This window comes from Coregonus clupeaformis, unplaced genomic scaffold (genome assembly GCF_020615455.1).
Source record: "Coregonus clupeaformis isolate EN_2021a unplaced genomic scaffold, ASM2061545v1 scaf2911, whole genome shotgun sequence".
Taxonomy (NCBI): Eukaryota; Metazoa; Chordata; class Actinopteri; order Salmoniformes; family Salmonidae; genus Coregonus; species Coregonus clupeaformis.
Genome location: NW_025536365.1, coordinates 1 through 57500, shown reverse-complemented (window position 1 = coordinate 57500; position 57500 = coordinate 1). Strand labels below are relative to the sequence as shown.

At 42.1% G+C, this 57500-nt stretch overlaps 6 protein-coding genes across 8 annotated transcripts; 2 read left to right on the top strand and 4 right to left on the bottom strand.

The window, feature by feature from the left end:
- Positions 1-8271: 8271 nt before the first annotated feature.
- On the bottom strand, positions 8272-9405 carry LOC123489264 (trichohyalin-like). 2 transcript variants are annotated; one of them, XM_045219940.1, is made up of 2 exons: positions 9336-9405; positions 8272-9211 (listed from the first exon to the last, which is right to left on the bottom strand). In XM_045219940.1, exons 1-2 carry the CDS (start codon positions 9400-9402, stop codon positions 8340-8342), a joined length of 939 nt encoding a protein of 312 aa, XP_045075875.1. In that variant the 5' UTR covers positions 9403-9405; the 3' UTR covers positions 8272-8339. The 2 variants fall into 2 exon arrangements, with proteins under 2 accessions (XP_045075875.1, XP_045075876.1); XM_045219941.1 differs by having other exon boundaries at positions 8273-9211; positions 9314-9397.
- A 9671-nt stretch (positions 9406-19076) lies between these two features.
- Positions 19077-21593, bottom strand: LOC121560546 (ADP-ribosylation factor-like protein 4A). Of its 2 annotated transcripts, none has more exons than XM_041873486.1 (2): positions 21495-21593; positions 19077-20482 (listed from the first exon to the last, which is right to left on the bottom strand). In XM_041873486.1, exon 2 carries the CDS (start codon positions 20377-20379, stop codon positions 19777-19779), a length of 603 nt encoding a protein of 200 aa, XP_041729420.1. In that variant the 5' UTR covers positions 20380-20482; positions 21495-21593; the 3' UTR covers positions 19077-19776. The 2 variants fall into 2 exon arrangements, with proteins under 2 accessions (XP_041729420.1, XP_041729419.1); XM_041873485.2 differs by lacking the exon at positions 21495-21593 and adding an exon at positions 20948-21101.
- An 11887-nt stretch (positions 21594-33480) lies between these two features.
- On the top strand, positions 33481-48666 carry LOC123489263 (von Willebrand factor D and EGF domain-containing protein-like). The gene is made up of 12 exons (XM_045219939.1): positions 33481-34194; positions 39002-39192; positions 40123-40354; positions 40958-41023; positions 41715-41947; positions 42403-42492; positions 42681-42843; positions 43069-43286; positions 43692-43765; positions 43910-44183; positions 44528-44730; positions 48105-48666. Exons 1-12 carry the CDS (start codon positions 34119-34121, stop codon positions 48664-48666), a joined length of 2382 nt encoding a protein of 793 aa, XP_045075874.1. The 5' UTR covers positions 33481-34118.
- On the bottom strand, positions 34437-35984 carry LOC121560544. The gene is made up of 2 exons (XM_041873483.1): positions 35900-35984; positions 34437-35666 (listed from the first exon to the last, which is right to left on the bottom strand). Exons 1-2 carry the CDS (start codon positions 35952-35954, stop codon positions 34507-34509), a joined length of 1215 nt encoding a protein of 404 aa, XP_041729417.1. The 5' UTR covers positions 35955-35984; the 3' UTR covers positions 34437-34506.
- Positions 36420-38293, bottom strand: LOC121560543 (uncharacterized protein C2orf78 homolog). Its single transcript, XM_041873482.1, has 2 exons — positions 38218-38293; positions 36420-37992 (listed from the first exon to the last, which is right to left on the bottom strand). Exons 1-2 carry the CDS (start codon positions 38264-38266, stop codon positions 36431-36433), a joined length of 1611 nt encoding a protein of 536 aa, XP_041729416.1. The 5' UTR covers positions 38267-38293; the 3' UTR covers positions 36420-36430.
- A 229-nt stretch (positions 48667-48895) lies between the features above and the next one.
- LOC123489262 (von Willebrand factor D and EGF domain-containing protein-like) lies at positions 48896-49685 on the top strand (the record flags this gene model as incomplete). The annotated part of the gene is made up of 3 exons (XM_045219938.1): positions 48896-48965; positions 49181-49317; positions 49521-49685. Coding segments are annotated over exons 1-3 (372 nt in total), but the record flags the coding sequence as incomplete, so codon positions are not given.
- Positions 49686-57500: the final 7815 nt, after the last annotated feature.

The following is a 57500-nucleotide window of genomic DNA, read 5'->3' as shown; positions in this document are numbered from 1 at the left end:
TAAGAGAAAGTTCAGTATTGATAGATGAGGTGTGGTGTGGTTATTGTATCCTCCAGGTTCACAGTCAGCTCATTAGCCTGTGTGCTCCAGCGCTAATTTGGGGGGTTATGAACTGGATGTTAATTAATCACACCGCTCGCAGATACTGAAGGCCCGGCATGCGACTGTGAGCATGCATACAAAGCAGCTGCGAACGCTGCTGCTGCCCATGTACTCTCTCAAGTGTTGTTGTTTGTGGAAGAAGAACACAGAGCAAACTGCAAAGTGTTACTGCGGTCTGTGGTGTGCCACAGTGCCAGATTGAGAAAAAACAACAACAGAAAAGCAGTTTCAAAGGGCTTAGGAAAGTGACATTTGGTAGAATGACTGAAATGAATGGTTGAATATCTAAAATGACAGTTTTTTTGTTTGAGTAGAGTGCTTATATTCAGTGGCCCTTGCTTATGTTGGTTCAAAACAAAAGTTTTATCATTGGGCTCTTCAAAGTTAACTCTACACAATATTCAGAGAATAATATAGCAGTGTCCAAAGATACATGCCTAAAGCACATAGTATACAGGCAAACAGACAGACAAATACACAGACATACTGTATTTCAACATGTAAAACTCCATTGAGGGCTCCCTTCAGTGATCATAGGAGTTACAATAGCGCCCTCTGCTGAATGTTTGATGGATAAAACCAAGCGATTTCACCATCAGACAGGTGCCACTGTGTTGTATGGTGGAGGACTACAATAATGACCACAGTGATGATGATGATGATGATGATGATGATGATGATGATGATATGAAAATAAAGGGCTGAGATGCTCTGAAAAGACATCCGTAGTAAAACAATGGGAAAACAACGTACAGACTATACTGTACAACAATGACAACTCATGCTGCCAATTAAGCAGAGTGTTGATTAGTACAGTAGGAATCACTTGCTAGTACATTAAGGGGGATGGGTGTGGGGGCTGGGTGTTCGGGAGCATCCCTGTAACACACTAACAGAAACAATGAAAGTCATTCAACACTGTACAAGGAGAGAGCTAGTTTACAGTAACACAATATCAGGAACCCTGCCGTTCACATGACAATAGTATGAAAGGCTTTGACACTGATAGCTGATCTGATCATATGAAATCAGAATATCTAACTATTTTGATGTATGGGGATTAGTCCCCACTTTACAATATGTTATTGTAATACCTATGTATTTACATGGTGAGTACTATATAAAAAAGTGTATTACAATGTGTACCTACACTGAAATGACACTTTATCTGCCTATGTAAGAAGTATCATGTAAATATAGGTATGCATATTAGGGACACTTAGGCTGAGATTCAATCAAAGGCATGTTGTCGACAAGCGCAGTGCACTGTCAACTATGTGCCTTTTGAAGGCAATTTCTCTGATGTTCACGAAGATCCTATTCATGGTAAACACTGGGATGTTGGCTCAAGTGTAACTTACCTTTAAAAATCGTGTGCAGTGTGTATATCGACAACTCGCCTTTGATTGAATTCTGGTCTTATTGTAAAGTGGGACCCGACAGAATGTCTGCAGCCACACCTTTCTACACTAGAGGGCAATATAGCATCAAATAACAGCATTTAATGTTACAGTTTTTTCCGACTGCTTACACACAAAATCTTTTCATGTCACACGATTTTTGAAACCTCTCACTCAAAGTGCAAAACTACACACCAAATCTCCAAAACCATAAGCTATTTCTCAGCCTTTGACTCAGTTGTCAATTGCATAAAACACTTTTTTCAAAACACTACACACAATTCTCTACCTAAAACACAAAAATCTAACAGGAAGTGACTTGCTTTCCTTTTCCAAACACAACCATTCAAAATGCTACACTTATTCACCAGGTCACACACACACTCTTCACATGTGAAAACACTAATTGCTTAACTGATCACTAACCAATCACTGCTTTACTGTAGTATAGGCCTATAAATAGGTCAAAGGTCAGATTACCTGTTTTGAACAATGGATGCCAACAATGGACAGAGAGCAAGAGGAGTAGGAGGGAGAGGCAGGGGACAACAACGAGGACAAATTCAAAGACGAAGTGTTGGAAGAGGAGGAGGAGGAGGAAGAGGAAAATGAAGAGGAAGAGGAAGAGGAAGAAGAGGACGAGGGCAAAGAAGAGAAGGAAGGAGATTTATTTATGTGGATGAGGTTGGCTTCAACCTCACCAAAACCAGGCGCCGCTGAAGAAATGTAAAAGGACAGAGGGCAATTACCAATGTCCCTGGACAGCGTGGGGGGTAATATAACTATGTGTGCTGCCATCACTCAAAACGGGGTCCTCCATCACAATGCCACACTGGGTCCGTACAAGACCGGCCATAGGCTCACTTTTCTGGATGCAATTTACACAATGCTTGTTCCTGATCCAGATCAGGAGCCTGCTGGATTTGTGGTTATATGGGACAATGTTAGTTTTCACCGGGCTGTTCTGGTCCAAAACTGGTTTGCCACCCATCCACAATTTGTAGTTTTGTACCTACCCTCATATTCACCTTTTCTAAATCCCATAGAGGAATTCTTCTCAGCCTGGCGCTGGAAAGTGTATGATTGCCAACCCTATGCCCGCATGCCGCTTCTCCAGGCAATGGAGGACGCATGTGGGGACATAGAGGTTGCCTCTGTCCAAGGTTGGATACGCCATGCTAGGGAGATACTTCCCTCGATGTTTGGCAAGAGAAAACGTATCTTGTGATGTGGACAAAGTATTGTGGCCAGACCCAGCCCGGAGAAGAGATGAAGCGTAGCTTAGCACTGGTGACTGCCCACCCCCTACCAATTCCTGGACTGCCCCCCGGGACCCCACACACACAATTGTGTTCTTTACTGTATTCTAAAGAATATACTTTTGGTTTACATATGTTTATGGTTTCGTTGTGTGCTACTGTATACAACAGTAATGTTTGGCCTAATAAATATTTTCTGTTTCTACATTGCATTGGTGTTTACAGTGTACTTGTTACCCCTCTCAGCAGATTACTTTCACTGTAGAACATTGTATTGAAATGTAGATATAGCCTATGAAAGACCAAAGAGCTTTAGATTTAGAACAACAGTGTTTACATGGTATATCCAAAAATGTACTATTATGAAAGAAGTGTTTGCCATTTGATGCAAATGCTTCATTCTGACATGTGTTTACGGCATTTTGAATGCAGTGTTACATTTTGAAGGAGATGTGAGGCATTTTGCATTTTGTGTGTGCAGTTTTGGGAATTGTGTGTAGAGTTTTGAAAAAAGGAGACATAGTTTTGAAAACGTGTGTAAGCAGTTGGAAAAAACTGTAAAACCCCAATGGGCTGAAAACCAACAACCCTCTTACAGTTTTTTCCAACTGCTTACACACAAAATCTTTTCATGTCACACGATTTTTGAAACCTCTCACTCAAAGTGCAAAACTACACACCAAATCTCCAAAACCATAAGCTATTTCTCAGCCTTTGACTCAGTTGTCAATTGCATAAAACACTTTTTTCAAAACACTACACACAATTCTCTACCTAAAACACAAAAATCTAACAGGAAGTGACTTGCTTTCCTTTTCCAAACACAACCAATCAAAATGCTACACTTATTCACCAGGACACACACACACACTCCTCACATGTGCAAACACTAATTGCTTAACTGATCACTAACCAATCACTGCTTTACTGTAGTATAGGACTGTTTTGATCAATGGATGCCAACAATGGACAGAGAGCAAGAGGAGTAGGAGGGAGAGGCAGGGGACAACAACGAGGACAAATTCAAAGACGAATAGTTGGAAGAGGAGGAGGAGTAGGAGGAAGAGGAAGAGGAAGAGGAAGAGGAAGAGGAAGAGGAAGAAGAGGACGAGGACGAGGGCAAAGAAGAGAAGGAAGGAGAGCCATCTCTGATGAGATTAGGGCAACACTTGTTGATCATGTGATCAACCACGGTTTGACCATGAGAGAGGCTGGACTGAGAGTCCAGCCCAACTTGAGTCGATTTACAGTGGCGTCCATAATTCGAACCTTCAGAAATGAGAACAGGTATGCAACTATCTAATGACTATTTTAGCATTACAGTAATGTACTGTAAAATACGTATGACTGCATAGTATTGCATAAACATTTGTAACTCTAAGCCATCCATTTACTGCACTGCATTGAATGAATGAGGTTGGTTATCATGCTGTACTACATTTTTGTGTACATTGTTTACAGTTCCTATGCTGAACACATACTGTGTTTGAATTCTGTACAGAGTGGAAAGGCAAAGACATCATGGAGGACGAGGACGCTTGTTTACAGATGTACAAGAGACTGCAATTATAAATATGGTTTTGGCCAATAATGCAATTAGGATTTGAGAGATAAGAGAACATATCTTGAATAATGACACCATATTTAACAACATCAATGCTGTAAGCCTGTCGACCATACAACGCATCCTCCAATGGCACCAAGTGACGATGAAACAACTTTACAAGGTGCCATTTGAGAGAAACTCTGACAGAGTCAAGAATCTGCGACATGACTTTGTAGAGGTATGTATGCAACACTACTTCCAGTACTTCAGACATACCATATTTACTCATCTGTATATCATTTTGTCTGTTACAGAGAGTATTGGAGATGGATGCCCATGTAAATGTATTTATGTGGATGAGGTTGGCTTCAACCTCACCAAAACCAGGCGCCGCGGAAGAAATGTAATAGGACAGAGGGCAATTACCAATGTCCCTGGACAGCGTGGGGGTAATATAACTATGTGTGCTGCCATCACTCAAAACGGGGTCCTCCATCACAATGCCACACTGGGTCCGTACAACACCGGCCATATGCTCACTTTTCTGGATGCAATTTACACAATGCTTGTCCCTGATCCAGATCAGGAGCCTGCTAGATTTGTGGTTATATGGGACAATGTTAGTTTTCACCGGGCTGTTCTGGTCCAAAACTGGTTTGCCACCCATCCACAATTTGTAGTTTTGTACCTACCCCCCATATTCACCTTTTCTAAATCCCATAGAGGAATTCTTCTCAGCCTGGCGCTGGAAAGTGTATGATCGCCAACCCTATGCCCGCATGCCGCTTCTCCAGGCAATGGAGGACGCATGTGGGGACATAGAGGAAAGCCTCTGTCCAAGGTTGGATACGCCATGCTAGGAGATACAGTACTTCCCTCGATGTTTGGCAAGAGAAAACTTATCTTGTGATGTGGACGAAGTATTGTGGCCAGACCCAGCCCGGAGAAGAGATGAAGCGTAGCTTAGCACTGGTGACTGCCCCCCACTACCATTTCCTGGACTGCCCCCCCGGGACCCCCCACACACAATTGTGTTCTTTACTGTATTCTAAAGAATATACTTTTGGTTTACATATGTTTATGGTTTTGTTGTATGCTGCTGTATACAACAGTAATGTTTGGCCTAATAAATATTTTCTGTTTCTACATTGCATTGGTGTTTACAGTGTACTTGTTACCCCTCTCAGCAGATTACTTTCACTGTAGAACATTGTATTGAAATGTAGATATAAGCCTATGAAAGACCAAAGAGCTTTAGATTTAGAACAACAGTGTTTATATGGTATATCCAAAAATGTACTATTATGAAAGTAGTGTTTGCAATTTGATGCGAATGCTTCATTCTGACATGTGTTTTTGGCATTTTGATTGCAGTGTTACATTTTGAAGGAGATGTGAGGCATTTTACATTTTGTGTGTGCAGTTTTGGGAATTGTGTGTAGAGTTTTGAAAAAAGGCGACATAGTTTTGAAAACGTGTGTAAGCAGTTGGAAAAAACTGTAATATGAAGAAAATAAATACAAAGAAAAGAAGAAGATGACCCTCTTAAAGGAGTAGTTCGCTATTTTACAACTTGATGTTAGATGGTTTCTCACCCTTAAAGTAGCCTATGGGTCAGGAGAAACTGTAATCCATAGTTCAAAATGTTGCAAACTTTAGCCACCACAAGCTAACAATCAATGGAAGTGATGGGGGCATGTGACCATGTAATATAAAAAATGGCCAAATCACTTTTAAGCAACATCAAACCAAATATGGAGTTGATTTGATTTTTTTTTTGCATGCTCACATGCCCTCATCCCTTCCATTGATTGTTAGCTTGTGGTGGCTAAGGTTAGCTGAAGTTTGTATTGGCTGTTTAAAGAAAACTGAACCATGGATTATAGTTTATCTTGGCCCATAGACTACTTTCAGGGTGAGGAACCATCTAAAATTAAGATGTAAAATACTGAACTACTCCTTTAAAAATAAACCTTTTACTACTTTTTCAGAATAACATAATATCCACAAACTAATAAAACTGTAAATCTCCACTGTTTGCATGTATCTTTTAATTATAGCCAAGCCATGCTACATACGGCAATATATACCAGAAATACAGCAAGGTGCTTTGAAGGACTTGCTGTGAATTACTTAAACTCATCAGTCTAATTTCATGCCTAAAGTTCACAGGTCAGTTTTGCCCCACTGTGCCAACCCTGAAGGCAATGAAATGAGGTTGTTAAAGATGAAAATAACATCAAAGGGATAAAGCCATTGACGTTATTCTAGTTACATTTGAAGCACCGTGAACCGCCATAAAAAGAAAGCTTCCCCCTTTCAAAACACAAATATTGGTAGTAGATGATCCCCCGTAGTCTATAGACAGTCTCACAGGCACCAAATATTATGCTGCTATCCACTTACTAAGCTGCCTTAAGAGAATAGCATTAAGAGAGGCTGGGCTGCATGAGCACTCACCAAAACACTTTTCTCAAATACATCTCCTTATAGCACTCAGTGATGTTTACCCCCAACAAATCCTAGAAGTCTCTCTCTCTCTCTCTCCTCCTACTGACAGTAGAAACATTCCCTCCAGACACTTGGCATAAACCAAAGGAGTGGGAATGTATGCATCGGTTGTAATTGCTGTATTATGAATTCCTCTGCACTGCACTGCTGTTGATTTTGCCCTCTCCCAATTCCCCCATTGCATCCATATCAAAGAGGTTTATTTGTATGCTTTATTGTTGAAAACCACAGTTAATGTTAGTCCTCTGGCCCCTCTGCTCCAAAAGCACACACTGTAATTGGGTGTCTTCTAAAGTCATGAATAATTTATGAAGTGAACAGTCTGGAGTTTTGGCCATAGTTAATGTGGGCAGAGGATATGTAGTCTTTGGGGGATTGATGCAAATATGGGAAAGCATTACTCAATAAATTACCCCATGAGATCATCTTAAAGATGGCCAAAATATGACTTTGAAGGGGAAATATGACTTTGAATCCATTAAATGGTTTAACCCTGTTTTAAAATCCCCAGGAGTTTTTCATATTAATGGGTCGTATGTAGCACATACCACTGGAATCTTGCAGTATTACAGCAGATATTACAGTATTAGAGCGGAGCCTCATAAACCACAAATGATCCAAATAGCATGCTTCATATCTCAAATGTTTTCAGTTAGAAGTAAGTGTTGCATCCATTCAACTGGATACACTAAATAACAAATGTTCAGTGTATAGTCTACATTCTCCTGAAAATATACATTTGAAGCATTCCTAAACTTGACCATCAACCTCCTATTGGAGTGATTGGCCTGCAGACATGTTGACGCCCATTTTGGGAGGACATAACTGAATACCCACACTGTGAAGAATTATTGGGCTATAAGCAACATTTCTATTTTAAGGTGTAGGAGGAAGTATCCACATAAAAGTGCCACTCCTAATACTTAAGTGCTGCTAAACACTGCTCTCTATAGTCATTTGCTGATCTAAGGTCAGTCTTGTGCACTGTAATATGTGCTAGCAAACACTGGATTAAGGGAGCATAAACTGATTCTAGATCTGTGCTTAATTAAGGGCAACTCAGAGCAGTGATTTAATACAATGCACTCCCTACCCTCACCTCACCTGACCCACACTGTACCAGCCACAGAGGCCTCACACCTCTCTCTTCAGTAACTCTGTGGAATGTAGCTTATGGTACAGCCTGTCACCACTATGCTTTTACACAACTCAACCAATAACAAAGGCCGCCATTGGAAGTCCTCAAGTTCCAGGCAACTATATCTCTGAAGAATTGTAGTTCCAGGCAAGCATATCTCAGAAAACAGGCAGAGCAACTAGCATGCTATAGTTCAGTCCACAATAATAAAGTATTATTTCTTGATGATAAGAATATACTGTTAACTTAACATTAAACTAGAGCTGACATTTAAGGATATTAACAACAATAGTGGAAGGTTAAGGAGTTTCATGCTGCGTTTGTTTAATGCTGTAAGAAATAAAGTCATTTTTAATGTTGCGGTTCAGTAGAATGAGTGATGACTAACTCGTATTGCTCTCCTCCACGCCCTCCCCTCCTCTTGCCCCTCTTCCTCCTTCCTCTTCGCTCCTCTCCTTAATTGACTCCTTCTCTTTAAGCATCCTGTCTCTCTTCCTCCTTAATGCCTCCCTTTCTTTTTCTAGCTTCTTCCACTCTTTTTCTATGGCCTTTAACTCTTCACTCATAAACATCTGTGCCAAGTCAATGACCTTCCTTTCTTTCTTCATCTTTTTCTCCTCTTTCTTTCTCTTTTCTTTAAACTTCTCTCTCTCCTTGAGCATCTCCTCCTTTTCAAGTAACATCTCCATTAGCTCCTTCTCAATGTGCTCACCAGCGTCCTTCATCTCCAACCTCTCCTCCCTAAGCTCATCTTCCTCTTTCTCCAACATCTGTCTGTACGACACCGCCTGCACTCTTTGTCTCCTCAAATCATTTATTTCTCTCGCAATCTGCCTTTTCTCATTTTTTATGATCTCCATCTCCTTCTGAATCCCCTCTTTCTCTTCATTTAACTGTGCCCTGTCTTCTCTGACCACTTCCAATCCCTCCAAGACTATCCCCTCGTGTTCGTGTAACTTCTCCCACTTTTCCTTCATCCTCGTAATCTCCTCCTTCATCTCCTGTTCCTTTCTGTCCATCGCCACCTTACTCCTGTCAAGTTTCTCCTCTCTTGCTGATAATCTTGCCACAATGGCGGCTTTTGCTTTCTTCATCCGTTCTCCCTCTGTTCTGTAGTAATCTTCCCCTTTCTCTTCGCTCTCGCTGTCTCTTGTCACCTTCTCCTCCATCTCTCCCTCCATTCTTTCCTTTGATCTGGCCATCCTGGACTTTCTTTTCACTTGTCCTCTTTCATGTGATCCACAGACGTCATGAGCTGCTTGTTGAAAGAAAGACAATCAGTGAGAAAGTGGACACACAAGCAACTGTACACACAGAACCAAGCCAATGATAAACAACAAACAGAAGATACACAAACCCTCAACAGATGGTCTCCTTACAGTCTTGTCTAGTGGCCTTTTCTTGCTCAGTCAGTGGCCTACAGATGTGATGAACATAATGCATCATGTATTGTCAAAAGATGACTTAGAAATGGTTGTCATGGTGATGATGATTTCTAGAATGATGCAGGAGTGCCAACATTCTGAATGTATAAACTTTAGAATAAATGGGAAGAGCGGGACATGCAACCCAGAACACACACACGAACACGCACACACACACGCACACGCACACACATACACAAACACACACCTGATGCTCTAATCCTGGGTCATTACACTCAAAAGTATCATACTGACAACTGTAATTTCGGCAAAGCTGAAAATGACAGAGGCCTACTATATAATAGTATCTTTGAATGAGACCACAGGCTGGTAGGTACCTGTAGCAGTCAATGTTTAGCACCACTACATGTAATGACTGTTGTGTTAGACTGCATGGCACAAAACATTGGGTTTGGAGTTAGATTTTGACCATTGTGGATGAGCTAACACCCACTGGTAAGGACAACGTCAACAAAACATCAGGGAGAGTTTTGTTATTATTAGGTTCTCTGCTTTGTTTGTTTAATGACATCATGGCGGGTTATCTCATAATGAATGGTGTCTTGTTTGCTTACGAGGTGCAGCTGGTCATTACTGTTAGAGGGAGGGCTGTTTTCACATTGGTGCTTCTGAATGACTAAACCAAGTCATTGTGAGCGATGTGAGCATTGACTATCCTTTAAACTTACAGGGCAGACTTGTTATGTAATAAACACACAATAAGCCAGTTTGAGATTGTTTATTATTTACTGTCTTTACTGTCTTTCCCATTAAGCTGACAGATCTCAATTGGTCAATGTCCACAATGTGAACCACAGGGCCTAATTTCCATGGATCTAAATCTAAATGTCCATTAATCTGTCCAGTGATTGGGTTAACAGGAAATTATACTCTGACCTGTCAAAATGTCGCCCTGCATAATTCAAATGTTCATTTAGGGAGACCTCCTGCAATCCATCAGAAAGGACATCCCCATTTCTGGGGAAAGCTCGTTCTTATAAGTGCCAGGAGGAAGTTGTTGATTTTCTGAGTGTTATGAAAAAGGTTAGTTAGATAACTGAGAACCATAGCACGTCTTGTGTCAATGGCGAATAAACAGCCTTCAACAAATGTTCGGCTAGTTGGTAGATTGGGTATGATCAGTAACACAATCCTCAGTGTGACCTCTCTGTTGAATCTTACTCCACTCAGGTCCCCGAGGCTCAGAATGTCTTTCTTTCTATTGGAGTTCAAGTAGGACACATCTCTTGCTCTGTCTGCATCACAGGAGGCTGCTGAGGAGAGAACGGCTCATAATAATGGCCGGAACGGAGCAAATTGAATGGCATCAAACACATAGAAACCATGTGTTTGGTATATTTGATACCATTCCACTAATTCTGCTCCAGCCATTACCAGGAGTCCGTTCACCCCAATTATGGTACCACCAACCTCCTGTGCTCTGCATGGACACGTGTTTTATTGGCTGGGTTGTGACCTACTTCCCTAGCCTATAGCACCGCTTGTCTCTCTGCGTAGACTGGGTGTGTGACAGAGAATGGGGAGAGAGGGAGAAAAGGGGGAATGGGGGTATCCCCCCTGCTGTGAGACAGGACAGCTGATGGGGGAATAAAACAGAACCAGCCCACATTATCCCTCTCTCCATTAGCAACTGTGCAGAAATAGGACACCATCCACTAATGTATACGACAATTGATGGCACACTAGCAATTCAAATAGCTCGAAGCGTCATAGGCGGTGTGGAATCTGAGTGGTATGTGGACAGGGATTTCCCTATGTGGTTCAAAATCAAACCGCTTCCTTATAGACTGGTCTTGCATCTTTTGTTTAGGAATGATGAAATGTTGACTTGACTATTGTCATGACAGACCATGAATATTTCTTCCAAACTTACAGCAAGTCAAAAAAATGTCATATTCTATGCCAAAATAAAACCACTGTATTTCTATCATTGATGATCTCCAGATCTTCTGGCGGTATACCCTCACATGACAAAAACGTTGAGATGTTGACAATAGCTGATGAGGTATCATGTGCAATGGGTTTTCCTGCCCAGAGAGTTCCCTTTCTCCACATGCCTGTTGTTTGTCCATCAGTGAACAGTGTGCTCTGCCGCTGGTGAGGACTTCCTGGTTGTACAAGGAAGCACCTGCTCTAGCGAAACAGGTCCTGAGTAGAGCTAGTCCAAATCACAACACCACCCACCCATGCCTTCTCGCACCGGAGGGGCCCATTGTGAGGACAAGGAGAAGGTTGAACTCAAATAACACTCAGGAGTGAGCAAAGTGTTAACAAATACAAACATATATGTTCTTTGTGAGTAATATGGGGTTTTAGAGGGTTTGGCTTTTACTTTTCTTCAACTTTCTATCAAAGTTTTGGGAATATTAGGATTTGCTGACCACAACTCAATACAGTGGGGGTTCTCCCATAAATTCACATGCAAACCATCTCAAATAGGTTTTCAACTTATATTGAGGATTATCATTCTTTACTGGGTGTCAGTGAGAACAGACATATGCAGAATCACTTCGGCTCTGAATGACAGCCTTTGCAGACTTACTGTCCGGCTAACCAAGAGGCCAATTGTAATTGTCTCAAGGTCCACAGCTCAGAATACAACATAAACATCACACCACATCAAGCAGTATGGAATGGGATGTATCCCCGGTGACAGATAGTTAGCCTAAGTGCAGCGGACATCTCTGTGTCGTTTGGCTAACATCCCTGAGTGTTTTTCCCATCTGCTAGCTAATTGCCTTCCTGTTTCTGAGTAATTCATTTTTCCTCTCATTCAAACTTTTCCAGTTACCTGCCAGGCTATTGTGTTGCCCAGAGCGAGTGGGCCACGCTTCAAGATCAATGTCAACAAGCATGCCAGCCTTCCAGTGAAGAAGGGAAGTGTCAGTAGCAGGGTATCAAAACTTCCCAAAGTGAAGAACCAGATTCCACTATTGGGGTATTGCACCTGTAGTCATCTCATCTGTGACCACATATGTAGGATGAAATGCAACTGCATTAGTGGAAAATCTGTATGACAATTACGATCTCTTTTGAGCTCATGTTTAAGGGGAGATAGGCACTGGACTGTCCTTGCCCTTGATGAGGGGGGATGATGGACAACCCCTAAGTGTCCTCTGTGGTTTCAGGGAGAGGTAAAGGTGGAGCCATCCTGAGTCAGATTGTCTTTCTCAGCACAGTGCCTCACTGTATCAAAGACCCAGACTGCATAGATACAAAGCTACATTGTGTTCAGTCAGTGCAGAAAGAGAGATATACTGCTAATGAGCTTCCAGTCTACAGACTCAGATCTGGCACTGAGAGACTCGGCTAGAGTTTCAACTACCATCACAAAGTCATTATCGCTGTGCTTTCATTTCTGTAACAAAGTACTGCTCAAAGGAATCTGTTTGTTTGATCCCATGGAAGAAGAAGCTACGCCTGGGCGGAGTAGTTTCTTATGGAACTGTGGAGAGTCAAGTCCCTTTCAAAGAGACAGAGCAATTAAACTTTTATCAAGTTATCTTGACGTTCTCTCATTCAATGGGATGTTCTTTGGTTATGAGGAACACATTAAATTGAATAGAGTTATTGTATTTCTATGGTTCACATGTTACAATTATGGTGTAAGAAAACCCAATATATTTCTTTATTAATGTATCAATTCAAGAAATGCAAACACTTTTGTGTAAAGGTGTTAGAAAAGGTCTACATTATTGACCTTATTTGGAAGTTGTGAGAGGTAAAAGCAGGAAAGAGACTGTGACCATAGCAGTAGCAGGAAACAGATTGAACGGGAACCACCTGTGCTCATACAGTAGAAAATGATAATGGTTTTCCACAGAAAAGAACAGGGAAAACAGCCATAATGATCACAAGGAGTTCTGTGTGTCTCAGGTTGGCAGAGCAGCATCCTTTGGATGCTTGTCCATTTTAGCATGCCAAGTCTAATGCATTAGGCAAGAGAATCACCATCCACTCAGTCCTCTCACTGCATGTTGTTGCACTTGTAGTTCTACCTATTCTTACAGTAGGCCTTAAAAATGTATATATTGGTTGGACTGTAAATGCTTGGATTAGCATGTTCATTGCAATCAAGGACAAACCAAGATGTGTTAAAGGTCTTGGGTCTAATTCAAAGAACAATACCAAACAGCTTACAACATACTGAAAATGTTGAATTCATATGAAACTGAAAGTGTTGGTCAGTGGTGTCAGAGAGCTGCATATGGGTCACATGGCCACACTAAGGACATAGCAAATGACCAGTAACACCGAGAGGATTACCCTCTTTAAAGGGAGATAAGACCACAGCTTTACTAGGGAGTCCACTACAGGTTATCTGGCCCTTCACTTCCCTCAATGCCATAGAGCAGCTTCTAGGCCAATAGTATGCCAAATAATTCTAACAACACTGAACACACTGTATATCTTCACATTGGATAGGTCACAGTTGTTCTGCTCAATTTAATTGGCTCAATTAATTAGCAACTTGCTACTTGTCCATTATTCTTTGGTAACATCCTGATTGTGACTTATCAAATAGCAGTCATTGATAAACAGCATATTAGCATACATACTGTGGTGGTTTCGCAAATAACCCTAATTTGGTCTTCACTCCAAGCAGGGGAGAATGCTTGAAGAATTTGGGGTGAGTTGAGAGTGAAGGGTTCATGAAAACAGTGGGAGAGAAAGTGATGAGAGGCTTAACTCTGCATGCAACATACAGTAATTGCTTCCATATGATCCATCAGAGAGAGAGAGAGAGAGAGAGAGAGAGAGAGAGAGAATCTGAAGAAACCTGAGTTGAAGAAAATAAGAATCCCCTTGCTTCCTCCTGATAACAGGGTTTCTCTGCCTGGCAGCCTGTTGCGCCTCACTAGACAGGAGGGTTCCAGTGTGTTGGACCCGATGAGTGAGCACTCCAGAGAGAAGCAGTGATGAATGCAGAGGGAGAGCAGGGGCAGCGGCAGGGCAAGGCTCTGCTACCAGGGGGTGGGGCACCAGATGGACTGGGGATCCTGACTTTAATTTAGTTTGATTTATGACTAAGGGGTTCAGAGGGCAATAACCGCCCCATGAGTTTTCACTTGTAGAGAGAAAGAGAGAGAGAGAGAGAGAGAGAGAGAGAGAGAGAGAGAGAGAGAGAGAGAGAGAGAGAGAGAGAGAGAGAGAGAGAGAGAGAGAAAGAGAGAGTAAGGGGTCCCGTCCCGTGTCTACTTCATTTGAAACCTACACTATCATTCTAGTTCATGTATGTCTCTTGTAATATTGTATATTTGGGTTCACTAGCTGACATATTTCACAGCTGTGTATCACTGGGCACACATTGGTTAAATCAACGTCTTTTTACACTATAATTTCAATGAAATGACTTGGAACCAACGTGGAATAGACGTTGAATTGACGTCTGTGCCCAGTGGGACCTTTCTTGCAAGTTACTTTAGCACACACGTTTTGGTTCAACAACATTCTTCAAAGCTGAACACAACCCTAATGTTCAAATTGCTAGCTGTAGCCTACAAATCAAGCCCTGACACTGTAAGATAAGGGTTTGAAGATAATTGAATTATTTTTCACAGATTCTGTCAGCCTGCTAACAGTTCCTAACTCTCCATGCCGACAGCTGAGGACAGAGTGAGAGAGATAGATTAACCAGACATCTCCTCTTACTTCCATTAAAAAAAGAGAGGTGCTGAGACAGATAAGGGGTATGCTTGAGTGCAGACCCATTAAACGCAGACTCCACTGAACCCAATCAATTGCTCTCTTATCTTGACTTTGATGTGGCTGTGGGGCAGATGGTGCAGTCGTACAGCACCCCTCTAAAACACCAGAGTAAAAAAGCAGAGAGCCTCGGCCTGAAAGCAATGAGCTCCTAGAGTGAGCGCCATCCCTGAGTGCCATGGAAATCGAAAAACAGATTGAGGACCCCTAGCCAGTCAGTGGTGAGTGTAAATGATAGGGCAACATCAATACTCCTAGACTCTGTTAAAAGTGTCTGGTTCCATTTTTCAATCCCAATGTTCTTTGTAGTTAATGAACTCTTCCTAAAAATAGTCTTTATGGCACGGCTGTTGAATTACCTTGCAGATATTAGGGTGCCCCCACAGTGTCTCATAGAAAAGGCTTGCCAAATGTCTACCTTCTGTGGACAGAAATAGAGACGTTTCTGATATGTCTACCCCCTGATATGTCAACTGGAATGGAATGGAATAGAATTACATTTTCGTCATTTAGCAGACGCTCTTATCCAGGGAGACTTACATGAGCATTTAGGGTTAAGTTGTCAAAAACGTTATTCTGCACACTAATGTTTAAGAGTTAGATTATGATCCAATGTGATTACTAGCACATCCATTAGATATGACATTAGAGACATACTGTATAGAACAAGAATTTAATGCAATGGGACAAAGAAGATAACCAAGTCATGAGGGGCAACGGCATTAACTTCTGTATCGTATAGCACATTAAACAAACCTCTCAGAAGAACCCTGGATTGCAACTTCATTTTATGTCCGACATCCTTAATATGCATTTAAAAGGTTAACAATGACAGGCTGATTTGAATATCAATGCGAAACAGAGAGGGACCTTCCAGACAAAACAATGTATGTGTCATGTTTCTGAAACAGAGTTCAAAGTAAACAAGTTGGGGAGAGACACAATAATTGGAAAAATACTTCATAACTTGCCTATCTAGATTTGAGCTGCCGCCATCAAAATATATTTTTTCCAGCATCCCCTCACCAAAACAATCAGTCATTTGAGTTGAACCCTTGCTTTACAGGTCACAACTTTCTCTGACGTTTGCCACCAGACAATGGAGCCACTACAAAGCTATGGGGACCTCAGTCTTTCCCCTGTCCTAATCCTTCATACACAAACGAAACGAAAGCCAGATTTCACAGGCTTGTGCCTCACAATGACTAGACTGGTGGGAGTTTTTTATACACACTATATGTGTATGTGTGTGTGTGTGTGTGTGTGTGCGTGTGTGTGTGTGTATGGCCAAATGGCAGAGAGAATGACAAAGTAATCTACACATCATCTCTCTGTCTCTGTCCCCCTCTCTCACATAGACAGTCTCCCATTCAGGTCACAGCTGCCGACGTTCAAGCCCTCTCAGTCACAGAGCTGACAAAGAAATCATCACCTTGACAATGAGCCTTTCAGAGCCTTCCACACAGGGTAAGGCAGGGGATGCCATCACATGACCATGCAGGCAGGCAGCACTGACTTCTATGCATAGCAAAACAGCCCAGATACTCTGTAGGAATAATAGAATCATATTTACATTGCCAGCACGATATCCAAACCAACTGAGCAATATTTTTTCAACATAATCACCACAAGCAACAACAGCAAGGACAACACAATGGTTATTGGTCTTTAATTCCCATGACTTCCAAGACCCAGAATATTAAATTGATAACTTCCAGGAACACCATCATAATAGGAACAATGATACAGAAAGTTATAATCCCTAATTAATAGGCTAATTCATGGATCTATGAGACCAACGATAGATTATACGCCAGAGATCATCAACTAGATTAAGCCGCAGGCTGACTTTTTCTTGAGCGGATGGTCAGGGGGCCAGAACATAATGACAAAGAATATTATTTTCAAATTAAAATCACTTGGATCTGATTTGCTGGTGTTTGCAGTCTATTCTTTTTTTTGCTCAGAAAACTTGGGGGCCAAATAAAATCACCCACAGGGCACCAGTTGGGGAACCCTGTTATACGCCCATCTGGTCCTGTTAACTTTTTCTCAGTCTCTCTTTTCATGCCTCTGAGGATTAATGGAAAGAGAGCTTCCTTACACCAATGAAGAGCAAGAGCAAGATTCTCTAGAGTTCTCTCTGTCTGTCTTTCCTTCCCCCTTTCTTTCCCCTTGCAGGTGGCCCCGTTCACCCTACTTTCAGAGAGGCTGCTAGAACGCTAGAAGAATTCACATGTAAATAGGCCACTCGCTCGCTAAGACAGGAAAAAGAAAGATGAATCCTGTTATGATAACCCTGCATAATAAGCAGCAGAGAGGATTATGCATTATTGCTACTTCCCTTGAGTAGTGTACACAGCTTGAAAATGTATACACAGTTAGAGAAAATATATTTTTATTACACAGGTAGAGAAAACATATTTTCTTCTGACTTGCTCCAGAGACAGACTTGATGTACATTTCCTTGCATTTTGAGAAAGTGAGTTGAAGCACGACATGCCTAATCTCAAGGTTAGCTAGTAGATTAGTGGAATGAGGAGTGGTTTTCTCCTTTCCTACCATTGTCTTCCTAACGCGACTCACAGTTGCCAGTGCAGACGTGAGACAATGCCTTCCCTACAGTAATCCTGTTACTGAGGAGAGGGACTTACTATCGTCACCGAGCTGACCTCAGCTAGGGCTAAGCGGTCAAATAAAACCACCACCTAGATGTCCAGGAAACTAGTTGGGCACAGGGATATCATGTGACGACGGCCATTACAGCCATGAATATTACTTTTCCATGTTAGTTTATAATTGAGTCAGCAAAAGCAGTGTGGGAAAGGAAACCAGCTTGAGGATTTCCAAAGCTATGTCCAATCCTAATCCCTAGTTAATTACATCAGCGGATCAAAGGGAAGAGACCCTGCCACCAGGCCCGTATCAGGATCTGACCCCAAAACAGGGATAAGGAGTGACCAGTCCCATGATCAGACTCACACTCACTCCCAAGACCTCCCTTTCCCTTTCCTAGAACGGAGAGCAGGAAGTGGGAATAGCGGGAATATGTTGCTGCCATCCAACAGGGTTTCCTTCCTTGGAAAACAAACTGGGAAGAGTTGCTCAACACAGATAAGGAGTGACACCTCAACATTAATCGTGGACCTGAGGGCAGTACTGTCTTTCTTTGAAACCTGATGCATATCAATCAAAGATAGACATTGTAAAATGTGGTGTAGGTTTAACATTACTAATATCATTTGAATTAGGAAAGAAAGGACATTGAAATGGCATCTATAACATACAGGACCATTACAACCAGGTCTAATAATTTTGTCAAATATGTCTGGTGAACCAAGAGCAAATTCTGCACTTGAAGTGGAGCATTGTAAAGAACAGAACAACAGGGGAAACATATGTAAATATAGGACTATATTTAGTAGGTCAACTGTTGCTCCCCCTGTTGCTCTACAGTACAGGGTTACAATTGTTCTAAAGGGATGGGTGAGCAACAGGCATCACTTCACTGAGCTATGTGACAACAGCCTCTCCCCATCACAAACATGCTCTGCCTCCCCAGCCCCCTCCTGCCCCAGCCTGTTGTACAGGGTATGTTGTCTGGCCTGGCGTACACAAAGTAGACTGCCCTGACTGCATTACTGAGCCTCTTGGCTCCAGAAAACATAAAAGGACTGCAGGCCCTATAATCACACTGCAAGTAAACACTCAACCACCATCACCTCAATCATATCCGTCTTGTTTACTTTCAGAAAGAGAAATAAGGGAGATTCATTATCCATCAGTACAAAGTGTGAGCATGAGCAACCAAGACTCATTTTGATTTACTTCAGTGTCTTTCAAATATGAGAATCAGAGGACATACATTTTAAACATCTCATCAGGCTTATCAGATCTGCAGAACTTCTCAAAAAATATTATGACAAATAATCAAAATAGCAATATATCCTTCATACAAAACAAAAGCAGTGCTGTAAAGAGGCTTTATTAAAGATGAAAACATGAAAAACATATCCCATCTATTGTCCATGTGGCCAATAGGGACCCAGTACAGTAGCATATTACAGTTGGCTTCTTTTGAAGCAACTAAACTCTTTATGTGTAATAAGCTCTATTGGGAAACATCAAGGCTGTAAACTCCATCATCAAAAAAGGTCATCTAAAGTGCATTAACAAACAGACAGCAGAGGTACACTACACAGACAAAAAGCGCAAGACTGTACCTTCCTTTTGAGAAGGGAAGAAAACATTTAAAAGTAGCTTACAAGGTTCAAAAGTTCCCTTTGAGGAAGACCGTGTTTGTTGTCCTTCCACTAACCTTTTTAGAGAAAAGTGACATATTATTTCTGTTCTTCATCAAACTCATGTCATTTTTGGTATTCGATTTTGAAGTATCCATTACTAATGGTCTAATACCAAGGATCAAAACCATTATTTAATCATAAACCCCAAATCCTTTACCTTCCTAGTGCTTTCTCAACCACTAAAAAGAAAGAAATACTTAAGATGAAGTAAGAGATTTTGCTGTCTGAGACACGATATACCTACAGTTTAACATTGACTGATAAAACTCAGTGTGCCAAGCCTGTGGGAGAACTCCTATATCCACCCAGGTGCGAGAACATCTTGTGTCCTTCATTTAAAACAAGAGATTCAGTTCACTGCTTGATCATCTCTTTTTCTTCTGTTGGCGGAGCATCTTTCTCCGTTTAAGGATCATGTCATGGAGTCTCTCCATGCCATCTTTCAGTCCGTCTCCTATGATGGCACAGGTGGGCTGCAGGTGCCAGGGCGTGCCAGGGCTCAGTTCCTTCAGAGCTAGCGCCTTTTCAATCTCAGCCAGGCTCAGAGAGTGCCTCAAGTCCTGCTTGTTAGCCACCACCAGCAGTGGCACTCCCTGGTTGTCTCCGGTCTTGGCGATCTTATGGAGCTCCGTTTTAGCCTCCTCCATGCGTTCGGCATCTACAGAGTCCACCACGAATACGATGCCGTCGGTACAGCGTGTGTATGACTTCCACAATGGACGCAACTTCTCTTGACCACCTACGTCCCAGAAGTGGAAGGTCACCGTCCTGTGGCCGCCCAAAGACACATTGACCTTTTCTGCGTTGAAGCCTTTGGTAGGCACTGTGTTGACAAACTCATTGAACTGTAACCTGTACAGGACAGTCGTTTTACCTGCAGAGTCCAGTCCCAAAATGGCGATATGGAATGACTGAAAGAAAGGGATTCTCGAGAGGAAAGTCTGTGGTTCAGATAATCCATTCCCCATCTTTTCTCATGTGGGGAAGAACAGGTGGAATAAATGGGTTGGTCCACTTCTCCAACAAAGATGATTGGCACTGATTATATTCCAAATGGATTGCAGCAGTGACCTAAAAACCAAACAAATATTACTTTAGTCAAGCAAAGATAGGACACAAATATAAGTCTACCACATAAACTTAATCGACACAGAATACCTATAGCATATATATAGGTGATCAAATCAGTTATCCAGGTGTTATTCACTTATTGAGGGCAGCATATAAACTGAGTACTGCCAAACGCATGACATTCATTGGACACCCTCAATTATATAGGCTGAAATGAAAATACCATGCAGAAATACCGGACTTTGTCAAGGTACGCTACACACTTGAATTTTAGGCGGCAGCAATGCACAAGCCTATTGCCAAGGATAGGCGCGCAAATTAAAATTAAGTCGATAGGCATACAGATGCTGACAGCCAGCAACGTCACTTGACGTGATACCAGGCTCTCAAATTGCGGCATGAATCTTTATCATAGGCTACAACCGTTCCGTCCAGCCAGATATTTTCTTGCGGGGCATCACTTACATCTATCCACTCTGAATATGCGGATCTGTGTTCACGAGGTCCAGTAACATGTTATCCAATATTCACAATCCAGGGCTTCTGATGACTGTCGCGCGGTCAGAGCGTTCTATTATTTTACTAGACGGTTTCATTCCCATACAATAATACTGCAGTGCAGTTTGTGTAAAACTATGCTCACGTTCGAGCAACCGATTGGTTTAACTGGAAGCCCATCAATAATGTATCCATTCAAAACACGCCCATCACCTGTTGCTGTAACGTCATTATTCCAGCCAATAGATGTATTATACTATCATTACACCATACTATGCAACATGAACCATGCCTATAATAAAAACGTATCTGATATTAGGTCAAAGTCTAACCATAATCATTACGAATGGTTATTAACATAGCATAGCAAGCCAAGCCAAGCATTCTGTAGGCTCTATTCGTAAAAAGTCGTAGTAAAAGAAAACAAAAAGTTAAATAAATGTCACAAAATAGTTTGTAATACAAATGTATTAAAATGAACAACTTATTGAACTATAAAAAATGCCTAACTTACCGTTATTAATTTTTTTGCAGTGTTCGTGTGTCGCATGTGGCTTGGTTTGGGTTTGCCCACACGCTAAACAGCGCCGCCCCATGATGCATCCTTATCTTGTTTTCTTTCAAACTGATTGGTCAACGGTACAAAATGTATCCCACGCATACTGATTTTATAATGAGAATAATCACAAGATTAATTGTATAAATTCTAATCCTGCGGTATCTATTGAAATAATGTTCATTATATATGATATATTTTATAGTAATTTTAATTCATAATAAATACGCTAGCCTATGTTTTTATAAATAGCCATTGAAGTTTACATTTAAAATGGTTAAGGTATGGGTTAGGTTAGGGACGTCCCAGGGATACCGGATTGCACTGGCCGTCAGGTGCAAAATGCCCAAAATGGTGGTATTTATTTACAGGTGCAGAAGGTTAGCTTCCTTTTAGGCAGAGTGCCTTCAAACTAGGCAAAGTGCTTACAATTCCTCACACAGCTGAGTTTATCTGAACTCTCCCGAAAACGAGCCACCTGAGGCTAATAAGGTTTTTAAAAAAAGAACCCAACCCTTAACACTGGGATAATCCAAAATGCACATAAAACAGGTATTTCCTCAATTAAAATAAATAGCCTAATCAATACTTCACTAGTTTCAATACCACTACCCAATACATAATACATTTCAACACATCAGGACATAATATTACATAAATATTCAACGAAGAAAGATATTAGGCAAACACCCATCAACAAATAACATTGTAATTATTAAGCACAAGTACCTGTGGGATAAAATGTGGACATGACCAATGCGCGCCATCCTGGTCAAACCAGTTTACAAACAGACAGAGGAAGAGAAAGAGGCCCAACTCGGCGGAAAATCTGTCTCCCTACAGCAGGTAGCGTTGTTTCGCCCACCAAGCAAGGAGTTTTTGTATGGAGGTCAATGAGAGTGTCGAATTTAGTCAACAAAAAAATGAATGGCTTATTTGCTACGTGAGGTTTATTTGATCGATTAGTTTCGTAATGGTTAAGTTGTTACGAGTGTACTGATATAAGTAGGACAAGTGACATCCCGGCAACTTTGAGATTTTTTTTAATTTTTATATTGGAGGTGGATATGCATACTCATGGCATGAGGCTAGTAACATTGCATCTCTCTCCATTGAATACAGGCAGTTGACGTCAACAACCCTAATCGAATATTAAAAAAGGATTACAATAATGAGATGTATCCACCAATCCAAAGAAAGGATAAGCGGGAGCTAGACAGCCCGCCTTGCTGACAAAGGTTTTGTTAGGGCAGAGAGACTTGTATCTTGTCAGTATATCCATAGTCTCTGGTGCAGAGGGATATATATGGCCAATGTACCACAGCTAAGGGATGTTCTTAAGCATGACGCAACATCTTACATTTTTACATTTTACTAGAGACTCTTGTCCAGAGCAACTTACAGGAGCAATTAGGGTTAAGTGCCTAGCTCAAGGGCACATTGACAGTTAATTTTTGTTACCCAGTGAGTTTAGGGATTTAAACCAATACCTTTCAATATTTGACTTGACTCTCTTAACTTCCGTTTCTGCCGAGTGCCTGGATTAAGTTGTTGCGTGTATATTACCATATACCTGACCCATAAGGTGCCTTATTGCTTTTACAAACTGGTTACCACGTAATTACAACGGGAAAAATATATCATATAATTTTGGTTTAACCACCCCAGTTTATAACAAGGTTTAGGAAATCTGTGGAATTCTTCTCTGAAACATTTGATTATGGAGTTCCAATAGCTAACTTGTCTAAATATTGGTATTTTTTATGTATTTTATAGAAAGACACATGTCATGAGTCTAATTCTGATTTAACAATACATATCTAAGTTTAGCTTTTTTATTTAACCATAACCAATTTATTTATTGTTGTATATTTAAGCTGGCGAAATAATTGATCCTGATTGCATGGTACTACCCCCAGGTCAGGAATACAATGTGTAGGCTACAACTTCTAAATATACAATTTTCAAATGTGAGATTTGTATATATCCTACAAATGTAGGGCATGTTTATATCAGGATGTCTTGTAATCCAGGCTCTGTAGCACGGCATGACAGAGGAGGACCCATGGGCGGCGCACAATTGGCCCATTATCCCCAGGGTAGGGGAGGGAATGGCCGGCAGGGATGTAGCTCAGTTGATGAGCATGGTTTCTTGCCAGGATTGTGATGAGTTCCTATGACTATACCAAATATATATTAACTGTACGTTGCGTCTACAATAAACTAAAATCTAAATTAACTTTCATATGCTGAACAACCATTTTGCAATAATTTAGTTCTGGGTTCAAAATTATTTGGCTGCTCTCTAATCTCTTGTGACCAGACTCTACACTGTACTTCTAATGTATTTCATAGATCTGTCATGATACAGCGGAATGTGATAGATAAAGAGCAGCATTAGTTCGGTGCTTTAGAATTTCGAAGGGAAGGATCATTTGCCCTATAGACTTGCCTAATTTGCAAGAGAGAGGTTGGAGCTCTTTGTTCCTTCTCCACTCCACTGCAGTATGACCCATATTTAATTGAGCCTCTGACCAATTACTCAAGACATTAGTTCTGGATTAACCGAGATTAGCTTCTTTCCAATTGTCCACTTAATAGCATATAGCCTACATTTTAGAAATGAGTTTCAATGCATTTATCCTTCCAGGTTACTGGGTTATCTTTGTTGCCTATTGGCTTGAGAGAATAAATTCCTATTAGCTAATTTTTAAACCAGCCATATCTTTCAAAAAGAGTCATGGCAAGGGCAATTGTTTTGCAATGAACTCTATAGTCTAGCCTATATTATTGTATTTTCATGATACCTTGAATACTTTCGTTGAGCTATAGCCACTTTCCTTTCTGTGAATGCAAATATTTATCCTTCCCAATTCCTTGTTTGGTTTGTTGCCACTGACATTTTAGCCAATGCACTTATCACTGCACAGCTGTGGACTCCATAGACGACCTAGGAGATCAAAGTGTCAGACAGTTTTCCAAGAGCTGGAGATCTTCTCCTCTACTCTGTCCATGAAAGCACTGTACACTCATACCATTGCCTGTGTCTCTGAAAGAAGAAAATACTTCAGAAAATTATATCAGTACAACGCACCCAGATTATACTTTCCTATATTTATTGCCAGTTTTCTGCCTTATGCTCTAAGCTTTAGATTAGCTTAATATTTCCTATAGCTTTAAAACATATAGTTAAAACAATAATTTTACATCATCGATGTCATCATAATATCACATATCTCTGTCTATGAATTTAAGAGTGGTTACATTTTCTCCAGCCCCCAACTAACTTTTACCAAAACAGTGGTGGCAAATCGTTTGCTTTAGCACTTTTGGGTTTAACAGCATAATAACATACGTGCTTATTAATTCAACACACTCACCTATACCAAACAACATACCATTGAATTAAAATGGTGCGGGCCCTATGGCAGGCTGGGTATAAACCAGCCCACTCACAGTGTAGGAGGCAGATTTTGAGGCCATAGCAATTTAGGGAGTGTGAGCCTGGCCTCCCATCTAGGCTCTGTTGGCTTATAGGTGTCCATCTTCCCCAAGGTTCCCTTGATAAATGTCTGTTCGATCTGGGTCCTTTCAGATAAATAAAACCAGTGTCACAGTCGGCAGGATGTTGCTGAGTTTTCTGTGCAACATCAGTGTAATGTAGGTATAGTTTTTGATAAAAGGCCATGACATAGCTTTCAAATGATAAATGGATGATGCTTAGGAAATTGTCTAATTACACTAATAGAGCGATATCCCCACACCAATATCCAGGAAAGCTGACTTACTTATACTCAGGTGCTGAGTTTGAAGTTCAAGTGACCAGGATCCCTCAGCTGCAGTAACTATATTTGGCATATCATCAGCAGAAAGCTGAAATGAAATATTTAAAAAATTTTTTAATATATTTGTTCACCATCTTAATATTCAAATCTATACTAACAACAATTTTGTACCATCTTTGTCATAATAATAGAAATCACAATAACATGTTTAGAGGTGTTATGTTCCACGCACTATACCCGGTCTAAAGTTATGTGTTTAGGGTTCTTGTAGGTCACAGGAGGGTATTTCCCTGTTTTAACGAACATCAGCTTGGATTCTAAAGAGCCAGGAGGTCTGTATGATGTATGTTTGCTTGAGCTTTCTTATTCTGGTCAATCTCAGTAAGTAGAATGTTTGGGGTAACTCTGTCCACTCTGAAGGCTGTCTCACTGGAGGCAAGTGACAGTAAATGTTGTGTATGTATTTTTTGTGTTCTTCCTTCGAGGACACTCAGAGATGTGTAGAGTTTAGGAAAAAATCTGGTGGCTTCAAGTTCCATGGATCAACCTGATGTGGAGAATAAACGGATAAAGCCTTTGCTTCGTATGGTGGCCAAGTTCAGGTGTGAAAATACTGTCTTTTTATTAAAATAAACTGATGTTGAAGGATCCAAATAACTGTTAGAGGTCATTGTGATATCTCAGTCCTGAAATTGAATGAGCGATAACCTGTTCAGGTGCAAAAGAAGAAAAAAAAGAAGGGCTATTGAACTTCTCAACAATAAGGAAGTAGAAAACTCTCAAGTGTCTAACATTACACACATTTTGCTTCAACCTCTTTTAAAAACATCAAGCGGCGTTGACCAGGGATAAATCATTTTACTCTAACCTGGAATTTCAAAGACACCAATCTGTTACAGAAGACACGTGTTCAGAAATCACTGCAAGTTCAGGTTGCACTGTTTGATGTTATGTAAGGGACAACACAGGGAGAAAGTGTTCAATACAATAAAAGTGGTTGCTAAGTGACCAGGGTCTGGAGACTTTCCATAAAGAATATGCAAAATGCTGAGCACAGCAGGAGACTCCGCTAAAAGAGAAACTTCCCAGCAACCGAGGAACAATGTGCCATCTGAATGCCAATATCAACCCTCAAATTTAAGGACCCGTCAGATTAGTAAAGACTGACTAAGCAATTTTGAGGCATATGAAATAATGCGGTCTGCGCTTGGTAGACTTTCTATCCTGAAGGGTAGTTTTCGAATGTGTGAAATTTAGTGTAGCTTCTTAGAATATTTGATTAAATCTAAAGTGTTTGTCTGTTCACAAATGTGTTTGATCACTGAATTGCTATGAGTAACAGAATATAAAATAATATGGTAATTTACACAGTCAGGATGGGTAGACAGAGGCAGCTTGGTCTCGTAGATTAGAAGTAACATAGTAAATGTAAATCCAGGACACTCAAATTAGTATGATATGTTACGTTTGGTATGGTTACATAAAACAGAAGGTTACTTAGTCGGGTTGGATGGGTGGGCGTATAACACGAACGTCTAGCAACCCAAAAGTTGCGTACTTGAACCTCATCATGGACAACTTTAGCATTTTAGCTAATTACTTACTACTTTTTAGCTACTTTGCAACTACTTAGCATGTTAGCTAACCCTTCCCCTAACCTTAACCCTAACCCCTAGCCTAGCTAAACTTAGCCACCTAGCTAACGTTAGCCACAACAAATTGGAATTTGTAACATCATGTAGTGTATGTTGACACCTGCTCGTCAAACATCTCATTCCAAAATCATGGGCATTAATATGGAGTTTGTCCCCCCTTTGCTGCTATAACAGCCTCCACTCTTCTGGGAAGGCTTTCCACTAGATGTTGGACATTGCTGCGGGGACTTGCTTCCATGCAGCCACAAGAACATTAGTGAGGTCGGGCACTGATGTTGGGCGATTAGGCCTGGCTCGCAGTTGGCATTCAAATTCATCCCAAAGGTGTTCGATGGGGTTGAGGTCAGGGCTCTGTACAGGCCAGTCAAGTTCTTCCACACTGATCTTGACAAACCATTTCTGTATGGACCTCGCTTTGTGCACGGGTGCATTGTCATGCTGAAATAGGAAAGGACCTTCCCCAAACTGTTGCCACAAAGTTGGAAGCACAGAATCGTGTAGAATGTCATTATGCTGTAGCGTTAAGATTTCCCTTAACTGGAACTAAGGGGCCAAGCCGAACCATGAAAAACAGCCCCAGACCATTATTCCTCCTCCACCAAACTTTACAGTTGGCACTATGCATTCGGGCAGGTAGAGTTCTCCTGGCATTCGCCAAACCCAGATTCATCTGTCAGACTGCCAGATGGTGAAGCATGATTCAACACTCCAGAGAACGCATTTCCACTGCTTCAGAGTCCAATGGTGGCAAGCTTTACACCACTCCAGCCGACACTTGCCAGCCGACGCTTGGCATTACGCATAGTGATCTTAGGCTTGTGTGCGGCTGCTCGGCCACGAACAGTTCTTGTGCTGATGTTGCTTCCAGAGGCAGTTTGGAACTCGACAGTGACAGACGATTTTTACGCGCTATGCGCTTTAGCACTCGGCAGTCCCGTTCTGTGAGCTTGTGTGGCCTACCACTTCGTGGTTGAGCCGTTGTTGCTCCTAAACGTTTCCACTTCACAATAACAGCACTTACAGTTGATCGGGGCAGCTCTAGCAGGGCAGAAATGTGATGAACTGACTTGTTGGAAAGGTGGCATCCTATGATGGTGCCACGTTGAAAGTCACTGAGCTCTTCAGTAAAGCCATTCTACTGCCAATGTTTGTCTATGGAGATTGTATGGCGGTGTGCTCGATTCTATACACCTGTCAGCAACGTGTGTGGCTGAAATATTCAAATCCACTTATTTGAAGGGGTGTCCACGTAGTGTATCATACGTTTTGCAAATTCGAAACATATTGTACGAATTGTAATTCGTAACGTATCATACAAAATGGATGATGGACATCCACAAATTAATACATACCATACGAAACGTAACATATCATACTAATTGGAGTGTGCCTGATTTATCTTTACTATGTTACGTCTACCCTTGAGTCCAGGTTGACAGAGGGCATTTCTAATTATTTCTGAATTATTAATTTGGTCTCCAATTGCTTACCTCTTGTCAGGTGGGGTGAGGTAAAGAAGAAACCACTAGATGGCACTACACACTCTAAGTGAAAAGTATGTAGTGTATTGATAACATCAGTTGAGGAGGCTCTACTGTGTGTGTGTGAGAGAAAGAGGATGTGTGCGAGAGAAAGAGGAGTCTGCATAGGTGTAGAGAGGGAATGTCTCTTGTTATACGTAATATATATATTTCAGCAGTTCTCTCACTATTTCAGTTAAATTCCGAGGCGTATTTTCATCAGTAAGACACAGTGTAGCCTACCTGGTAAGTAAAGAGTTCATAATGAATGCTTCATCAGAAACCCTCTAGAGACAGGCCAGGACTTGGCATGCAGAGATTATGCCTCTTCCAGACCCTGACTTGCTATCATTCTCTGAATCAGACAGCTGTTTTATGTCTACTATAGCTACATGGAGATACTTTTACAGACCAAGCCTCCCAGACAAGTCTGACTGTCAGCAGCAAGTTCTGTCCTGCACAATACATTTCCATCTTTCATTATGTCTTTGTAACAACCGGCCCAATAGTAAAATGAGTAGCCCCCTCCATCAACATTTTGTGGTCATTGTGAAATGGATCTGGTCACATTTCAGTGTTTTGTCAGCTTTATCCCCAAGCAACAATGAAGTTGTTGGACATTACGGTGTATAGAATAATATCATGAGTTATTGTCAAGGCTGTTTCCTCCATTCAGGTCGGTGCTCTCAAGGCAACTAAGAGAAACATACACAAACCATAACTGCATTGATCATGGTATTCAGTTGCCATTGTGCTATGCCAAGTCCTGTTCATTGTTCTATGAAACAAAGAAAAGCTATCAGCCATCTAAATGGTCAATTGTGCTATGAGTTAAAAAACAAATTGGCATTCTGAAAGAAACCTTTCTCTCTTTTTTCCCTGATAGATTCCCAATATCCTGTAGCGAATGAGGATGGAACCTCAGGTCTTGACACAGACAGAGGAGGTCAGAGGTCACAGCTGCAATTTATTGGGGTCAGACGTAAAGTGGAGGGGATCCCCTTACACAAATACATATCTGCATGTGGGAGAGTTTATCCACGCAGTTGTTGTGGTGGCTTTTTTATTTGGGCCCATCAGGACAGCTGACAGAGAAGCTAAAGGCAACAGGAAACCCCGATACAGGCCATACAGCCCCCTGTAAAGGAGTTGACCCCTAATGCCCCATAAAGCTGAGATAGAGCACTTGGTTCAACCTTTGCCTTTTCAGCTGTGTCTTAGAATAGTGCTCGCCATTGTATCCAGTGTCATTTACAGCTACCATGCCCTCAAGGTTCGGTTGTACCAATTATTGTGGGTTTTTGTCAAAGCTGTCAACCTGAGATGCCAGTGTTGACCCTCTGTTTAAGTACACTTAAACACATCCCACTTAACCCCACAGTAAGTTAGTGGAGAGTGCCAAAGCAGAGAACTGTCAACGGTGCCTAATTGCTATATTGTCTGAACACAAAAAAGTGAATAGCCCAGACAAGTCACGCTGTAAAACAGAGAGATATCTCTGGTAGCTGTAGGTGTACTGAAAGAAAGAAAAAGACACAAAGCTAAATACAGATTGAGAATACAAAAGAACAAATGGCAGCCGATGGTATATGTGTGGACTGTGGAGGTGGGCTGTGGAAATGGTTCTCCCATTAACTGCTTGGGTTCATTACTAAACTGTCTCCTATTTCCTCCCCAGCCATTCTCCAGCTCAACGCCCCTCTGTCTGCCTGGGCCACAGCCCGTCTCTGACCGATGTACCAGAACCCGCCGTCTGTTTTTACCGTTGTTTAAGCACGGCCACAAAAGTGACTGTGGGTCCTAGATCCAGCTATTCCCACACATCCCTCCAACTGTCTCCCCTCTCACCCCTCCTCCCTTAGGTAGGACTACTTTTATCTTTGTCTAGAAAGAGGATGTTTGGTCTTGGAAATCAAAAAAGCAACACATGCAACAGTGGAGAAGCCATCTCTCGCCTCGACCGGGATTGGTTGCCTAGTTAATTGAGACATTATGTAATTATTATACAAGAACAAGACCTAAAGTGAAGAAACAGTATGATGAAGTGCTCACTGTCTGGAAATAGTTCTCCATGACAATCAAAGGGTCAAGGGGAGGTTCATTTCCCCAGTGCATTGGGTTTAAGTAAGTACTTTCATCCTTAATTTCAGTGAACAGGTTGCAGTGTAAATCAGGGTGCTGGGTCAATGTCATACTTAGATGTCATGTCAGAAAAGGTGGAACACTGTGTGCATATCTAAAAAGTTCAGAGGTCAGGAACTGACATGAGACCTGATGAAGACCTCATAGTTTAGGTTGTTTGTGGAGCACAACAAGCAGTGTGAGGGTTATTATTATTTACTGTGCAGCTAGGGCACTAGAAACAAGGTCATGCATATCGACAGCTTTAATACTGCATAGTGTCTAGTGAAATAATGAAACTATTTCCATCGTTTTTACCATGTTCTATAATAGCCTCCCATCCTTTTTGTCTGTATAACAATTGACAATGTCGATATACCAATCTGCTCAGCAGTACCTCCTTCTTGGCAATTGATTATAATGAGCATCACTTTCTCAATTTCTCCATAGTGGCATATTTCTATCAATAAGCAGAAGTGGGCTGGGCAAGTGAGCACATGTCTGGACGTGTGTATGGCTTTGGCCTCTTGAGTGGTTCCCTGTTGCAACACCACTGGGCTACATGGACAAAGTCAGTCCGTTAATGGCCCTGTAAGGCCTGTCACTAGAGCTATCATTTACTTTTCCTAGTGCCAAAAAAATAATGGAGCCTGTTCTGTCTTTATCTTTAGTATTTTGCTTCCTTTGTTTTGTTCTGTTGGTGAAATAGTTCAAACTGTGTGTGATTTAGTAGTAGGTGTTACACTGTGATGTAAATATTGTATGTGAGAGGGACGCGTTTTGTGTTGCACAAATTAGGGGCTAAAAGTATAAATAATATAAATACCAAAACCATGTTGTGTGTACATGAATTTGTGCAATCAGGGTTTGTAGGTGGAGGTCAAGGTAGTTACACACTGGTTTTGTTCCATGGTTCCATTAGCTGATATCAGATTTCCCACAGGAGGTATAGGAAGTAGTGTTATTTTCTCCTCACTCCATGCATGCATAACTGATTGTGATGGGGAAAATTGCACAAAATGAGGTCACGTGTTTAGATTAAACTATCAAATTGTCAGTTACCTGTATTTGTTAATTGGTGAGATCACTTATTCTTCCCCCAAGATTAGACTTATACATGATTGTATACAGTGTTCACATGGTTGAAAAACAAAGTGATTAGGAATGCACAAGATTTGACCTAATTACTTGTTATGGGAGAGAAACTGCATGAGGGGGAATATCTGTGCTTTATCTGATAGATTTTCCAGACTCTCACAGGTTGATGGTCCAGGAGATTTACGAGCAAGAGGTTGTTCCTCCCTCTGCCTGAGAGTCGAAAGGAGAAAGCCCTGGACAAGACAGTTAGAGAACCTTTCTCCAGCAGAATATAAAGGTCATCATGTGAAAACCATTCTATGACCTTCAGAAAAAAAGATCACCCATCTGATTAGTTTGTTTGTTTTTCATGAGCTCTTTGAGCCCACTGAAACCCCCCCATTAAGGTATCAGTCCTGTCTTTATAGAGATATTTAATTATGTGTTATGTAATTTCAACAGTTCTCAAACAAATGTCAGTGTGGGATTTCAATGTGTTATTATTGAATGATGTCCACAGCTATGGGGAAATTGCAGTCTTTATAAACACAATTCAACATCTGGTTTCTGGTGATCTGTCTCCTTTTTATGTCTCACACACATTGCCGTTATATCATAGGTTAAACTGGGGCTCAGCAATTAATAGCGTTTCCCATTTTTCCCGATGTAGAATCTTAATTTGATCACTATTGTTGCTGATAATTTCCCAGTACATCAGGAAAAGCAAACATGTAGTGTATTCGAGGTTTAAAAAATCTTCCATTTGTAATTTCCACTTAAAAATGTCAGACTTGATTTGCCATAACAAATAATGTATCAGCCCCTACAAAACATTTCCATATTATAATCCACATAATAATTCACATATTGCTTCAGGATTATTTTCATGCTGTAGCAAACTGGCTCAAATTAAGATCCTACATCTGTGTATAAACAATTCAAACTGAGCGATCATTGTCAGGTCAAATCCAAACACTGAAAGAGATCTTGGAATGCTGTAAGCACAGTGGTTCCCAAACTTTTTTGCTTACTGTGCCACCAACTGAATTTTGCTCTGCCCGGAGTACCCCTGAAGTACCCCCTCATGAGCATTTTACCAGTAAGCCTATGGTCTCATAACTCTTCTCAAGTACTCCCTGTGGATAGGCCAAGTACCCCCAAGGGTCCTAGTACCCCTGGTTGGGAACCACTGCTGTAAGGTATATGGTTGCACAATGCACTTTAAAATGAAATGAGAATGGATACAGTTTAGAGTGAGCTACATTGGCCTACGTGATATCTGGCCTATCCAAAATCCCAGTCTTTGGCCGAGTCATTTTCCTGAAAGATACAGTATGACCATCTGGTTTAGTGGATTGGAGTAGTGACTAAACATCCCATGACTGCATAGTGGATGGACATCATTATCGCCTAGATCGTTGGATATTTAGAGAGAAAACAACACATTTTTTGGATGTCTAGGGAAAAAGGTTTTCCTAGGCTGTACACCTCTTTGCCTGTGGTAAATTCAGTTTAACCGTACTGTTCTGGTCCTACGTGGGCCTATGGAATGTGTCTAATTATAGTATACTGCAGAATAATTATAAGGCAAATTACCTGCCAAGCTCGGTCAAATTGGTCAGGTGTTAACATTTCAATCAACTAATGATATTGTCATAAATTTGCAGTGCTATAATTAATTTCCGTTGTTTTTGTTTATTATGCATTTGTAAAGATGATAGTATACAACAGAATGTCATCCACTCAGCAGCACCAACGGTGACAAAATTATGTGTTTTGGGTAGAGTTCACAGACAGTTTGTTGAGTGGTAATTACAGTCCAGAGGAAAAATCAATCATGACTAATAACATTGTACCAAGAACAAATATTGTAATAACAGTCCATTATTTTCAACAACAAGAAAAGCATAAAAATTCTACATTTATTTCATAATTGATTTAGGCCTACCATTTTTACATTTGCTCACAATGGAAAGCTGCATCCGTTCTCAGTGAATGAATGACCACAATCATGATGACGACTCGACCACTTTCCTGTTGATACAGCTGAATAGTCCCCAATACTCTTATCACTTGTCCTTGTCCAAACAGTCGCGGCTGTAGATTCGGTCGAGATAAGGTTAGTGGACGCTCCTCCTAATATGATGCTGCTATTGCTCGTGGAGTTTGTGGTCACGCGCCGCAGTCCGGTGTGCTGGGGAAGTGCTTTTATCAGCTCTTGCGAACCTCCTAGAAACGGACTTTCTTTGACTCTCGCCTGTGTCTTTGATTTTAGCTTATTTCAGCCTATCCATACTCTTTTTTTAGGCTAATGGAAAACCGAAGGCAGCTGAACTGAGCATACCTTTTGAGGAGCCAAGGACCTTTGTAAAACCGTGGTCTGTCAGTGGTCATTTTGGAAGGCTTCACATTGGCTCGTGAACGATGAAACTTCAAATAGTTTTGGAACTTTTTTATTTCCTTATCATTTTACTCCCAAATACAATGTTTTCTCAAACAGGTAAGTGATATGCTAATGTTATTAACTGATCATGCTAAATTGGGACTAAATTGTATGTAGACCGTAAAATGAAGTGCGAAAATTACCTGTAGCCTACCAATGGGTTTCAAGCTTCTTTTTTCAAAGGACATGGTTTTTGATGAACATTGTGAACACATTAGGCCTACTATTATGAACGGGGGGATAAATGTCCCATAGCTATGGAAGAAAAGGTCACAATACAGTTTTGAATGCTGAAAATATATAATTTATTAGAGCCAGATAAACATTTTCAAAAGTCTCAGATGATTTTGAACCTGCTCTCTCCATTCGTTAGTCCTGTCCATCTGGTAAGAATGGTGTAGATCTGTGGCTAGTGTACTGATAGTAAAGTTCATCAATCAAGGTGCTGTCATCCAAGGGCACATACCTACTACGACTCTCATTGCTATGGCAGTCTGTTGACCTGTCATTGGAGGCAGCAGGGGCCAAGCCTGTCTCTGTGTCTTCTCCAACTACAAAAGCCTTTGACCCCTGTGGCCAAGGTGGGAAGAGACACGTGTCCATGAGGGCCGCCCACTCTGACAGGGATATGGTGCTGAAGGGTATCTCAGGACATTGACTGTGAGAGTTCCCGTCTTGGTTGAAGAGAGACGGACTGACCAGGTGCTGCTGAGAGTGGACGATGATAGGGTAGTTCTGAAAGCTCCTGTCGTCACCTGCAACGGCTTGTCCGACTGTCGTCACTGTGTCATAGTTAGTTGGGCTATGACTTTTCACTTGGCTGCGAATGCTCTGACTCATGCTCATCTCATGTTGGCCTTTCAGTCCCACAGCTCTCACTTTTGGGGTTTTCTCTCCATCTTGCTCTCTATTCATCTTGTCTTCGTCTTTCTTTTCCCTCATGCTGTTCTGCTCTTCATGAAACATTAGCATATATTTCTGCTTCTGACACAAGTCTCTGTCAGAGGTACCCATATCTTCTGTTTGGGCCTCAATTGCCTGACTTGGAAGATTCACCATATCAGTAGCATCCCATCTCTTATGCATATCGTTTGTGTTCCCAAACCTCTGATAGTTTATATAAGGGGTGTCGTCAATTTTGTTTCCAGTCTTGCCCATCACCTCCATCAATCTCCTATATTTCTGAGTGAAACTGTTGGGGTCTCTTTTTGGCCTCGACCTAACAGCTCGTCGCCTCTTCTCCTTCTCTCCTTCCATCACCATAGAGGGGATGCTGGGATCAACCACTGACATGGGAGGTATAGCAACACCCACAATGGTTGGAGCACAGTGGTATGGTTGGGGATATGGCTGTGAGGACCAGGTGGGCCAGGCTGGTCCAATAGGCATCATCGGAAGGGGCTGAGGGTGTGGAGTGTAGACATAATCAATCAATTGTGTAGATGGCTGGATGATACCTCCAGAGGTGTAGGCCTCTGTGGAAATGTTTGCAAGAACAGCAGAATCTAGGCCCATATTTGAAGGGTGTCCTGTATATTGAAGACAATCAAATTAGTTTGCTATTAAATATTTGAGAAATCATGACCATCTAGGTTATCTATTTTTGTTAGGCTTGCAATTAATAGTAATCATATTTGATGCTAGTACGATCTAAGTACACTTTCTTTGTGAAGCATTTTCTGATTATTTCATAATCTTTTGTATTGTGGTTCTGCTACTATTCTAGACTGAACAAAAAGACGTTCAAACAACATACACTTACCATGATCTTGTTGTAATAATTGTTTTTGGTAATTGTACTGAAAGTTCATTTTCATCCTCTGCTCTTATGCCAGGCACATTGTAAAGGACAAACCTACATAAAATCAAGAGCATCAGTAGCACATTTTAGAATGTTTTTAGAATGTTGCTCCACCATTACCTGACTGTGATGTCAGAACTGTTACTGAGGTGAACACAGCTGATGTTTCTGTGGCAACTACCAAACATTCCTGCTCCGAGCTGGAACTGTCATTGGATACATTAGATTACAACATAGATGTAGGGGAAGTAGAAGACAATCACATACAAAGTGGAGCTCCTCACTGTGCATAGTGGATTTGACAATTCCCTGTAAATCACATCACATTAAATGAGTGAAACACGACTGTCCGTGACATGCATAGAGTACAGTGACAGTCAATGTAGAAGACATAGAAGTGAAGCACCTTTACCATCTTTTGTAGTATACCCTGTGTATCAATATAGTTTACGAAAAGATACACAAAACACATGCAAACAAAAAAATAGCCATTCATTTATTCCAGATCTCCATTAGTTTTTTCCAGGCACTCATGGTGCCCTTCAGGATGGGTACTGTGGGACTACTCGGGTAGTTCTCCAGAGTGTACTGCTCCCTGTTGATGAACACGTTGTGGTCCCAGCCCTGTTTGGTAACCCGGGACACCCTTTCTCTCTGCTGCTGGGTCTTCCTCTTCATGTCCTCCCTCTCCTCCCTCTGCCACAGAGAGATGGGCACCGAGGCCTGCCACGGGTTGGGGAAGTAGAGGGAATCAGGGGGGGGTAACCTCCCATGCTGCCCAGGAGGGGTTGGGTGATGGTACGTGTTGGGTAATGAGGGAAACTGATGGCGAAAACCACGGTACCTTCTCCTTAGGTGAGGGTTGGGGGCTTTGAACAGGGTGTGGTTGTGGGTAGTGGGTGGTGCGAAGGGTTGAGAGTGTGTGGGGTCGCTATGGATTGTTCCCCCTAATGAAGTTGGTTGCCTACTCTGACAGGATGGGGAGACGAACTTGGTTGTGGAGCTAGCAGACTTCTGTGAAAGGTTGTCAAGTGTTATTGGGTTGTCAAAGACCGTTGGTTTTGCAGACGAAGGATGTTCAGCTTGGGATGCCCCAATAGTATCTACATCATCTCGTATTCTTTTTTCCACCACTGAGGAGTTACAGTTTGCTACGGTAACATGAATTGTCTCAAAGTCTAGCAGGTCCTGGTCCATCAAAATGACTTTTTCTTCTGTAATTTGTTCATTGGGAATGGACTGGTTGGACTGATTGGACGTCTGAGCTTTGACCCCGAGTTTGTGGAAGACCTGAACAGACTGCATCATCTGATGACCCAGACGGCTCCTTGGAGGTTGGGGTGTTCGGGGAGCCTTTGGGGTAGGCCCCGCCTCTAACTTAGCCCCCTTAATGCTACCTTCCTGCTTCCTGGAAGATGAAATGTCTGAACCTGTTCTGTCCCCACCTCCATCTGCAGCATCTCTCCTTGCACATTGAACCACCTCCTTCACAGCACACTTCACAGGACTAGGATTACTCTCCTCTACACTTTCACCATCCCTCTTTTCACCTTCTATCTTTTCACTGTTCACGCCATCACTACTGTCACCAACCTCTCCAAAGATGGCCATCTTCTTTGTTGTCTCCCCTCTTCCCTGCTCCGCTTCCTCCTGTTTATTTTTTGTAGCTTCTGTTGCAGGGCTTCCTTTAGCCTCCTCCAATGGAACAGCTGGATTGCCAGTGTTCAGTGTTGTGTCAATAGGTGCCATGGTAATGTTGGTTGCAGGTGCTGGTGCTGGTGCAGCCACATAGATGTACCCTGGTGGGGGGCATACTGCCCAGATTTGTGGCACTGGTGGTGGCTGAGGGGGCTGACCTTTGGTAGACAACAATGTGCCATAGATAGCATGTTGATGGGTTTGAGGATGAGAAGGAATGGGTTGATGGTGATGATGAAGATGGTGATGTGGGAGATTGGGATGATTAGGAGGCTGCTGGAAATGGGCTGTTACAACCGGAGGGTTTGTGCTGTGATCTATGACCAGAGTTATCTGTCCTGCCAGCAAGCTGTTTCCTGAAAGGAAACCAAATTATCATTTTTTTATTCACAAAATATTTTTTACAGTTTATTATGAATGAATGCATTTGTAAAGTCATTATGCCTTTGCCTTGTTAATTTCTGTCATCCAAAATGATAATTTCATGCCAACTTTAGAATAAAGCATAGACAGTTAGAGAGCTTAAAAGCTAACAGACAGTTTTGAGAGCTCTGAATTGTAATTGAACAGAAAATACTTACCTTGTGTTGAGTCAGGTGTGAAGGCGTTACTCTGGAAAGGGTCCTCCATTGTTATAAACAGTTATCTTTGTTATTTTAGATATTTTAACATAATATTTTTTGAAATACTTTGTTATTTTGTCAAGTAATTGTTTGATTGATGCACCTAGAATATCAGTGTCACTCTATGATGTCACCATTTTTTACTTGGTTCTGACTAGAGGGAGTACAGCTACGATCAGAAGTGACTTTTTCGTAGCAGGTTAGTATAATTTATGCAGCAGGTTAGGATAATTAACGTGGCAGGTTAGGAGACTTAGGTTAAGGTTAGGAAAAGGGTTAGGGTTAGGGTTAGCTAAAATGGTCTCCTAACCTGCTACGAAATGTAACGTCTGGTTGTAGCTGTACTCCCTCTAGTCACAACTCCTAGACTTTCCATCTCCAGAAAATCATTGTTTTGTTAAGAGTTTCATTTCTCCAAATAACTGTCGTTTTTTTTTGCACAAAAGTACAAACAAGATCACCAAGATCAACATATTTCCAACATTCATTTGTCTCATAATCCCATAACTCCTATTTTACAGTTGTTATGATTAGGCTAGGCCTAGTTATTACATGGTTGCAACATAGTATTGACATAGTGTTTCATTTCTAACTCAGTTGATTGTGTGTGTGTTGAGGGGGTAACTTGGCATCGGTAACTTGTGTGCATATGCGTGCGCGTGTACATGCTTTGAGTGAAAACACAGCAACACCTTATTCACTCATGTTCATGCTATATTTGGCTGCTTGTGTCTATCCTCAGTGCTGCCCCCAGAATGTGCTCCGGGGGGTCACTCTCTGCTCCAGAACCCATACCGTAGCACCAGTTTCAGCTCCCGCAGCCTACAGCAGTCAGCCCTCCAGAACTTCATCTGTGACCATTCCCTCATACCAGGCTGGTACCAGTTCCAGATCTTTGACAAGCCCGCCAGCATGCCCACACAATGTGTGGAGGTAAATACAGATAATACGTTTTATTTTATAGTATTTTTTCTCTCTAGGTCTCAAAGCATGTTACAATGTATGGAGGTCACCCCATCCCCCAATGTGTCGCAAACACCCATATTGTTTCTCGACTGTATCTAGCTTGCTAATAATCACCGAAATGAAAGCTAGACAGTCAGGGAGCATTGGAGAAAAAAAAAGATGGCTAGAGGACTATTCTTTTTACATATTTTGACGGCGAGGAAATATATATTTTTTAAATTGTGCCGCCCTCCGGACCTCGTTGAAGACCAATTGTGGCCCCCGGGGAAAAAGGAGTTTGACACACCTGGTTTAGGTGGTCTTTCATAGCAAATGCCATGCCTCAGTCAGAACAGTACAGAAGAGCATTGTCCCAATTATATGCTAGTTCTTCTTGCACTAGAGTACTTTTCAGTGAGTAGCCCAGTCATTGCAGTGGTAACATGAGTGCTAGTCTTGGCCTTTGAAGTGAACATAGGCTCTTTGTTCCAAGGAGACTGGGATGGTATCAGCATTAAGCAAAGGACCAAAGAGAGCGAGAGACAGGAGAGAGACAGGAGAGAGACGAGAGAGACAGGAGAGAGACAGGAAACATTTTCAGTTCCTCATTTTCCCTGGGCTGCCTGCTGTGCTGCAGACTGAAGGATCCATCAGAGGTGTCAGCTTCCTCTTCTTCCCAGGGCATTGTCATGTGTCATATTGCAGTTGTTGCCTGCAAAGTGTCGCCCTACCAATCATTACCCATGTAGTTGTATTATTACCACCCAGTATAAACTAGCCTGGTCCCAGACATGTTTGTGCTGTCTTACTTATTGTCACAATGAGTGACAAGGAGTTTGCGAAACAGCGCAAACAGATCTGGAACCAGGCTCAAGTAGTCTTTTTCTGTTCTCCATTGTCTTCATCTGTGTCCACCAGGTGAACCACTGTGGGACCCAGGCCCCAGTGTGGCTGTCTCTGGGGGAGGGCGAGAGCCTCCCGCAGCCCCTGGAGGTGACGCAACTGACGGCCTGTGCCACCTGGCAGTTCTTCCTCAGCAGTAGTAAGGACTGCTGCCTGTTCCGCATCCCTGTCACCGTGCGCAACTGTGGAGACTTCTACGTCTACCTGCTCCAGCCCACCCAGGGTTGCATGGGCTACTGCGCACAGGGTACAGCAGCTGTTTACGATAGTCTGTTTAGGTGGAAGCAATGAGGAGCTCTATACGCTATGAAAGTGAGGCTGCATTTTCCAGGAAGTAGCCTTGAAGTCATTTTTTTTCTTTTGTAGGCTTTTTGAAGGGTCTTCAATGGGCAGAAACGTAGCGCAATGGTCTTCAGCGCCAAAATGTCTTAAAAGGCATCTATCTGGCAGAAGTCAATTCATCCAAAAACACAAATATAATTGTGTAAATGACGGTGTTTTCATGAATTTGATGGTGTAATCGTCAAGCCCATTCAAAATATTAGGGCTGACCCTAATACTGCATCACTGTAAACATGACAGTGCTGTAGGTTTCTTTAAAAGTGTTTGCTAAATGCTGTACATGCTCCTAGAATAGAATAGATCTAATTTAATTATTTAAGAGGGAATTCTTATAGTGGTAATAGCGGATGTAAAGGTGACATGATACAACTGTCAAAAACACTAGAGAATTAGCACTAACTGCATGTAACTCATTCAACTGTTATTTATGTGCTAGTGATTCAGACCTCTGTAGTGTTAACTGTTACGACCACCATTGTTAATTGTCCTGCTATCATTCACCATGCAGAGATGTCAGACTCTGCGGCGGTGGTGTGTGGTCCTGACGAGGTGGAGGTTGATGGAACGTGTAAAGGTGAGTGAGCTCTATAGAAGGCCCTTGTTAAAGTCAGACACCACAACAAGCCACGTCAGAATTGCCAGGCGGTGTGGAATGCAGCAACAGGCCCCTCACAGGTCCTCTTAATGAGCTAAGCATGTGTGTCCTGCCGCCCGCGTCACTCGCCCCATCTCCATGACGACATCTCTCACTGAGGTCATGAATTATCCCTCCTCTGGTTTTATGGCGAAGGAGGAGGGGGGCTGGGGACATAGGTGGATGGTTTAATTAACTTTAATTCACACAAGAGAAGTTATCAAGTTGGAAGGGATACTATAAATAGGAGAAGGTACCTACTGTTTCGGTTTGTTATGGTTGGCCCCTTTCCCTGATTAGGGTTACAGAAATGTTGGAACCCTCTGTTGGGCTGTGGCTGATGACTGGTATATTGATTTTGATTACTTGGTGGGTCACAAGACAAAAACATTCAGCCAAGCTTGTATGATACACAACCATCTCATATCACCCAAATACTGTATAAATGATGACCTGCTATATCTATGTAAATACCAGGGACATGTTCAGTAGGAAGAAAACTGAGTGCAACAGGTAGGAACTTCCCATTTTGTCCAACAAGACATTCAGTCTAATTTTGTCAAATAAAACATGTTGCTAAACATTTTGTTACGGTTTACCCTACTGAACACGACTCCGTTATCCCTTCCAGCTAAACAGCCTCCTTCCCCAGCGGTGCCTGTGATAGTAGCAGAGCTCTCTGGGAGCATCGTCTACCTGAAGTGCAGCTTCGAAGGCCACAGCCTGAACAGCTCCCTAGGCTATGTGGTGGCCTGGTCTCGCCTCTCCCCCCAAGGCACCAAAGAAGAACTGAAACAGGAGACTACTGTCCAAACCTTTGCCTTCATCGAGCTGGACGGGATCAACCTCCGACTGGGGGACAAGGTGGGTAGAAGTTACCCCTAACCACTGACGCAGGGGCAGATATCTTTCCTCTCTCTAATGGTTAAGGTTAAGATCGAGGGTAGTGCAATTTGATTCAAGACTTGCGGTTATGGGTAGCTTCTACCTCACTTGTAAAACAGTCAAACGCAAAAACAATGCTAGCTTCCGAGCTCTCTCACAAAACTGAAGTGAATTTGTTTTACAAGTGAGGATATAGAGCGATAGAGCTGGCCGTGTTTAAAACCTAGATTGCCACCGGCCATCTTTAAACTTTCAAAGTTAAACAGTATATTGTTTTGTCATCCTTTTATGAAACTCTAGTCAGACATGTTGTTTTGTTTTACTGTGGTATCATGTCTATCACCTGGCTTCAACTATAAAGGCTTTTATACATCCTGAACTGTAGCCTCTCTCTTCCTCTTGAACGGCTGTGGCTGTCCTTCCCTCTCTGTCAGATTTACTGCAGTTGCTCCAGTTTTTTTCTGGACTCGCCGGACATCCAGGGAACCCCAGTGGAGAGCAAAGAGTTCTTCGCCGGGATCAGGGTAAATCAAAGAGATAGAGAACACTATTTGGTGTAAGGATTTGGTGTTTGAGTGTGTGTAAAGTGTGTAAGGTGTGTGTGCATGCGTGCCTGTCTGTCTGTCTCTCTCTGGGTCTGGGTTTGTGTGTCTCCTTTTGTTTTAAGTAGTCACTGGTTAGTCAGAATGTCTCTTGTGACTTGTCTCTGCAGTTGAGACCAGAGGTGACTACTGTGTCTGAGGATGGGAAGGACTATGAGTTGACTGTGGAGAGTACCATCCCTGTCCCCTGCCCTGGCGATGCCTCCTCATCCTCCTCGTCCTCCTCCACAGAGCAGTGTACTCTCTCCTTACACCTGAGTACAAGCAATCAAGGTAAAGGCTTCGTAAGTAATCCTGCATACTCACAGTATCACTTCAGTAAAGTTAGATTCTTCACAATTTAGTATTTTTAATAACAGATTTTGGCAATACGTTTGATTTCCATAGTGTCTTGATTCTCCAGTGACAACGCATTCTGACTTGTCGGTATCCCTACAAAATAGACAAAAACAAAGCCAACGACAATAACCATTAAATTATATATTTGTTCCTCCATAGGAGAGGATCTGTTGGGTCCAGATGTGGTGTTGTCCTCGTGCCAGGTGGATCTCTCCCAGAGCCTGGGGTGTCGTAACGGGGTGTGTAGCCAGGCCCTGGTTCACCTCAGCGCTGTCACAGACTTCCTCAGGGACGGAGACAGGACGACACAGATCTCTGTCAAACCCATCGTCACATCCAACTTCCTCTGGAGCGGCTACACACCACAGAGTGTCCAGGTACTGTAACTGGAAGAAAATAAAACTTGTGATGCGTTGGGAGGAGAGTGGCGGTTGTTATTAGCCTGGTCCCAGATCTGTTTGTGCTATCTTGCCAACTCCTATGGTCATTGTCACACTGTTTGGCATAAAACTTTGCAAGACAGCATAAACAGATCTGGGACAAATCTAGGTTGTTAACAGATCTGGGACCAGTCTAGGTTGTTACACTTAACTCACTCAATGGAGAATATGCTATGATGCTGTATATACTGTATAGTGTACAATTGCCCATACACAATCTGTAAGTTGCCAACACAATCATATAAGCATGTACTGTATACACTTTATTTTCTCATCTAGATAGCTGAATGTGAAAATGAAATAAATTATATTTGATATGTGATATCTGCTCTGTGTTTTCAGATCACAGTGAAGGATGTTCCCTCTGCATACTGCTACTCTTTCACCGATCCTCACATCATCACGTTTGATGGCAGGTACTTCAATCACTCCTTTTTAGTCAGCATAAATGATAGATGCAGTCATGGCAATATTAGTCTGCAAATATGATAACAATCACAAGAATACACATTACAGTAACTGATACTGTACTGTAATGTATTTAATGCATATCCTTCCAGGCAGTATGACAACTACCAGATTGGGACGTTTGTGCTGTACAAGAGCACGCAGCAGCCGTTCGAGGTCCATGTGCGCCAGTGGGAGTGCGGGAGCTTGGTCCACGGCGCCTCGTGCATGTGCGGGTTCGTCGCGAGGGACGGCGGTGACGTCATAGCCTTCGACATGTGCAACGGCGAGCTGGGGGACACCAGGCCGCACCTGTCAGTGAAGAACAGGGACGTGGGCAAGAGCGGCATCCGCATCACTGAGTCTTACCAAGGACGCAAAGTCACAGTGAGTGAATAAATAAGTAAATAAAATGTAACATAAAAAATTTTTTAAATTTTTTTGTCCTCTGATGAGTTGGTGGTGCCAGGAAAAAGAAAAGGTCACTGAGTGGAATCCCACGCCCACAGGAAGTAGTCATTAGCCAATAGGGTGTTGAGAAAGGCAGTGTAAACTTACAGTGCAAAGTCGGTATTCAATTGTTTATGCTAATTATGATATGATACAGACTGTGATGATATAGCGAAGCACTGGAAAGCAGAAAATAATTGAGTCTCAATAGAATAGAAGAAAATCAAATGAAATACAACAGAATACAATAGGATCTAATCCCCTTTCTGTCTGTGCTGTAGATGACCTTCTCGTCTGGGGCATTTGTGTGTGCCGATGTGTCTGACTGGGGCATGAGTCTGACCCTGAGGGCCCCCAGCTCAGACTGGGGCCACACCGAGGGCCTGTGTGGGACGTATGATGGACAGACGCACAATGACCTCCACACAGCAGGGGGCGCAGCGCTGGACAATGAAGACGTAGCAGCCTTCATCTCTGAATGGAGGTTAGTCTGATGCCAAATCTCAAATCAACCTCTAGTCCCTAACTTTATGGAGTTTGCAGATTCTAACCAGCCTACCAATGATTGCACTGCAGCATTCATTGTAATTCCTATGCCTATACAGTTTCTTTAGATCTGCAAAGCAGGAGCAGGCTTTTGGATATGAATCATTTTGAACATCAGTCAAAAGTTTGGACACACCTACTCCTTCAACGGTTTTTCTTTATTTTCACTATTTTTTATATTGTAGAACAATAGTGAAGATATCAAAACTATGAATAACACATATGGAATCATGTAGTAACCAAAAAAGTGTTAAACAGATCAAAATGTATGTTATATTTGAGATTTGAGATTCTTCAAATAGCCACCCTTTGCCTTGATGACAATTTTGCACACTCTTGGCATTCTCTCAACCAGCTTCATGAGGTAGTCACCTGGAATGCATTTCAATTAACAGGTGTGCCTTCTTAAAAGTTAATTTGTGGAATTTATTTCCTTCTTAATGCATTTGAGCCAATCAGTTGTGTTGTGACAAGGTAGGTGGGGTATACAGAAGATAGCCCTATTTGGTAAAAAATCAAGTCCATATTATATTATTAGCAAAGAGAAATGACAGTCCGTCATTACTTTAAGACATGAAGGTCAGTCAATACGGAACATTTCAAGAACTTTTAACATTTCTTCAAGTGCAGTCGCAAAAACCATCAAGCGCTATGATGAAACTGGCTCTCATGAGGGCCACCACAGGAATGGAAGACCCACAGTTTCCTCTGCTGCAGAGGATAAGTTCATTAGAGTTACCAGCCTCAGAAATTGCAGCCCAAATAAATGCTTCACAGACACATCTCAACATCAACTGTTCAGAGGGGACTGTGTGAATCAGGCCTTCATGGTCGAATTGCTGCAAAGAAACCATTACTATAGGACACCAATAAGAAGAAGAGACCTGATTGGGCCAAGAAACATGAGCAATGGACATTAGACCGGTGGAAATCTGAGTCCAAATTTGAGATTTTTGGTTCAACTGCCGTGTCTTTGTGAGATCTCCACATGTGTATTTCCCACCGTAAAGCATGGAGGAGGAGGTGTTATGGTGTGGGGGTGCTTTGTTGGTGACACTGTCTGTGATTTATTTAGAATTCAACACTTAACCAGCATGGCTACCACAGCATTCTGCAGCGATACACCATCCCATCTGGTTTGGGCTTAGTGGGACTATCATTTGTTTTTCAACAGGAAAATGACCCAACACACCTCCGGGCTGTGTAAGGGCTATTTTACCAAGAAGGAGAGTGACGGAGTGCTGCATCAGATGACCTGGCCTCCACAATCCCCCGACCTCAACCCAATTGAGATGGTTTGGGATGAGTCGGACGGAAGAGTGAAGGAAAAGCAGCCAACAAGTGCTCAGCATACAGTGGGGAAAAAAGTATTTAGTCAGCCACCAATTGTGCAAGTTCTCCCACTTAAAAAGATGAGAGAGGCCTGTAATTTTCATCATAGGTACACGTCAAATATGACAGACAAATTGAGGAAAAAAAATCCAGAAAATCACATTGTAGGATTTTTTATGAATTTATTTGCAAATTATGGTGGAAAATAAGTATTTGGTCACCTACAAACAAGCAAGATTTCTGGCTCTCACAGACCTGTAACTTCTTCTTTAAGAGGCTCCTCTGTCCTCCACTCGTTACCTGTATTAATGGCACCTGTTTGTACTTGTTATCAGTATAAAAGACACCTGTCCACAACCTCAAACAGTCACACTCCAAACTCCACTATGGCCAAGACCAAAGAGCTGTCAAAGGACACCAGAAACAAAATTGTAGACCTGCACCAGGCTGGGAAGACTGAATCTGCAATAGGTAAGCAGCTTGGTTTGAAGAAATCAACTGTGGGAGCAATTATTAGGTAATGGAAGACATACAAGACCACTGATAATATCCCTCGATCTGGGGCTCCATGCAAGATCTCACCCTTGGGGTCAAAATGATCACAAGAACGGTGAGCAAAAATCCCAGAACCACACGGGGGACATAGTGAATGACCTGCAGAGAGCTGGGACCAAAGTAACAAAGCCTACCATCAGTAACACACTACGCGCTAGGGACTCAAATCCTGCAGTACCAGACGTGTCCCCCCTGCTTAAGCCAGTACATGTCCAGGCCCGTCTGAAGTTTGCTAGAGTGCATTTGGATGATCCAGAAGAGGATTGGGAGAATGTCATATGGTCAAATGAAACCAAAATATAACTTTTTGGTAAAAACTCAACCGTCGTGTTTGGAGGACAAAGAATGCTGAGTTGCATCCAAAGAACATCCATACCTACTGTGAAGCATGGGGGTGTAAACATCATGCTTTGGGGCTCTTTTTTCTGCAAAGGGACCAGGACGACTGATCCGTAAAGGAAAGAATAAATGGGGCCATGTATCGTGAGATTTTGAGTGAAAACCTCCTTCCATCAGCAAGGGCATTGAAGATGAAACGTGGCTGGGTCTTTCAGCATGACAATGATCCCAAACACACCGCCCGGGCAACGAAGGAGTGGCTTCGTAAGAAGCATTTCAAGGTCCTGGAGTGGCCTAGCCAGTCTCCAGATCTCAACCCCATAGAAAATCGTTGGAGGGAGTTGAAAGTCTGTGTTGCCCAGCGACAGCCCCAAAACATCACTGCTCTAGAGGAGATCTTGATGGAGGAATGGGCCAAAATACCAGCAACAGTGTGTGAAAACCTTGTGAAGACTTACAGAAAACATTTGACCTGTGTCATTGCCAACAAGGGTATATAACAAAGTATTGAGAAACTTTTGTTATTGACCAAATACTTATTTTCCACTAATTTGCAAATAAATTCATTAAAATCCTACAATGTGATTTTCTGGATTTTTTTTCTCATTTGTCTGTCATAGTTGACGTGTACCTATGATGAAAATTACAGGCCTCTCTCATCTTTTTAAGTGGGAGAACTTGCACAATTGGTGGCTGACTAAATACTTTTTTTCCCCACTGTATGCGGAACTCCTTCAAGAGTGTTGGAAAAGCATTCCAGGTGAAGCTGGTTGAGAGAATGCCAAGAGTGTGCAAAGCTGTCATCAAGGCAAAGGGTGGCTATTTGAAGAATCTCAAATCTCAAATATATTTTGATTTGTTTAACACTTTTTTGGTTACTACATGATTCCATATGTGTTATTTCATAGTTTTGATGTCTTCAATATTATTCTACAATGTAGAAAATAGTACAAATAAAGAAAAACCCTTGAATGAGTAGGTGTGTCCAAACTTTTGACTGGTACTGTACATGAGCTCTTTCAGCTGTGGTTGTGATGTATTTCCATAGAAATCCTAACTGATGAGTTTGTATTTCTCTTCTGGCAGACTCCCTCCTGGTAGCAGCTTGTTTGACACCGTTCCGGCCTATCAGAGCGCCCCAAACCCTCACAGGTACTGTAACTGTGAAGAAGAGTCCCGCCCCAAATCCCCGCGAACCAGGTCTCAGCCAATCCCTGGCTCCGACTCCTCCTGTTATCACCACGGCAACGTGAGACTCCACAGTATAATCCCCACTCTAGATGTCACTGCCGAATACATCAACTCAGTAGAGCTGTTCAAAGGCCACCATGTCTACCCCCTCAGGAACTCCAACCAGCATGGCCAGGCCGGGGACACCGCCTCCCAGCCTGGAGAGAGAGGCTCTACCCTAACAGGCTCCAGCCATGGAGCCAACAACCAGAGAAGCCGTGGAAGGCGCGCAGCCCTACCAGTTCCTCCCCACGCCCTACCAGAGCTTGAGCCAGTCCGACCTGGAGGGCTTCACCTACTTCTTCCCAGAGGACCACGAGCTGGCAGCCCAGCCGAGTCCTCCTCCCCCACCTGGCCCACCCCCGTCTGGGCTAACACAGCTCCAGGCCAGGGTGCAGTGCCAGCGGGTGGTGGCTAACTCCAGTGTGGCCCTGGGCTGCGGCCGCCTCTAGGCCCGGCCATAGTGAGCCAGGCGGTGGCTATGTGCGTCAGCGACCTCCAGCTAAAGGACGACCAGGCCTGGGTGGGCGCCACTCTGCCTCTGCTTGAGAACGAGTGTGAGAGGAGGCTAGTGGAGGAGAGGGGGAGAGAGGGAGAGCACCAGGACATGTTGTCCTTCCTCAAGTGTCCTAATCTATGTAATGGGAATGGGCAGTGCTCCGGTGGGGGGTGTTTGTGCTTCCCGGATTCGGCTCCACGACTGCAGCGTTATCTCTGGTAAGAAGAGGGCAGGATTGGATCAGTAACACACATCTATAAGTCAATCATACATATTGTAAGTCAACACTAGGCCAGGGTTTGGCTTATAGTTAATCAAAATGAAAGACATATCACAGTAATTAGCTAATCCTAGTAAAGCGATTAAAAAACCTGCTGGCATTTTTTTTGCTTTCTATTTCTGTCTGTCTCTGGTGTCGTCTGGGATGGTGAAGACCAGACTCCAGAGATCACAGAGCTGGAGAACGAGGGACTGTGTGATGTCAGACAGAGTGACTGCTCCACTGTACAGGTCTTTGGACAAGGCTTCAAAGACTCCTATGAACTCAAGTGTGAATTTTTGAAGGAAAAGGTACCATACTACATCACACACACAAACACACACATACACACCGACACCGACACACACACACACACACGACACACACACACACACACACACACACACACACACACACACACACACACACACACACACACACCTCCATACTTGTGATATTATTTTCTGTAGCACAGTACTTCTGACCCCGCCTGTCTCTGTCTGCGTGTGTCCAGTTTGTGGATGGTGAGTGGACCCTGGACGAACCTCAGTTTTCCCTGGCTACCTTCCTGGATGTGTCAGGTCTGGAGTGTCGGCTCCCCCTGGAGTACAGACAACCCACTGCAGGCGTGGACCTGGATATGGCCACCGGCAGACCCCTCGCACGCTGGCAGATCAAAGTCAGTGGAACAACGCTATGCAGCACATCTCAGTAATGTTTTTGCCATTTCAACCAGGAACTAGTCTTAAGCTGTGACCCAAAAGGCCCCAACCCACCAATGGGTCCAGACTCATTTGGGAATGGGCCAATGACCATAAAATACAGCTGGATAACAGAGCCCTAAAAATAGTACTATTTGTAGCAGGGCAGTGTTTCTGGTCTAAGTGTTCTGATATGGTTTGTTTGCACACCTACCAGATGTTTTCAAGATGGTGAAACCTGGACAAGATACCCTTACTTATATATAGCTTCTTATATTTATTACCATTCCTGATTTCTTTGTCTTGGCAGGTGTCACCGATGCTCCGTACACAATGCCAGATCCTGACCTGTTCGAGTGAGCCTGTCAGATCCCTCAATTTCGTTCTCTTACCTCGGGGTGGGTTTCTCTTTGTTTTTTTTCTCAGGGTTTTAATGGTATCACAGCGTTTCTGGTAAATCATGTTTTTTCAATTTATATTTTAAAATATTCATTGTAACATTAACTTTCTTCCTTTTTTTTCATTCCTTGTTTTTTTTTCCAATTTATTAGAAAATGTTCTCAGCCTCAGGATGCATGAATCAACTTCTCGTAGTTTGTGTTCTTTTTCAGCCACTAACATTCAACAGATACAGTACATTATGTTGTGGGACATTCAACAGATGTTCAGGCTAGCTCAAATTTCAGACCCTTTCCCCCAAACCGCAGCATACGGCCCTGCCCCTCTTTAAACTAAATGTGATGTAGCGCATGGGGGATGTGTGAAACTTACCCATCAGCCTGGTCTTACATACCCCACACAAAAAGTAGCTATGTGGCGCAAGTGACCTTCGTTTTTCACACTCTCCATGTCTACTAAACCCCCTGTTATGTGTGCCAGCTCAGTTCTTCTTCCCAGGAACTCAAACAAACATTTATCACCCAAACAAAAGTGGCCAATGCTCTGTTTGTCAATTTAATCTATGCTCGAGAGTCCATATGAAGTGGTGTGGGTGAGATGATGGGTTGAAGCTGCATATTACCTCTCTGCATCTCTACGAAACAATTAGTGTTTTTAGTCCAATCAAGGTTCACTTGCGTGTTATCTAGTCAATCCATTTCTCTTGTTGCAAGTGTTCCTGGTTCCTATTTCAATGGCAAATCAGATGTTTGATGTTTTCTAAAAAGGCAAAGATATATACATTTTTTGCTCTGTATCATCCCCAGAAAAACATTCAACATTACATTATGTTATGAGAGGGAAATCCCATTGCTTTACCACCAACTCCTCCAATACATTCATGTCTCCACTCCTGAGAGTATCACACCCATCTACTAATACTACAATATTATACAATCCTTCATACAATTCATACCAACCAACGTAAAAAAGGTATTTGCTACCACCACTACTGCGCACTCACAGATAAAATATGTCATTCTCTGGAATATATTAACATATCAACATCGTTGTCATGCTGTCAGGGGATAAGTGTGATTGAGGTCACTATCAAACTTAATACTTTGTGTACTTAATTTGGTTGATTCAATGTTTCCATCTTCTTTTTCTTGTTTTGATTTTAGTTTTCTTTGTTAATATAAAATTCGTCCAAATCACTCCAGATTAAACTGGTTTGAGCGAGAATAAAACAGAAAATCTAAAATTTTCACAAAGGTCGATAAACATATCAATAAACAAGTTGAAATAACATTTTTTACCTCAAATAAGATATGGCCTTTAATTATGAAATTATTAAAGTATTAGGTTATTATTAATGTTATTACTAAATACTGTTCTCTCCAGCAGAGGCGGCTCCAGTGTTTCAGGCACCGAGGTCTCGTTCAGAAACTTTGTACCAGCTGCAGGCTCAGACCCAGAGGGCTCTGCTTTTCACTCTGGAGTCAGCCCCCGTGCTCTCTCCCCTGGCCTGTCATCTGGAGAGGCTACTGCCTCCACCTACTCCACACCTTTGGTTCCCTCACAGACGGTTGTAATGCTGAACATGCCTCTGTCGGTGTTCCTCACCATGCCAACAGCTTTAAAGTGCGCTTAAAAAGGTCTAAATATGGAGAGGGAGCTCTAGATGTGTAATTATCTATTTGCTCGTCAAAGATCACATACTGTATGAGCATGTCTGTATCCAAGGCTATGCTAGCCTTCTTTACCTAACATGACATTCAAAACCAAACACATACCTTACCCATGCATCTTCCCATCAACCAAATTTTACTTACATTTCTGTCTTCCCTCAGATACCAAGCTCTACTATACATATCCTATTCACTGTGTGTCCCCAGGTCTCTCTACTGCCTGTGGCTGTCTAACAACTTCCTGTGTTACAAACATCAACCTCCCCCTGGCAGTGGGACTACCTCTTATCTTCCCTCTTCAGAGGGGACGGGTGTGAGCTGGATTAAATCCCCCACCAATTTCATCTTTCTCCTGCATCTGTCCCCACGGAGATGACAGTTCATGTGCATGACAGAAACAAATTCTCACTGGGTGGTTTCTAAGGCTGATTGGCTGTTATATCGCTCTATATTTTTTACTATTCTGATTATTTTAACCAGTTCAATAAGCATCTTGAGGGTTTGTGGCATATGCAACTATGTTATCACACTCCACGTTGCTCTGCTTACCTTTTTATTTTCCATATACCACCCCTCTCTTTTTTATTACTACTTATGTTGTCTTCCATGCTAATCTCACTATTTTTTCTATTTTTCGACTTTTTTCTGGGTCTCAGATGCTTTATTACTTTTAATCATTCGATTTGAAGCGTTCATTCTAAAAGCATACTCTTTAGGACCACTCTTTCAGTGTGTAGATAGCCTACAAGCAGGCCACATTTTCTTTCTGGTTCAGTGATTTAGTTCTTCTGTACTTTATGTTGTTTTTTGTGTTCCAGGTCATACCTGTAGAGAGGATTTGATAATGTGCCTGCAGAGCCGTGCTTCCCTGGGGTGGGCTGCAACAATACCTCTCATTCACCTGTCTCTGTCGGGTTACACTGGGGTTGCAGTTTCCCACTCTCCCTGTCTCTGTTTCTCTCCCTTCTCTATCTTCTCTTTCTCTACCCCCCTCATTCTCTCATCAATATATTTATCTTGACTTGATTAATTATATTCTCTCCTCTTTCCTTTAATCAACTTCCAGTTATATCTATCTATTCATGGTCGTCCGTACCTTCTACCCACTTGTTCTTTTTAACCATGCCCCCTGCTCACAACCATGCTACCCAGGGGTGATCTTCGAGCCACATGTGTCCATGTACATCCTGTCGACCCCTGTCCACCTGGGCTCCTTCACACACCTGTTTAGATGCACCACACAGGTCGAGAAGGGTCACCTATCCCTTAGCTGATATTACAGGGTTAGTTATCGGTGATTTTTATTCTCCAAATCGCTCTATCCTCTTAACTTCGTGTTTTACAGGACAGAGGCCATTACCACACAGGTGACCCCCCAGGTGCAAAACTCGTAGGGAAATCCCCTATTAGCACCACCTCCACTCTCTCTTCTTCTCCTTCCAAAAGGAAAACTGCCCCCTCATCGTAGCAAATCCCCCCCATGGAGAAACACCTATTAGCCCCCAACCACACTACCACCAGAGTCTCCACCCCCCACCAATCACGCCGGTCACAGCAAGGTGACCTGACCCCTACCTCAACCACGGGGTCGGTGGGGTTCATCCCGACTCCCATAGTGACCTCTGCGGTCTCGCCCTGCTTCTCTGTCCCTGTCCCATTCTCTTCTTTGTGCCTCCTATGATTTACACTGAATGTCACCTCAAAGGTTTTTCCACTCTTGTTCTTTGTTTTCCATTCATATACAATACCATCAAAAGTTTACCACACCTACTCATTCAAGGGTTTTTCTTTATTTTTACTGTTTTCTACATTGTAAATATAGTGAAACATCAAACTATATAAACATATTTGAATGATGTAATCCAAAAAGTTTAAACAAATCAAAATATATTTTAGATTTTAGATTCTTCAAATCTTCCACTTTGCCTTATACAACTTTGCACACTCTTAGCATAGAATGCTTTTCCAACAGTCTTGAAAGTTCCCACATATGCTGAGCGTTGTTGGCTGCTTTCCCTTCACTCTCCGTCCACTCCTCCCAAACATCATCTCAATTGGTCATTTGTGGGGCCAGGTCATCTGATGCACACTCCATCACTCTCCTTCTTGTCAAATAGCCCTTACACGCCTGGAGGTGTGTTTTGGGTCCTTGTCCTTTAAAAACAATATATCCACTAGCGCAATACCAGATGGGACGGCATATCGCTGCAAGAATGCTGTGGTAGCATGCTGGTTAAGTGTGCCTTGAATTCTAAATAACAGCTCAGACAGTGTCCCCAGCAACCACCCCCCCCCCCCTTCATGGTGGAACACAATACTGATCATTTCACCTCTCTCCTCTCACAAAACTTAACCAAATCCAATTTGACTCCACAACATTTCCAGGTCTAATGTCCATTCTTGTTTTCTTGTGCCCAAGCAGAAGTCTCTTCTTCTTATTGGTGTCCTTTAGTAGTGGTTTCTTTGCAGCAATTCGACCTGTTCATGAAGGCCTGATTCACGAATCTCCTCTGAACAGTTGATGTTGATGTGTTACGTTGCCAGACTCTTTGAAACGCTTCTTCATTTGGGCTTCAATCTAATACTCCTCCTCTGCAATATTCTGTCCTTTCTGTTCCTCACAGTTTCATACATATTATTTACTCATAAAACCTTCAACAGTTTAAAATTTCCCGGATTGCTACCTTCATTCTTAAATAATGATACTTCATTTCTCTTTCCTTATTTGAGCTGTACTTGCCATAATATACTTGGTCTTTTACCAAATAGATCTTCTGTATTTTACCTTTTCCCAACACACTTTCGCATTAAAAAAGGAAATAAATTCCACAATTAACTTTTAAAAAGCACACCTAATAATTGAAACGCATTCCAGGTACTACCTCCTTACTGGTTGGGAGAATGCCAGAGTGTGCAAAGCTGTCAGTAAAGCCAAGGCTACTACTTTGAGAAATCTCATTAAAATTTTTTGATTTGTTAACATTTTTGGTTACTCTTATTCCACACTAATTTAATTTTTATCCTTTTTATTATATTAAATAAAATTTTTTCCAATTTGATTTTATTTAAAATTTAAAATCTTACATCATACTATTGTTTTCTATATTCTTCTTTTGTATCCATGTGATATATCTTTCTCCCACCCTACTTATAAACTATACTGGATTACTCCCGCCTAGGTGGACAAGTCAGACTGACAATTCCTATTCTTATGTATTTATTTTTTTATATATACTTTTTTTTTTTGTTGGGGGTAATCACTTTAATTTTCTTCCATCATGTTTTTCACATCTTTTCCAATCCCCCATTTAAAAATTCATATATCTACCGTCAAAAGTTTAACCACACCTACTCATTCGGGTTTTTCTTTATTTTTCCTATTTTTTCTATTTTTAACCTTCCCTATATTTTATAGCTGAATTCTTGAATCCACCCTGTCCTATACTTTTTCCTCACATCCATTCTCTCAACCAGCTTCATGAGGTAATCACCTGAATGCATTTCGTTAACAGTGTACCTTCTTAAATTTATGAATTTTTTCCTCTTTTTTCCTCTCAAGTGTGTTGTCGAGGGGATGAAATCCCTCTTTGATAAAATCCAAAGTCCATATTATGCTAAACAATCAAATAACAAAAGAAATTCATCATCTACTTTAAACTAAGCTCATTCAATCTAATTTCCAGAACTTTGAAATTTCTTCAAGTGCAGTCTTGAAAAAACCATCAAGGTGCTATATAACCGGCTCTCATGAGACCACCACAGGAATAAACCCATTTACTCTGCTGCGGAAGGTATGTTCTTAGAGTTACCACTCGAAATTCAGCCCAAATATGCTTCACTTCAACCAACACATCTCAAAATCACCTATAAGGATGTGTTTGGCCTTCATGTCAAATTGCTGCAAAACTACTGGACACCCACAAAAGAACCGCAATACATTACTGTATTGTCTTTGGTCTGGAGCCCAATTTGAGATTTTTGGTTCCTTTCTTTGTGAGGCCGCAGGGTGAGGATATCTCCATTGTTCCCACCGTGAAATATCATGTGTGGGAATTGCTTTGCTGTACACTGTCTGTATTTCTTTGTTCAGGCACCCTTCATAATGGCTACACATTTTTCCCATTCCATCTGTTTGCTTATGGGCTATCATTTTTTTCAACACCCAACACACTCGCTGTGTAATATTTTAAGAGGTTAAGTGCTGCATCAGAATACCTGCTCCACAATCCCCCACCTCAACCCAATTGAATGGTTTGGGATGAGTCGGCGGCAAGTGAAGAAAAAGCTAACCAGCAAGTGCTAAGCATGACTCCTTCAGAGTGTTAGAAAAGCATTCCTCATAAGCTGGTTGAGAAAATGCTCGGTATGCCCAAGCTGTCCTCACACAGTGGCTATTTGAAGAATCTAAATATTTTTTTTGTTTAACACTTTTTTTACTACATGAAGTTCCATTGTATATTTCTTTTTTTCTTTTTTCTTTATTATATTTTGTCCACTTTTACTTAATATCTACTATGCCTTTGAGTATTCGCTTATTCCCTTTTTTATTACATCCTTATTCTAAAATTGATTAAATTTTTCCCCCCTCATCAATCTACTCGATACCCCATAAAAAAAAAAACATTTTATGTTTGCCAATTTATCTAACAAATATCATATTTCTATTATTCTAACCCTTTACTCATTTTGTTCACCTTTGACAGCAATAACAGCATCAAGTCTTCTTGGATTCTGCGCTACAAGCTTCACACCTGTATTTGGGGAGATTCTCCCATTATTTTCTACCGATCCTCTCAAGCTCTGTCTTCCAGGTTGGATGGGAGCATTTGCTGAAGAGCTATTTTCAAGGTCTCTCAGGATGTTCGATCGGGTTCAAGTCCGGGCTCTGGCTCGGCCACTCAAAGACATTTAAACTTTGCCCTAAACCACTCTCTTTTCTTGGTGTGTGTTAGTTCTTGTCCTTTGAAGGTGAACCTTCGTTCTGGAGCAGGTTTTCATCAAGGATCCTGTGCTTTGCTCTGTTTCATCTTTGCCTCGATACCTACTAGTCTCCCAGTCCCCTCCCTGAAAAACATCCCCACAGCATGATGCTGCCACCACCATGTTCCACCGTTGATGGTCCATTTCCTCCAGATGTAGCTGGCATTCAGGCCAAAGAGTTCAATCTTGTTTCATCAACCATAATCTTCTTTCTCTTGGTCTGAGCTTTTTTTAAACTTCAAGCGGGAGCTGTCATTGCCTTTTACTGAGGTGGCTTCCCGTCTGCCACTCTTTCATAAAGGCCTGATTAATCGAGGTGCTACGAGATGTTTGTCCTTCTGGAAGGTGCTCTCATCTCCACAGAGGAATTCTACTCTGTCAGAGTGCCATCAGGTTCTTGGTCACCTCCTGACCAAGACACTCCCCCAATTGCTCAGTTTGCTCGGCCAATCTAGTCTTGGTGGTTTCCAAACATCTTCCATTTAAAAATGGAGCCCTGTGTTCTTGACTTCATACTGCAAGCGATTTTTTGGTACACTTCCCCAGATCTGTCCTCAACAAATCATGTCTCGATCTCTAACAATTCCTTCGACCTCATGCTTGGTTTTTGCTCTAACATTTGCCTCAGCTATTGACTTATATAACAGGTGTGTGCCTTTCCAAATCCATGTCCAATCATTAAATTATTCACTTGGACTCCAATCAAGTTCTAGAAACATCTCCAAGGATGATCAATGAAAACAG

Coding starts and splice junctions, on each gene's coding strand:
- LOC123489264 (XM_045219940.1), bottom strand. CDS start 9,402: ATGATGCATTATGTTCATCACATCTGTAGGCCACTGACTGAGCAAGAA. Junction 9,212..9,335: donor AAAGGCCACTAGACAAGACT/GTAAGGAGACCA, acceptor TTCAACAAGCAG/CTCATGACGTCTGTGGATCA.
- LOC123489263 (XM_045219939.1), top strand. CDS start 34,119: ATGAAACTTCAAATAGTTTTGGAACTTTTTTATTTCCTTATCATTTTA. Junction 39,193..40,122: donor TGCCCACACAATGTGTGGAG/GTAAATACAGAT, acceptor TGTGTCCACCAG/GTGAACCACTGTGGGACCCA. Junction 41,948..42,402: donor ACCTCCGACTGGGGGACAAG/GTGGGTAGAAGT, acceptor CCTCTCTGTCAG/ATTTACTGCAGTTGCTCCAG.
- LOC121560543 (XM_041873482.1), bottom strand. CDS start 38,266: ATGGAGGACCCTTTCCAGAGTAACGCCTTCACACCTGACTCAACACAA. Junction 37,993..38,217: donor CACACCTGACTCAACACAAG/GTAAGTATTTTC, acceptor GTTTCCTTTCAG/GAAACAGCTTGCTGGCAGGA.
- LOC121560546 (XM_041873486.1), bottom strand. CDS start 20,379: ATGGGGAATGGATTATCTGAACCACAGACTTTCCTCTCGAGAATCCCT.
- LOC121560544 (XM_041873483.1), bottom strand. CDS start 35,954: ATGAAAATGAACTTTCAGTACAATTACCAAAAACAATTATTACAACAA. Junction 35,667..35,899: donor ATTATTACAACAAGATCATG/GTAAGTGTATGT, acceptor TTCAATATACAG/GACACCCTTCAAATATGGGC.